The sequence below is a fragment of the Nuphar pumila genome, chromosome 17 (genome assembly GCF_984573655.1).
Source record: "Nuphar pumila chromosome 17, dmNupPumi1.hap1.1, whole genome shotgun sequence".
Lineage (NCBI taxonomy): Eukaryota > Viridiplantae > Streptophyta > Magnoliopsida > Nymphaeales > Nymphaeaceae > Nuphar > Nuphar pumila.
Window position 1 is genome coordinate 7868762 of NC_143265.1, and position 72089 is coordinate 7940850.

Genomic DNA, 72089 nt, shown 5'->3' on the forward strand with positions numbered 1-72089 from the left:
ATATAGAGCTTCCGTAGGGTTGAGACTTTAAATGGTTTGGGTCTGATAGAGTGAACCCAATGGTATGATGGATCTAGATCTTGAGGATAACTAGTAAACTCAACAGGGTGAGGGCACATGGCTAGGATGTTTTCTCATAGTAATAGCACTCTTACTCTCCAGAGGTGCTAAACTCAAAATCATAGATGTATAAAAAGGCATCCTATTTATAAGGGTTTTTTTTTGTTGTATTTTGAAATCCAGATATCTGGATTTGGCTGTTGTGATCCTCTCTCTTAGATTGGTTGAAGATTTGGTAAGCTTTGATTAGCTAGTGGATTGCTTAAGGGATAAAAAATGAGTTTTTTGGTAGGGAAAAAAATTATTTTGGCTTACGAAAGGTCTAATAATGAAATTTAAGGGTTTTGGTAAGACTTATTCTCGGTTTGATGCCAATTCAGGTTGTTTGACGATGAGTAGGGTTTTTGGACTGTCTGACAACAATTAGTAGACCTCTACGATAATTGGTTTGATGATAGTTCATTTTTTTGACTTGTCGCTAGATAAACAGACTTTGACTGCTCTGACGTGTGGCTATATCTCCTTAACCTTGCATCCTTAACTCTCTACTTTAGTGTATCTATTTTTGTATGAAAACTCCAATTCTATCAATTTAGGGTTCAAATTCACACTCAAATCAGTTTCTACCTAAAAATAAGCTTTTCAGCTAAACAAATCGACTTGTTTTGGCTATAACTTTGTACTTAGATATCAAAACAAATTGATTTTTATCAAGTTTGAAAGCTAAGACTCCCTAATTTAATTTTCTTTTGAATAAAAAACTTAAGAATGTTTTGTAGATAAAAAATATTATGAGAAAAACAATATAGAAAAAGACTATGGGTAACTGACTTTTGAAATATGACTTTTGACACGAGACTATTATGTCAGAATTGGGGTGTCTATACTACTGAATTCGATGAAATACCTGCATATGATGAATACATGAATCCAATTATATAAAACAACAGACTTGACATTTGAGTTTGAATTTGTGTAAACAAATTGATTGGATTTGGTATTTGCCACTTCTAATTAACTCAAATTTTATATCATTGGATGTACAGTGGAAATTAAATAAAACACATGAATCATATTACATGCCATCAATCTGATCTGATATGCTTTTGTTCTTGTCTGCCCTATCTTGACTGTAAATTAAGACAAAAAGAAACGTAAAAGGCAAGCAAAGAAATTAAAGTTTTATCTCCTGAGAGTGTGACTTCTGTGGAGATAATACGACTGTCTGACCTAGGGGTGGCAATCGGGTCGGGTTGGTGGGTCAGCATACCTCAACCCAAACCCGACCCGTTTATTAAACGGGTCGGCTGTGGCAAACACGAACCCGACACATTTATTAAACGGGTAACCCGACACGACCCGCCAACCCGCTTAATAAACTGGTTGGATCGGGTAAACAGGTTGGCAGGTTAGCGGGTCAAGTTGGCGGTTTGGCGGATCAAGTTGGCGGATGGGTTGGCGGGTTGGTGGGTTGACCCGCCCACCTAACCCGTTTATTAAACGGGTCAGCAGGGTTGGCAGGTTGGCATACCCCTAACACAAACCCGACCCGTTTAATAAACGGGTTAGGCGGGTCGACCCGTTTATTAAACGGGTTCATTTTTGCCCAATCCGAAGCCGCCTAAGAGGCGGATTGGTGGGTCGGGTTGGCGGGTCGTGTCAAGTTTTGCCACCCCTAGTCTAACCCACGTCTCCTTCGCAATGTCCGAAGAGATCTTAAAGAAATCGGGTGCGTATCTCGTTAGAACGAGCCTCTCCATCTCTTCTTCTCCCTTTTCCCTTCAGTCTCATGTGGTTCACTTGCTCTTCTTCTTCTACTTCAACACGATTGCACCACGATTTTTCAGGTACCGACCTACACCTCATAAGCAAGAGCACATTCTTAGGAGCAACAGCAGGAAGTGCACTTCCCTCCTCCCCTTCTTCTTTCGCTGTTTTCCTTTCTTTCTTTGCTTTCTTCCATTCCAACCGCTTAGCGTCATCGTTTCCTTCCATCACTATAGACCATTGAGCAAAAGCCGCTCGGGAATCTCTGAACTCCTCATCTTCTTGATCTTCTTCTTCGTCGTCGCTGGCATCTGAAGAAGATGATGAAGAGGAGGAAGATGATGAGGAAGAGACCATGGGAACGACACTGAAGCACCTGAAATCCAATTTTATGTTGTGAAGGGTCGCTAAGAAATGCATGATGTCCCTTTTGATCGCCAACGCCCCGACCCATCTCGTCCTCCTTCCAGGCTCTGTTTCTTGCCGGCATGCAGACTCTCGATCTCTTCCATCATGGATTGCCAGCTCTTGCAGGCCTTTCCTCTCAGCTTGACACGGATTTAACCCGCGCATGCCACCTTGGGCGAGGTGGGTGATAATGAACATAAGTCTCATAACCATAAATGTGATAAGGTTCACGATGAGAGTCCAAGTCAAATGAAGATTATCAAGAGTCCAAGTCAAATGAAGATTGATAAGGATCATGATGAGAGTCCAAATCAAATAAAGATTATTAGGAGTTCACGATAATAAGAAAGAGAGTCCAGTAATCTCAAGAGGAGTTCACGATAATGAGAGAAAGAGAGAGTCCATATATATTATTTGTTTGTAAAAATTATATAAAGGGTCTCAATGGAACCTACCCAAGTCATCATATTGAGTAGAGACTTTAACCCATGGATGTAGGTGTTCATAAACACCGAACCACGTAAATCGTGTGTAAGTTTCTCTTTTCTATACGTTCTATTTATTTTCATGGTATCAGAGCTCATTGTCTAGTAAGGGAATTTTTTGCTTTCATATTTCTTTTCTCATTATCATGGTTGTCATCTCAATTGAGTCGACTTCATTGGTGAAATACCCATACCCATTTAATCTGAATGTCACTAATTTTGTGATAATCAAACTTAACCACAACTTTTTGTTATGGCAAACCCAGTTTCTTGGTCTTGTTGAAAGCCAAGACATGGCAGACTTTCTTAATGGGGAATACCCCCATGCCGCTTCAATATATGCAGACTCCTACAGGTGCTACTATAAATCCTGAATACGTGGTATAGAGGAAATCTGACTGTTTGCTGTGAGGATGGATTATTTATACTCTTGCAGAAGAAGTTCTTAGAATTGTTGTTGGCCTCCAAACATCTCGAGAGGTATGCAATGCTTTGATAACTTCCTTTGCCCATGTATCTAAAGAATGAGAGTTTCTACTTATTCAAAAGTTACAACTTCATTGAAATAATGGAATGCCTATAGTCGAGTAGATCAATAGCTTCAAAAATATATGTGATAAGCTTGCGGCCATAGGCAAGCCTATTGATGGTGACACCAAGGTGTTTTGGTTATTAAATGGGCTTAGAGCTGGTTATGAGTCATTTGTTATAACCATGCTCAAACCACCATCCTCGTCTTATGAACAAGCCGTTGGGTTGTTGCAAAGCCATCAAACTAGATGTGATCTTTATGAAGGAGTGAATAATCACTCAATATTTTTTAGTCAAAGAACTGAAAATAAAAAATATTGATACTCCAACAAGAAACAACAGTTTTCTTCAAAAGGACGTGAGTTTACTCAAGCAGGTCAAACCATAAATCGTGGAAACAATTCCACCCAAAAGAAGGCTTTCAATGGTTAAACATGGAATCGAGTTCAAGCGAAAAATAAGGAAAAGGGCGTGATTTGTCAAAAAAAATTCAAGCTGAATCATAGTGCTATCAATTGTTGGCATCGATTCAATCAGGCATTTCAAGCTAAAGATGTTCCTCAAGCTCTTGCAACATTAAAACTCTCTGATGATCAAGAAAATACATGGTTTTCAGATACAGGAGCTATTGCCCATGTTACTTCAGATGCAAGTAAACTTGACCATCTCAATAAGTATTGTGGTTCAGAAAAAATTATGATTGGTGACAGATCTAAACTTGCTATTACTCACATGAGAACGACAAACCTAAAAGTTGGAAGCAAGGAATTGACTCTTAAAATTGTTCTTGTTGTTCCTGATATTAGGAAGAATCTGATTTCTGTTAGCCAGTTAACCTCTGACATGCCTTATTTGTTTGATTTCTCGTCTAATAGTTTTTTTGTGAAGGACAAAGCCAACAACAAGGTGGTGGTGATTGGCAATAGAATCGATGGCCTGTATGGAGTCACACTAGAAAAGAAACAAGTCTTCTATTCTACACGGTTCTGATCGGTTAGCAAGGATGTCTGGCACGCAAGGCTTGGCCATCCCAATATGCAACTGGTTGATTTTCTAGTTAGAAATAATTTTATTGAGGTAACTGTGCAGAATAAGTTTTATCTGTTTGCCCAAGTTTCCAAATAGGCAAAATGTGCAGGTTATCGTTTCTTCAAGTTGATGAACATTACTCTCAGTTGTTTGACAATGTTCATTGTGATTTGTGGGAACCGACACCTATATCTTTTTTTCAATAATTCAAGTTTTGTGTTATTTTTGTTGATGAATACTCTAGATTCACATAGTTCTATCCGTTGAAAGTCAAATCGAAACTCAGAAAAAAATTTATTGAATTTCACAAATTAGTGATTACCCAGTTTGAGAAAAAAATTAAAGTTTTTCAAACCGATGAACGGGGTGAGTTCCATAGTCGTGTGTTAAAAATATTTGAAAGAAAAAGGCATTAAGCATATTAAAGCCTGCCTAAAAACACCATTTCAAAATGAATGACAGCGTAAACACCGCTCCATTACAAAATTAGGATTAACTATGATTTTTCATAGCAATATTCCAACACGTTTTTGGGTGTAAGGCTTTTCCACGATTATATGGTTGATTAATAGACTTTCATATCCAAATCTTTATATGAAGTCACCATTTGAGTTGTTAACAAGAAAACAATCTGATTTTTCATGTCTTTGATCATTTGGTTGTAGATGCTTTCTGTATATTAGAGACTACAACAAGAATAAGTTTGAACCATGGTCTCTACCATTTGTATTTTTGGGATACAATGAGTTTCATAAGTGATACAGGTGTCTTTACCCTCCTACTAGTCGTGTCTTTATATCTAGACATATTGTGTTTGATGAGCATATTTTTTCACACAGAGCTCCAGGCAAACTGTTTGCCTCTATATTTGACAATGAAGAACTAGTAAGCTTTATTGATTCTAACCATTGTCATCAGGATGATTCTTTTATAGGAAAAAAGGGAGTTAATGATAAGCATCTAACTAGTGTTCTCCAAGATAATACATCTAGTCATCCTGCTGAGTGTCAAAATGATTCTCAAAATCTCGATAACCATGAGATTTATGAAAATCTGATTTCTCTTGAGCCTGACCCTCAACCAAAAGAAGGTGCTATTCAGACTACATATTCTAATGTTGTTGGGACAGATGTTCAGAACATTCATCCTATGGTCACACGATCGAAAGAGGGAATAATCAAACCAAATCCCAAATATTTTTTGGCTCTAACTGTTCTACTAGAACAAAAACTGTTAATGAGGCTTTAAAAAATTCAGAGTGGCGTCAAGCTACGGAAGAAGAGTTGCTTGCATTAGAACAGAATAACACGTGGGTTTTAGCTCCCTGCACATCTAATATGAATGTGATTGGGAGCAAATGGGTATTCAAAACAAAAATAAAAAGTGATGGAAGTATAGAACGCCTTAAAGCTCATCTAGTGGCTAAAGGGTTTAGTCAAATACCTGGAGTCAATTTTGTTGAGACCTTCTCTCCTGTCATAAAGCTTCCATCTATTAGAATTTTTTGACAGTTGCTCTTGTGTATAACTAGGATATCAAACAGTTACATGTCAAGAATACTTTTTTACATGGGTTTCTGACTCAAGATGTCTATATTGATCAACTCCCTGGGTATCGTGATAAAGATAAACCTAATTTTGTGTGTAAATTAAATAGATCTTTGTATGGCTTGAAACAAGCTCCACGTCATAAAGCCTCCATCTATTAGAATTGTTCTGACAGTTTCTCTTGCCTATAACTGGGATATCAGAGAGTGAGATATGAAAAATGCTTTTTTACATGGGTTTCTGATTCAAGATGTCTATATTGATCAACCCCCTGGGTATCGTGATAAAGATAAACCTGATTTTGTGTGTAAATTAAATAGAGCTCTATATGGCTTGAAAGAAGCTCCATGAGCTTGGTATGACAGGTTTGGTACATTCTTGTTTTCTATAGGGTTTTATTCTAGTGTTGCTGACTCATCCCTGTTTATTTATCAAAGTCATCATGAAACCATGCTTCTTTTACTTTATGTTGATGACATTATTCTCACAAGAAACAATCTCACCATGATAAATGAGTTTGTTGCCAAAGTCATCCATGAGTTAGCCATGAAAGATTTGGGCTATCTTCACTATTTTCTGGGAATCGAGGTTCATCGCTTCTCTCAAGGCCTATTTCTAAATAAAAAATGATATGCTTATGCCTTATTGGATCGTGCTCAGATGCTTGGTGCCAAGCCTATCTCCACCCCCAATGGCGTCTAATCTTCGTCCTACAAAAGAAAGTGAGAGATTATTTCATGACTACACTCTATATAGAAGTCTGGTTGGAGGATTACAATATCTGACATTCACTAGACCAGACATCTCATATAACATCAATTATGTTAGTCAATTCATGCAAAATCCCATTGAGTTTTACTTTCGAATCGTGAAAAGAATTTTGCGATATATTCATGACACTATTGAGTATGAAACCCGGTTATTGTCTAATACTCAAATTCAGCTATATGCTTTCTCTAATGAGGATTGGGTAGATTGTCCTCTCTCCAGCAGATCCACCGCAAGTTTTTGCACTTTTCTTGGTGCCAATTGTATATCTTGGAGTGCTAAGAAACAACACATAGTGGCTTGTTCCAGCACTGAAGCTGAATACAAGGCAATGGCGTTGACTGCAGTAGAACTTACATGGTTATCATTTATTCTTTGGGATATTGGGATATATTTATCCGAACCACCTATTTTATTTTGTGACAATCTTTCAGCCCTTCTCTTCTTTCTTCTTTCTCAACTTCTTGTCAGTTGTTACAAATAAATATGGTGTGATCCTTCACTGTTCTTCTCACAACAGCGTTTTAATCTCTATATATATAGAGAGAATCCTTGTGCTTTCTTAGCTTTCTACTTTGTAAGGTGGCTCTCAACTAAATCGCCTCTTGCCTAATCATGGAAATTATACAGCCGTTGTAGCTTTCGTTTTGGACCCCAATGTTGACAAAAGAAAAGGTATATGGCGTCAGAGTTGGTTCAAACCCAAGATGAGTTGTCCAGACTCCTCTCATAAAAAAGAAAAAGTAAATAAAAAATTCTGGATTATGGGTAATGAGAGTGAGAGAGACCCACATTTGTTATTCATTATTAAAGGATCCTTCACAGTATTTTTTTTTTGAAAGGCAAGCTGGGGTTAGGCAGACCCCTTCCAGATAACTCTTAAGCCCCATGTGGCAGAGGAATTCTAACCTGGGCCTTTCGCTTGACACAGGACCCCGCTTAGATACCACCTCGGTGGTGGATCCTTCACAGTACTTGATACACCATATTGTGCACCAAGCGTACCAGTAAAAGATATGAAGCTCATTTTGAAAACTATAAAGACAAGTATCAAATGTTTAAGAAACTCGCTTTGATTGCTTGAAAGCCGGCAACCATCAAAACCGAGTCAAATTCATTTCTGTCAACATTTTTTCATACTAATAACTCCATTACTACAAAAAATGCTACTTAAATGGACATTCTTAAATGTTTTTTTTCTGAAAAAATACATTCTTAAATGTTATAGGTTGTAAAAAATTACAGTAAGTTATCAGATTAAAAATGTATGCTTAAGTAGTTTTGTTCATAAGCATCTTTCTAAAATATATAGTTTTCAGAAACTTGTATTAAAAGCATTATCAACATTCGTTTCTGGCAACTATGGATCCACCAGCTTAACCAAAGCGCTCCATTCCAAGATTTTACAATTGTTCTATCAACTTTCTCAGGGGGAGGACCACAATCGGTTGATTGGGATCACTTTCTTTCTCAACTTTCCAACTTTAGTTTAAGAAAAAGTTTGGCTCAGGAACATGGCATGCAGTTTCAAGCAAAAGGGTTGTTGCCTACTCAAAAAAAAGATTGTTTTCTTACCCTCTAGAGAGAGGGAGAGAGACGTGTAGCTCTTATTTTTCTCTTTAATTATAATACTAAAAAGAAAGGAAAAGGGAAGCATCACACTCATAGCTTAGAATAATTTGAGCAAAGCAGCAATGCAACGCAATAATGAAAGGGTGGGGGGGGAATAGAAATGGCCCAAAGCCAAGCACGATCACCATCGATAGCCCTTCCCCACCACGTTTAGTGTTTTCTAAAGTTGGTGATGTTTTAAACATAGCAGCATGGGCTTCCCCATTTCTTCTTTGAAAACCTCCTACTCATGCTCCATATCGTTTGATAAGTGCGAACACGAATTTGCATATAGAGAATTTATATTTCAGTGCCAAGAGACAGGGAAGGCAAACGAATCGAACTGCTCGTGGACTGAGCTCGTATGGTCTGCACAAAACTTGTTGGACTCGTAAAGTGAGCTCAGTGACCCAAACCGCGGGCAGTTTGTAAAGTATATGCGGGCCAAGCATGAACAAAGGTGTTCAGCTGAGTTTGGCTCGCGTAGTAGGCTCGTGTGTGTGCAGAGAAGAGGGACAGTCTAACCAAAGGAAGGTCGAAAATCTACAACCAATGATTATTGATGTTGTTCCTTCTCTAACGTTCGAGTTTTTCATCCATCAAACTTTACGTATTGGATTTTTACCGTTTATTTAGTAAGCAGCATGTTTTAGATTATGAATTTTTGATATTTAGATGTGTTGTTGAAAGTGCTAAAAATCAATTATCTACAATAGTTTGTATTGTAAAGTTTTTAAATGAATTATGAGCAATCAATTTTTCATGTTTCAAAAAACATGTCGGGATGTCATAAACTCTCTGTATAAAACTTCTCTTACTAAAAGAGAGAGAGAGTAGTCATAGGTTATAGATTTTGGATATATATATATATATATATGTATATATATATATATATAGAGAGAGAGAGAGATGGTAAATAATGACTACTAATGAAGGTAAGGAACTAACGAGTTGAAATCACTCTTTTCTTAAAAAGTTTCCAATTTTTTTAGATCAAATGTTAAGGATGTGATCTACATGATAGTAGGAAACTTGTTCTGAATCATGTGATTATTGACAAATAGTCAGATTTTTAAAGTTCAAAATTCAACAGCCCACAATGTGCCAACAGTTTATAATTCAAAAAATCAAAGATATAAATTTGATCCTTAGCAAACAAACCATGTTGAACACATCTACGTGGTTAGATTGAGTCAATATAACTTGCACATTAATGATTTCTAGCTCATTAGTAACAAATATTTGCCTTCATTAGTAACAAATATTTGCCCATCTAAGTGTGTGTAGAGAATAGGGACTGTCTAACTAAAGGAAGGTCCAAAATCTACAACCCATGATGATCAACAACATTCCTTCTCTAATGCTTGAGTTTTCCATCCATCCGACTTTATGTATTGGATTTTTACCATTTATTTTATGTTTTAGATTATGAATTTTTTATATTTAGATGTGTTGTTGAAAGTGCTAAAAATTAATGGTCTACAATAGTTTGTATTGTAAAGTTTTAAATGCATTATAAGCAATTGATTTTTCATGTTTTGAAAAACATGTCTAGATGTCTTGAACTCTTTGTATAAAATATATTTGTTACTAAATACAATATAAAGAACAAATATATAAGGTCTTATTGATGAAACACTCAAACACTAGAGAAAGAGAATTGTTAGGTTGTAGATTTTGGATAGAGAGAGATGGTAAATACTGACTACTAATGACGGTAAGGAATTAACAAGTTGAAATCACTTTTTTCTTAGATCAGATGTTACGGATGTGTTCTACATGATAGTAGGAAACTTATTTTGAATCATGAGATTATTGACAAATAATCAGATTTTTAAAGGGGTTGAAAAATCATCAGCCCACAATGTGCCAAAAGTTTATAATTCAAAAAATCATGTTTTTACATCACAAAAGCAAGATCTAATGTTTGATCCTTAGCAAACAAACCATGTTGAAGGCATCTAGGTGGTTAGATTGAGTCAATACAACTTGCACATATGATTTCTAGCTCATTAGTTTATTACCTTCATTAGTAGCAAATATTTGCCTATATATATAGTTGATTGTACATACAATCTAGTCGTACATATCTCTAGGTGGAATCTCATTATCCATGTTGTTTTGATTTAATCTATCTTGTAGATGTGTTCAACATGGTCGATCTAGTGAGAATCAACCTTTGGGTCATGTTTTCTTATGAAAAAAATGATTTTTTGGGTAAAAAACAATGTTGCTTTTATAACCATTGATTTTTGCATCACTAGGAAAACCTATGCACATTTTGGATGTTGATGATTTAAAGGCTGGTTTCCTACTAAAAAGGGAATGTAAATCACATCCATAAAGTAAGTTCTACAAAAAAAAGGAAAATAACTAAGTTTGCACATACAAAGGATTATAGCAAACTTTTATGTATATATATATATATATATATATATATATATATATATATATATATATATATATATATATATATATATATATATATATATATATATATATAAGGCATGCCTAATGGGTGTTTTGGCTTTTTGATGGGTTTTTCATGATTTTGAACCCATAGATATGTTCAGCATGGTCAATTTACTAGGAATCGACACTTGGATCATGTGTGTTCAATGAAAAAATGATGTTTAGAGCTTCAAAATTTTACAAAGATTTTGGACATTGATTTTTTGAACTTTAGAAAAACCCACAAGTGTTAACGCTCTAAGAGCTGATCCCTATAAAATCAAGTACATACGTGAATACAATATAATTCTAAAAATAAAACAAAAAAGCTCAAAAACCCCCATTTAGCATGTTTCATTTAGCAAATTTGCATTAATATATTAGCAATACTATAGAGTATACTCCCTAGTTGAATCGAATAGGTGCAAGCTTTATTTGAACAATTTCACCCCAAAAATGCATTAAGCACTGTCTATTTACTAGAAAATGCACTTTAGGTAAAATATGATATTCTTAATATTGAAATTTTAGGCATTTTTGTCGCCTTTAGAAAATCTGCTTATACAACATGATAAGATGTTATAAAACATGTTTTTAACTAAGCAACCATATAGATAATATCTATAAGGTTTAATACTTAAAAACCAAGAAAATGTGAATGAACATGTGGCTTTTACTAGATGATACGCTACACTCAAGGATAGCCAATATTGTCCCTACCAGAGTGACAAACGTTAAAAATGACAAAATCTCGTTTTTCAAAAACTCATGAGAAATTGAAAATTCTTCATAAATCTTGTGTTATTTTTGGCAAAATCTTGGCAATAAAAAATAATTTTTAAAATAATTTTTATAAGAAAATATTAATAAAAAATATTTAAAAATAAAAATACATAGTTTTTTCATGATAAATAGCCATTTAAAACGTAAATATCACGTGTAAATCACGGTATTTATGTTTTTCATAAATCTCACGATATTTTGAAAATCCTGCGAGAACTTACCATTTTAAACTTTCAGGCAATTTCTCGTGGTATTATCGCAAGATTTTCGTAAATCTCGCGATATTTGTCACTATGGTCACTACATATGCTATATCAAATTTTAAAAAACACTCAAAGAGAACTCTTTTAAAACAAGCCAGCTTATGTTCGGGTCATAAAGCTTAGCTCGTGACAATCTCGAGCCAGACTCTACTCTTGATGAGCTCAAAATCGGAACACGAGCAAGAGTTCACCCTTAGCGTAGTAGAGTTTGGAGTTATTTGAAATAACTGCCTAACTGTTCAAAAAATACCTATAATAGGTGCTGCTGTCCATTCCAATCACAAATAGAAACTATTAATCTGGACTTAAAATAACATTTTTATCCTTTAAATCATAAATACTTGTTTTCCCTATATTTCCCTTTTTCATAAAATATTGTTTTTGAATTTTTCCAAGTAGGGTGCAGATCTTATTGTCCTCCTCCATCCAACATACCAGTATGTGATCTTTAGAATGTGTCTCACCACAAGTAGTTGCTTTTGGGACAAAGGTGGAGGTGAAAGGAAGAAATCTTTAGAATTTGATTTCATGCTTTGGGTATTCAAGAAATAGAAAAAAAATGAATAATTTGTCATTCTATGTAATATTTTACTAGGGTTTTTTAAGAATTAACTAGAGTTAGATGGAAGGAGATTAATAGAAGCACTTCTTTGAGGTAATCTTTAGAAAGATAGGCACTCAAACAAAAATTCACCAGAGAGCGCTCATATGCACATCATTATGAACGATTTATCTAGCTCCCGGAAAGTGCGCCCATTCTTCTCTTACCAAGTGTGATGACGAGTAGTTATGATGAAAATGTGAGGGTGTGTTTTGCAAATAGCACCATCGCTCCCTCGCAGCTTGCACCACCACAGTCGCGTTGTAACTGCCCTTATCTACTTTCCGAGCCTACAACACCATTGCCACCACCCAGCCTGCATCGCTACTGTCATGAGCCTGCACCACCACCATCGCCACCTCCCAGCCAGCACCACCATAGTCACATTGTAACTGCCCTTATCTACCACCATCGTCATGTGGGGTTCTTGATGGGGACGACCCAGGGCTTGGAGGACCAGTTATCATGAGCTTGCTCCACCATTGTCGTGAGCCTGCACCACCACCACGCTCCCCACCTCCCACCCTGTTCCACCACCATTGTTACCTCACAACCTGACCATATCTACCTCCTGAGCTTGCTCCACCACCATCACCACCTCCCAGCCAGCATCGCTACTATCGTGAGCCTGCACCACCACTATTGCCCCCTCCTAGCCTGACCATATTCAAGGTTTATAAGTGATATTTTTTTATGTATGTTAGTTTGTATATTAAAAAATACATGATAAAAATCTTGTATGTTTTAAGAATTAAAAATTACATAATATCGTTCCAGAATTTATAATTTATGAAAAACAATATGTTAAGAATAAAAATAGACTATATTGTATGATTTTTAATTCTCAGCTGAAAAGGAGTTTAGTTTTGATTTTTTTTAGAGCTTATGTCAGGCACACCAAGCTTACTACAACAAAAAAATTGAAATGTATTTCATTTTATATAAAATTTTTCTGCTATTTCTTTGAAAAAATTGAACCGAGGAAGATTGTTCTGTGAACAAAAAAAAGTTGGTGATTCCATAATTTTTTTTCTTGATCAGGAATGACTTTAGGTTAGAATTTCTTCTTGTAGATAATTAACATATATCTTAATCTATATTAAAAATATCAAAATTTATTTCATTTAATATGATGCATGACAAAATTTACACTAACAGAAAAAAATTTATGTTTTTACAATTTTACATATAAATTATTTTGGCTTAATTGCATATCATGTATTAAATTGCATACATGTGATGGTTTCAAGTTTGAACCAGGAGTATTATGTACAGCATGATGATAATGTATAGCTTGATATGATGTTGTATGTATGCTTATGTTGATCATGTACAACATGTTGCTATAGTACGTGGTTTGTGACCTTGATAAGCCACATAATATGTAATGCTTTCTTAAATGCACGAGACAATTCAAGAAGTGAAATAAATTGTATTGTGTCTTATGGTTAAACAACATGGGGCCTATTAAGGTTGTGTGGTGGAGCGGTATTTGTTGTAATAATCACATGAATGCATTGTTTAGATAGTATTATAATACATATTATTAATTGCACTTATTGGCACACAATCATACACTGTTATGACCAAGTAGAGTGGTAGCCCAATCAGATGATGCATGATGACACATATTATAGATGTGTCAATCAATTTTATTCTTGTGGTAAGAATGTATGATAATTTAAAAGAGGTATAAGAGACCCAAAAAATTATATTAATTTGATTCTTTGGTTGCCTGCTCATGATGGTGGGATTCTTGGATGGCGGTCATAAGAGATTGTGAGGATACTGAACGTCGTGTGCATTGTTTACCCGAAGAACCCAATCTGGAGGTTCGTGTTCCTAGCCACGGCTTTAGGAAACTTTTTACCATTTTTCTTGGGGATGGTGAAGTTGGCTCAATTATAGCGTATTGATATACCAAAAAAAGTAGCGGCCTTGGGTGGGAATGCCCTTTGTCATCCCAACATTAGATAAAGATGTCTGATCTTACGACTTAGGGTGAGGATACTCGATGTTGGTCAAAGGACATATGCAGAACCCAGTTAATAAAATATAATTATGTGTGGTTAAGATACACATGAAAATTGCCTTGGACTTTGGGTTTTTGCATGACAGTATTAGTGCGATTTTGTAAATTATTATTTTTAAAACAAGAATTGTGCTCCAACTAATAAATTCAAAACCGTTAATTGCAATCGTGTAGGGTGGCAAGTCGGATTGTCTCCTCAGCAAACAGAAGATAAGGCACCCAAATTCACTTAGAAACCTCACTTTATTAATACCTCAAAAGAAAATAAAAGACTTACACTATCTTTTCAATTACAATGCCATAAAAGTAAACACGCTTAAAAATGAAAGCAAATCCTAAACTAAGCTTGGGACTTTCTCACATTGGGCTCAAGTAAAGGGGTAATGATAGATATCCTCCCCTCCAAAGAAGCAACCTCTAAGAGAAAATACTTGTAAAACATATTACCATAACTATCCCTATACTAACAAGACTATTATCAAAATAGCAAAAGGCCCTCGAAACTAACAATTAAAAACTCACATAAATTAAATCTAACTAAAATTGTGAACAACTGAAAAGAAATCAACAACTAATCAAATAATCAACAATAAATCTATCTAATTTAGCATTACTAAAAAAAAAATTATACTAATGGTCAACATAAAAAAGATTGCTAACGGTCACCACTAAAAAGAAAACTAAATAAAAACACCGGTAAATAAATCTCATTCTCACGATAATATACTTAAAAACTAAGCAATGCAATCTAATTAAATACTAATCAGAATATAAATTGTACGAGAATCAATTCTAAACTAAAAATAATCCCTAACATAATGACGCAATGCTGAAAATTAATTAAAAATACTAAAACAAATGAAACCGCATGATATTCTATCCACTGCTAACTTAAACAAAACCTGACTATTATCGGCTAAATTAATCTTTAAAATGTGGGTGATGACAGAATCTAAAGCAAAACAGCAAGATAAAAAATAAATTTAATCTAACTACTATTGAACTAAATTAATAAATGACCAAAATTAACTAGGACACACTAGAACTACAGGACACGCTATACTGATTGACACTATTCAAGTAAATCTAATTTATTTAATTCTAATTAATCTAATCTAAATAAAATTTCTAAAATACGAAAGAACAATTTAATTAACAAATTGATTTAACAAATCAACATTAAACTATATGTCTAATCAAATTAAATGTATTCTATGCCAAACCCTTGTTTTGACTCAGTTTCACGTGAAATTCGAACCAAAGCCTCTTTGTACCTCAAACATCACAAACACGAGTACCTAAGCCATAAAATAAAATATAAATGCATGAATTTATGATAAAATACTATGTATCTCATGCATTATCAAGTACCTACAAAGGGATCATGAGGAAACTTAAATTAATTGCAAGTGAAATGCTCATGCATGTAAAAGTAATTATCAATAACAAAGTTAAAAATTACCACATGCATTAGTTCATGTATCATGTATGCATGGGTGCATGCATCAAGTGAGATTGTAAGCATGTTTGAATTTTGATGCAATGGTTTGTGTATTATGTGTGGTTGCAAGCATGTTTGAATTGTTTTGGTGCCTAAATATTTTATAAGGTTGATTCTTTACAGTTGGATAATGTAAGATTTCATATGAGAACTGTGAGTTTTTACTCATCTTGTAACATTTTTCATATGGTGAGGCTCAAGTTTAATTGAGCGGTGTGATGGCAGAACTGACTTGTTGGAGATGGCATGATTTATTATTGATTATTGGGTTCTAAACATTCAGATTGATTTAAACTTTGTAAACTTTAAATTAGAGTTTATTAAGTCATTTTAAATTATAGTTTGAAATGGATAGTTGGTATGGTGGATGTAAATATCTGATGTACCTCAGATCTTTGCGATGTTTTTCGCATTAAAAAAAATGCATTTCATATTTTTGACAACGAAATCTTGTCTTTGGTGTTTCTTTCACGAACTCAGTGCTAGTGGGCTATTAAATGCTAACGTTGGCACACAAGTTGACTTCCTAGAGCTTAGTCTGGTTGAAGTAGGACCAAATATTAGTCCTAGCATCATTTGGTTCCTTTAAAAAAAAAATCATGCAGTTTTTAGTAGTGAATTTGGCATCATTACAACATGAGCCTTTGAGGTATGCCCTGTGGTTTCTCTTTCTCTCGACTGCTATGGTTCTGGGGCAACAAGTCTGGTAAGGGAGGATCCAACCCCTCCAGGTCTTGGCTTTTGGTCTGGTGGGTCGGGTCTCCCTCTGACCTGAGTCACTCTCTCAAGCCCAAATCTTATTGTCGCCCAGAGCGGTGATGAGCCGTAGGTGTTGTCCGAGGACCTATTGGGTAGAGCATCCACGAGGGCTATGTGTGGCCCTCGTAATCTAGGCACCACTTTGTCGGATCTGAGGACAGACCCAGTTTTTGTTGGGGGGTTTTCAACAACTTCCTCGTGACATCAACGGTTAGCATGGAGATGGACGTGGATGCATTTGTACACTCACGAGAGTTGTTGAAGAACCATGCAGTAGGGGGCTCAGTTGATGGCACTTATTCCCTGCTACCCCAATCGAAGATGTTTCAGCATCTCCCAATGTTTCTCATAAGGTTGTTTTTGCGACGATTAGTGGTTTTTCTGGTGGTAGTCATGCTGCTTCTCGCTCTTGGTTCCAGATGGTAGGTTGGATTTCAACTTATCTAAACCTTCCAAGGCCCTCAATGATTGATGAAAATGCACTTTTGTCTTCCTCAATCATTTTGTGATGAGTGATAGAGATTATTCAGCCATTGCCTGGTTTGTAAATGGGACATCAGGGCAATAGAATGAGAATTTTATATTCATGAGCTTTATAAGCAATGGAAGCTCCTTATTAACTCGATCTTCTCTATGCTTTCAGACAACGAGTTTCTGGTGTGTGTTTTCTTGTAAGCTGATCTGACATTGGTTCTGAGAAGAGGACTGTGAATGGTTGTTGATTTCACTCTACTTATGGAAACTTGGGATGGATATGGCATTCTCAAATTTCAAGGTTTAAGGTCTATTCTGGTATGAATTAGAGTACATAGCTTTCCACCTGCTTATTGGTGCAATGATGTCTTCTACTTAATATCAAATGAGTTAGAGGGAAAGCTGGTTGTTGTTGATGATAGAACATCTGCTCAAACTCACTTGCACTTTGCAAGGATCCTTGTAGAAGTTCAATCTCATTTAAAGATCTTTGATTCGATTTTTATTGTCTTGGGTAGGTTCTACAAGGAAAATCTTCATATTATACCTGAATCAGGCATGCATATTTGTGAGGTGTGTAATGTAAGATCACATGCCATTGTAAATTGTTCACACAAGAATCCAACATCTAATGTGCCTGGTCTCGGCAAAGGGTAACAACAGCAGAAGCATAGAGCCAAATGGCGTGGGTCTCGAAAGTCTTATCTGAATATCATAATTCTTTTAAGACTCTTGAGGAGAATCAGGAGGAAGAAGATGTTGTTCCTCCTAAGCAACCAAATGAGGATGCTAGCACTTCTTACCATAGGAAACATGTCCCTTCTACTGTTCAGATTGTTGGTTGCCTTGTCTTGGAGAAAAGTTAATGCTTGCCTCTCTACCCAACATATTGATAGCCCAACTTTTCATTCATCTACATCACACCAAAGAAGATACCATTGATGAGAATTTTTTTGGTAACCTTTTTTACTTTGACCCTACTTCTCCTCTGGGCTATCCTAAAAAGCAAGAGGTTCAGATATTGGTTAAGATGTGCAACAAGGATCCTTTGCATGATCTTGCTCCATTACCTTCAAGCATAGTCTTTGGACCATCGATTACGGGGGATCTTTGGATATGTAGGATATATAAAAAATATGAATAAAATATAAAACACTACAAAAACCATTTTTATCGTGTTAATATCATGATAAAAAATGCAATACTTTAAGAACTGATGATTTTTTGAAAATATTGCATGTTTTGGTACTTCGTGACCTTTTAGGTCATATTTGGACGTCGATGATCCCACCCAGTGTTTACTTTGCAAGGGAAAGTCCGTTAGGTGACCGGTTCTCGGCAAGGATTCCTCGTCATAAAAAAAAAGCTATGTGTTTGTGATATTGTCACAATATCAACAATATTTGTGAAGTTTTGGGCACGTGTGCTAGCAACTTAGGGATGTGTTTGGCAATTGCTTGTACTGATCTTCCTCAAGTTCCAATACAAAAAGTTCCAACAATATGTTTTTCGACTTGGTCTTTAATAAATATAAAAATACCAAAAAAATCTTTTAATATTATTTTAATGATTTTAACAAGTGTCACATTATGATTAACACATAATAATTTATTATTATTTTTTAGCCTGAATCTATAGCCCAATGATTCATTTAAGACCGATACAGTATCGACCATGAAGGTTTCACGTGAACAACCTTACCTACAGAGGGTAAGCTAAGAAATTTCCAAGGTTCTTCAAAAGGCCAAGAAAGTAAAACTAATGAAAAAGATGTGATCCAAGTAAAAAAAAAATTTATATTTTAATCAAACATCAAATTGAAATCAATTGAATTTCAAAGCAAATAGAAAAAATCCAAAAAAACAAACAACAATTTTAATCAATCAATCCCCTTAAAGTAATCTCTAATCTTCTAGAGAACTTCAAGACTTTAAGGGGGCATTTGCAAAATGGTATAAGGCACGGACTATTTTGCAAATAGGCTATAAGGTTGTACCCTTTGCCAAAAACCTTAACTTTTATCAAGGAGTTGGGTAACTTTTCACAAAAAATAAAAAAATGGCTAACAAATAGTGAGAAAATTAAGAAGGAATATGTCTTATGAAATATTAAAACAATTCATTTAAAAAAGAATTTCAACAACCATAGGCAAGGGGTATAGGAGTAACAAATTTCAATTATAATGGTAAGGTGTATATGGCTAACATATTTTTAAAATATCTTTAAATATCTAAATCCAAGATGCAAGCCTGTGCACAAAAAAATTGGAGTTGCACTTGATCTGGTCAAGCCATGCCAATATATTTTTCACCTAGACTTGAGCTTTGCTTAATATTCTGTCGGGCTAGGCTAGGTTTGGTCTTTATGGATTTTGTGTTGCATGTGCCTATCATAGTGTTGTGTCGTTTAGGTCATTAGGTAGCTAGAACAATGTCTGCTGCCTACGATCCTAGGGTATCAAATGTTAGTCTATAATGGTAACTGATATCACTCGTGATGAATGAGATGTCCAAATCAATTTGATTGCAAAGTTCTTTTTAACATTGAACCCCATGATAATTTTCAGGGCAATTTAGCCAATATTAATGTGTTGGTGTGAATTATGTCTGAACCCTTCTGAAATGAAGAGAGAATTTTTAAGGGAGTAATAAGAAGGAAATATAAGAAAACATGAAGAATCAAATGATTACTCTGTTTGTTTGGTAGGAGCAGCTAGTGCTAGTCACCTTGTGATGGGATGGCTTCCCTTCTTCAATGCTTGAGCATTTCATTGATCGAATATCATATATTTTCTTTACAATTTATTTAGTAAAAAATATGCTTTACACAAAGACTTTATGATGTATAGACATGTTTTTTCAATTGTGAAAAATTGACGATGTACAATGCAGTTAAAACTTTATAAAGTATTATAAGCCGTTGATTTTTAGCACTTTAAAAAATGCATCTAAACATTAAAATTTCACTCAGATCGATGAAAAAATCGATTATTAGAGAAGGAATGTCATCGATTATAATCAATTGTAGATTTTGGATCTTTTTTCGGTTAGACAATCTTATATATATATATGTGTGTGTGTGTGTGTGTGTGTGTGTGGTAATTATAAGGTGCTCCCAGAGTACCTACTCCCAACTAATAGAAGCTTTAAATTTTTAAAGTTTTTAAACTTTTTTTGTTGATGAGACCCTAGAGATATGATTTATAGGCATTATTTAGTAGAAAACAAGCTTTGGATCATGTGATTATAACATATATGTATGTTTTTTAAGACCTTTAAACATCAATGGCTCACAATGAATCAAAATTTTATGACTTAAAAAATCCTATTTTTATGTCCAAAAAACATGTTCCAAAGAATGATTCATATCGAATAAACTAGGTCAAGTACATCCATAAGGTTTAATTGAGAATATATTGTTACGCATTGACCCAGACCTGAAATGGTTCAGGATCTAGACCTGCCCAAGCGCCTCAGTCGGTCAGCTCTGAAGGACGTCTAGCCCTCTTTAGTTTCTTGCTTCTTAGAATAGTTAGGATTTTTGTTATTTTATGCTTCTTAGATTAGGATTTTTATATTCTTGATTTCTTGATTTAATTATACTTAATAATAGGACACTCTATAAATAGTTATTGCATGATTTATTTGGAATCAATGAAGATTATTAAGAGTTTATATATTCGTCATTCTTGATATTGGTTTACAACTTGAAGAATTAAGGGTCTGATCCCTCCACACGTCTCAACATAGTTTGCAGAATAGACGGGATTGAGTTTCTCCTTCCTACCTTGCAGACAATGTCTTGGAATTCGTGCATCAAGCTAGTTGATCTTTTTTCTTTAACTATTTGCATTTTAGACGGCTCACTCGTTGCCTCTCAGGGCTCTTTTATAAAAAAAATTCCTTCCTAGGGTCAGATTCTAATAGTGGTATCAGAACATGACTTTCCACAAGCCCAAGATCAGCAATCACACATGAATTTTTGTATCAACAAGGGCCCACACCCTTCTCAAATCCAATAAGGTGTGATATGACATTATTCTTTTGATTTATGCAATAATTAACTAAATAAACGATAAATCTTAATTTTCTTTACACAAGATCATACATGAATCTGGTCTTTATGTCAGACGCTCATTCCTGGTAGCTCTCTAGGTGTGTGGCTGATTTATTCCTGCTCGCACCAAGGTCAGATTATTGGTTTGTGCCCATTGATTTAGTCAACACTATTGGAAGTGTTTGACCAACCTAAGTGTTTGGTTGTGCTCAGCAGTTTTACCATCATTCTTGTCTAGTGTGGAGGAGTCCTACACCTACAGGGTTGTATGCATTTGTAGTGCATATGGTTGGTCACAAGTGTCTGATACACGTCTCTTTAATCTATAGCAAATCTTGAGGCCCCTGAGATGACACGAACCTACGATATGATTTGCAAGTTTTGAACAGAGTTTCAGGGTCACATCAATCAAATGAACAAGAGGATCAATAAGGTGTTAGCAAACCTTCATTGTCTCTTGGAGTCATTATGTGACTTGTTATGGTGGTTGATTTTGCTCAATGTCGCAATCAATAAGCCCTCTCTAGAGCTCCATAGAAGGGTGAATGAACACGCTCGAAAGGCCCTTAAGCTTCTACTGCTGAATTTAGAATCACTAAATTATAGATTCTATAAGAAGTTAGATGGAAACTTAAATGGGTGTAGATATGCATCGGGTTTTTTCAGAAGACCGTGAAGTAGAAAATCTTGGAGGATGCTAGGTCGAATATGACTACATTATATGGTAACCTCAAAAGCAGGTTTTAATGCTACCACCAACCAGTGCCACCTAAAGAGGTTGACCATCCAATCGAGCCAACTGGTCATGCAGAGGCAGGACAACCTGCCTTTGGACCCACATCTGAGTGCAATGGGTGTGAGGACATTCAAGGGCTGGACGAGAAGGATTTGTTCGGCATAGGGGGCCAAACAGTTTGAAGCGGTTGTTGATGCACATGCAACAAATCTATAATGGATGAATATGGAAACAAGACCTCAACCAGCATCTAATAACTACTTATTGAAGGTGGACAACGCACTCTACTTCCAAATTCACCAGCCAAGGTAGCAGACGAACCACAAGAATCAGGGGTGTTTCAAAGCAATAATTTAATTACTACTCACCGTGCACAGGTGGTGTCGGCTATTGCCTTGCTCTTGGAAAAATCATGCACTATTGTAGCTCAAACCAGCACAACATGCCAAGAGTTGGTCTAATGTCAGTCACATACAAGGACACAATCACCTTTTAAGCAAAATTAAGGCACGTGAAAAAACTTTGCGCCTAGTGTTTAACCTTAGAGGTGACAGTGATCGGTTAGTAGCACAATATTCAGAGTTCTTGCCTTCAAGACAAGGCGAGTTTGAGAGGGGTGGATTGTTACAGACCTGACCCAGACTAGAATCCAAACCTACCTAATAGCCTCAACCAGTCAGCTCTGAAGGATGTCTAGCCTTGCTTCTGGATTAGTTATGATTCTTGTTATTTTATTTTTTTTGTTTTCTGAGGTTTATTGGATTAGGTTTCTTATCTTTTGGGTTTTTATATTTAGTTATAATTTTTAGTTGGATACACTATAAATAGGTATCATATTTTTATTTAAAATCAATAAGGATTATTGAGAGCTCATCTATTCTTTGTTCTTGATCTTAGTTTATAGCTTGAGAGATTGAGTCTCATTACACATGTCACATAATAGTTCACATAATAGGCATGATAGAGTTTCTCTCTCCTACTATGCAGGTGTCCTATCTTGAGATTTGTGCCTCAAGACCGTCGATCCTCTCTTTTCTTTAACTATTTGTGTTTTAGACCCTCTTGTTGTCTCTCTAGGGTCTTTTTGTAGAATTTGTTCTTCTCTAAGGTTGGGTTCTAATATATACAACCTACAACCATGATTTCTAGTATGTGAAACCCGGAGCATTGTAGCATTACTCATATATATATATATATATAAGAACTGAAATATGAGAACTAAAAATATAGGCATTTTCAACACAAGTTTTGCAAATCCAACCATGTGGATGTGTTTGGCATGGTGAATTTGCTAGGAATCAACCATTGGATTGTGTATTTTTAATGAAAATTTATGGTTTTTGAATGCTTGAATATATATGAAGATTATGAGCCACTGATTTTAAAGCCTTAAAAAAATCTCGTTTATGCATCAAAATCTGATGATTCAAGAGACGGTCTTCATAAAACCATGCATGTAGATCACATCCATATGGTTAGATTCAAGAGAAAAGAACAAAAACCATGAAAATCGTGGTTCACACATTAATTCTCATGTTTTTAGTTCTCATATTCTAGTGATCTACACTAGAATATGAGAACTAATGTTTGAACCACAATTTTTATTTTTTTTTCTTTTCTTTTTGTTAAGCATTTTGCATAATGCTGAATTTCGAATATGCCTTGAGAATTTTGCCACACACGATATGTTCGGCGAAATGTCTATGTGAGATTGAATCCCAGTTCTTGAATGTAGTTTGTAAACAAGGGTTCAAAAAGAGTTTTCAAAGGTTGGTGATGCATGTTTGAAATTTGGTTTTGAAATAGGTTTTATATATATGCTATAGATAGATTTTAACTTCGTAGTTGCATCATAAACATGCACTTAGGAGTGCATGAAAGTGGGTAGTTAACTTTGTTAACACGCACATCACTAATGTGGTCTTCGCATATGCACATGCATAATTTATATTCGCAATTGGAGTGTACTTAGATTAAAGCAATAATAGTTGTAATAATAGATAATGCTTAGCTGTAAATATATTGTATTGTGCTAATGGATTTGCAGGTACAAATAAATTATACTTAATGCTAAGTATCGCTTGCGGCTAGAAATGCCATACGCATTGAATGCAATGTATAAGAATGCAAATTGGATAAATACTCGTTGTAAGTATGTGGTGCAATTGCTTCATACACTATATTTATTTTATTTTATGCAATACTTTTCTGTTCACACACGCCACTTAGTTGTTGATATATAAGACTGTTGTGATTGTAGTTTGGGGATCATACTGAGCATGATTTGAATGTATGAGAATATAGGTGATCTTATTTTTGTAGTTCGGAGATCATGCTCGTCATGATTTTAGATAGCAGGATATGAAGTGTACTTACTGACATGTTTGAGCATATATTGTGTGAAACATATGCTTGTATAAATTAATGTGTTTGACATGATCATGTTGAATGCGTGTGTTAATTAGTAACTGAGTGAAGCATGTCATGTATGTGAAGCATGTAGCATAAGTGTATGTTTTATAATGAATGTATCATGTGTGTGAATACGAATACATGTTAATGCATATCCTGTTTTTTGTGCTAATTATGATATGACATATTATACATCAAAAGAAAATTTAATCATTTGTGACATGTTTCATGCATAACTCATGTGAAAGAATCATGTATAAGGCATGTTGCAATTCGAATCATATATAAAAGCATGTTAGAAATGAATCATGCAAGAGAACACATGTAGAATAAATCATGACATGATAGGATCATGCATTAATTGAAAATAATTATGTAATGGATATGTATGAGATCATGGAAGATTAAGTCTTGCATATGACATAAACTATTTAAGCTATGCAAGATGACATGAACTATTGATATCATGCATGAGAGCATGAGAGGATTATCCTATGAGATAATAATACTTGACTTTGACTTATGACTTAATAATAAAGATAACTCTGGATTATAGGTCAATTTGAGGTGTCGGTGAAGCCGGGTTCTCTGAAATGGCTGGGTCCATCTCAATCTCTTGTTCTCCTAGGAGAGGGAAGGGCGATACAAGCCTCATAGGACATATTAAGTTTTGAGGGTTGGAGATACCTCTTATTCTCGTTCAACGGAGGTTAGAAGACAGGTCTACCAATGAGTCGTAGGTGGTAGTACCACAACTCTGTAGAGTTAGGGATGCATGCTTTTTTTTTTTGGCCGACGATTTTGGTTTGGTGTAGGCCAAGACCGAGGATCATGGGTCTCTTCTCCCAACCGCTGCATTGCAGGGTTCAATGACTCGGGAAAAAACTGGTTAAGCCATAGGAGGACAAATACAATACATAGAATAATAAATACTATTGTGGTTGTTTATGGATGTTTGTACCCTTTTTTGTACTAGATGGGTCTGAATAAACAACAAAAACAATGAATTAGATTTTTAAATAGATGTGAACATGTAGAAACTATTAAGGTTTGCATGATTATTGCATATGATTGGTTATATGTGAATGAAAAAGACATGTTTATGTTAGTCATGTGAATTGACTGTTGATACAAGCCATGAGCTTAGTTGCTGCATGTGAAGTGCTTGTGTGTGTGAGCCACACGAAAAATGTCGAATCAGGGCCTCTTTCATTTATATATACGAATGCAAAGTGCACAAATATTCTGAGAAATGACATGTGAATTTATAATTTAGATAATGCATGTCTTAGTCATAAGTTGGACATGAGTATGCTTACTTTGAGTATAAAGAAAGTGAATGTTTACGTTGCATGAACTGTTGCATTTTACTTCACTTCGAAGCATGCTATAAATTGTGTATATTTATGCAAACACTTGTCATGGATATAAATGCTTGTAATGTTGAATGCCATGAATGAAAATGAATGTGATTTTGAGTTTCATGCATACAACTTACGTAATTACAAATGCTATAGAATGAATGATGATAAATGTGATTCAATATCATGTGCATATTTTGATGCGGATTCCCTTGACTCTCATTTTTAAAATGATCAGTATTACACTTTGATTGTACATTTACAACTTATTGTATTCTCCAAGTTTAGTTTTGGGTTCTCTATGAGCAAGTGGTTGATGCCCTATAATATTACAGATAACCTCATGGATGATTGAAACGAAGCATAGGTTGTTGCGCGACTGAAGGTTTCACTGTTACCTATTACGATCTCTGGAGGACCCCAGACAATTTTTGATGATTATAAACTTATAACAATTTAACTTTTTGTCTGGATCTTTACATTTTAAGAATGGTCATATTTTGGAATAAGAAGAATTCTAAATTTGTCCTTTAATTTCTGTATTGCTTATGCCTATAGTTTGGAAACTTTAAATCTTACGTAACTCCTCAATTGTCTTAAACCTTAAATAAATTTTGTCTTCCTCATTTTTTCATGTGTGAGAATCTTTAAAATAATAACCCCAATCGAGTTGTATTTTTTGATGATTCCGTACTGGATATGATACTGGGAGGCTAATATACACTCGCGCTTGCGCTCAAGTGAGCCGTTTAGTATTTGGAACGGTTAAAATCTGGCTATAGATGAACTTGTTGGCATATTACTTTTGGGAATCAAGCAAAATTTTATAATAAATAAAAAGTTTTAAATTTTTCTCAAAATTTTGGGTTTGGAAAAGTTTAAAAAAATGTTGGATTTTTAGGGACGTTACAACTGGTATCAGAGCAAGGGTAAGAGTGACCTCAAGTCGCGAGCAAAACCGCCTTCAGAGGTATGATAGTTGTTATAAATTGTGAAAACATGGTTTGATGTTGGCTGAAAAATTTAAAAATATGCTAGGACTCACTATTTGTTGTGTGTGGTTGCATGTCCACATGTTTTGGATAAGACGAGTAAATGATCTCAAACTTCAACGGTATAGCGTAATTGGTCTGAGGTATACGGCTCATAGCTAGGCGCACCTCAGGCTATTTGGGTCAAATGCCCCCCCATTTGACCCACATTTATCACGTTAAAAAAAAAGACAAATGAATAGGGCACTCCCCTTCACCTCTCTCATTCTCTTTGCCGAAAGGAAGAAGAAGAAGAAGGCTCTCCAGGTACACACCTTTTTCTGTCTCTTATTGTAATACCTGTGAATTTTATCATATAAATAAACTTAAAATTTATGTCCTTAGGTTGTTACAAGGATAATTTATTGTTTTAATTGTTTATTTATACTTGAATCTCAGATATCCTATTTGGATCTTCAATGTCGGATCCATAAATACCTTATTCGGATCTTCGATAATCCGTTAAGATCATTAGATATCGGATCACGAACCTTAATGTGAATATTTAGTAATCAATTTTCAGTCAAGGGGATTAGATTTCTGGTTTTGGATCCGCAAAATCCTGGACATGAGAGATTTAAATTGGTTTGGGTCCAATTAGAGTTTCTAATTGGATCTGAGATACGCTGCTTGGAGTCCATACTAATTGGCTTGGACTCGTAAATATTAAATTTAAAGCCATGGTTCCAAGTCAAGGTACGATAAAAACTTCAGATCCTTGGATCCAGATTTATTTAAAGGGTGTATGAAGCACAATGGACCTGAGATCCATAATAAGTTAGTAGAGATCCATAATAATGTAACTGGATCCACGAAATCTTGATTTAGTTGGGTTGCATTAAAAAAAAACTAAAATATTTAATAAGTTAAACATTTAAAAATGGATCCGGATCCTTGGATGGATCCAGATATGCGCAAAACCTGGACCCGGCTGTGGTGGGTCGCGGGTCACGGGCTGGGGTTCGGTCGAACCAGACCCGCACCCACTGGTGCATGTAAAAAAAAAAGGGGTCGGACCCGGGGTCGGATCCGGACCCGAACTGGATACTCCCCACCCCATGCTTTTATAAAGCATCAGAGGGGTTAGAGTTTTCTCATTCTTGAGAAAACCCTCCCCGCCTCTGTCGCCTGCCCGGGTCTCTCCTCCCGTTCGGCCTCGGTCTCCTCTGGTAAGCCCTCAGTCTCTCTCCCTACAAGCTCCTCCACGCCCTCACCTCCCTGCGTGTGACCGGGTCGACGCCGCCGGCCCCTGCCGAGCCCTTCTCTCCCTCTCGGTCTTCACCTCCTCTCGACTCCTCTCCGCCTCTCTCTCTCAATGTCTCCATGTTCCCCTCCCGGTCTCGACTTCTCGCAGCGGTAGCCACCCTCACCGGAGCTGACCGACCTCTCCTTCGTTGTAGCAGCAATCACGTCGTCCGAAAAAGGTAGGTTTACTGTTTTTTTTTTCTTTTGGGTATTCTATGGGTTGAGCATGGGATGGGGGTTGCTGGAAATCCATAGTGAGGGGAGGATTTGGGGTTTGAAGTGCTTGGGAAGCCCCAAATCGTGAACTTTTGACAGTAGGGTTTTTGTGCTTTTGCTTAAGTATCGATTTCAATTATGCCTTGTGTTGTTGTTCGAAATTCCTTTTGGAATTTTCGATTCTGATGTAGGATCTGTTGGGATTTCGTAGCCTATCCGTTTAAATAGGTGAAGTCGTTGAGCATGACCCCTATGAGTGGGTTTAAGTTGTGCAAAAACGCAGAATCACGATTCTGAGTTTGGGTTGCACACACGTGAAGCCTTCGTTTGGTTCCCTGTTTACCATATCAGCAAACGGTGAGGGTGCACTTATATATACAGTGGTTAGTTTTGTATTTTGGCTTATACAAAAAAAAATGTGATTCTGTATAAGGTCCAGACCCTATGTCAGACCAACTTGCGCTTGTTTTTGGGCATGAAGTCTTTCTGTTAAATTGATCTCTGTAAATCAAACTCAAGATCTACTTGTTGAGTTAGTTGCCATTGGATTCCTATGTAACCTTTACTTTCAAGTTGTTCTTCTAAAATCTTTATCTGTTGGAAATTCTGTATCCAAAAGTTTCTGTGTTAGGTTATTGACCAAAAAGGTTTGCATTGTTGAGTCCAATGACAGAAGTCGTTGCCTGCACTCTGAAGAAAAGTTATGAAAGAAATGTCATTTCTTGAAATTGTTGCATGCAAGCAGACTCTACGACTTTCTTTTCAAAATTTTCATGAATTGGCCCATTGTGGATTCAAGATGAACGATAGAGCGTGCTAGTTGTAGGAGTCAGTAAGTGCACTAGATGAAATGTGTCTGGGATTTTACTGCCCATTTCAGAAAAGTGGCAAGTATATCATATTGTTTGCAGAAAACATTTTTTATCTTGCAACTGTCCTCATTTGTGAAACACAGTTAGAGAGGAACATGCTTATCTTGGCCATACCCCAGGCTTATGCAAGACCCTATGAAGGACAAATTCCTTGTTGCTTGGTGTATGTTTCACATTTTGTTTTCATTATATAGTACAAAGAGCTTTAATATATATATATATATATATATATATATACCTAATATAGGTTTAATATAAAAAACATTGAATCTGCACATTTGAACTTAACTTTGTACTACCTGTTTATGCAATTACTCAATGGTTTATAAACTCTTAATACAAAGGAATGACCGTATGTGACCTAATCATATATACTGATAGGTTCAAAATTAAGTAATCATTAGAAGTATACTTGCTAAAATGAATATCGGTTAGTGTTAATTGACTACACTGTTATGTTCTGAACAATTAGTGTTAATTGAATACCCTTTTAATGTTAATAGCATGCCTCATTAATCAGTTTGTGTCAATTGAATACCTTGGTGTATGCCGATCAGTTAATAGAAATTGTATACCCTGTGATATTCTGATTATCATACCCTGTTATACTAGCATACCCTGTTATCCTCTGATTAGATATAGTTAAACTGTATTGCAACAGTATGACCTGCTTTCACCATACTGATTTTTATTGCACCATTATGAATTGCTTTCACAACTCTGATTTTCTTGAAACAGTAGGAATTGACTTCACTTGATTAAAGTAACGTTGACTATGAGTTTTGTATTAGGTTACACCATATCGTTTACCTTTCCCTAATTGTGAATATTTGAGATACATTCTCTTGAATGTCTTGTTCTGTTAATATGTTATTGCAAAGTTTGTTTTGGTACAGGTGCATACATGATATGAATGTGTGCAACCCTGAAATTCAATTCCTAGGTCCGGGTCTTGTTGATGTGGGTGAATGTTAATATATGTTATGAATGAAAAGTTTCATGTGCCTACATTTATGGGACATGTTTGATTATCGTGCATTTATGAATCAATTTCAAGTACATGTGCATACATGAAATCGATGTGTGTTTGACATGTACAATCATGCATAAATGTTCTCATGTACTTATGAATTATGGATGAATGCATGTGTGTTAAGTGATTACATTAAAGCACTTGCACATGGATGGTGAACACATGCATATGACTGTGGTAACTCATGCACATTGTTAAATTGGTTTGAATGGATGTGTATTTGGAAGCATGTTGACCTCATTGCATACATTGCATATTGTTATGATTTTTGCATACGATGCATCGATGGTCTAAATGAATCATCACAGGCCTGGAGAGCCTTGAGCCTTGGTTTGCTTTTTCTTTGATTGTTTAAATGCATCGCAAAAATCACATTTATATTATGGTTTTAATTGTGTTGTTTTATTGATGTCACAGGTGGTAGACCGTGAACACATGGATGGTGAACACATGCACATGATGATTTGCGAGTTTATGGTTGCATGTTGATTTGCAAGCGTATGTTATTAATTTTGCATGTTGATTTGCAAATAAAATTTTATTGCACTATATTGCACTGTTTGATGTGTTTTCACGGACTGGAGTCTCGTGATGGCTCTCGCAGGGGTAGATGCGAGCTTTTGCCTTGTTTTTCATGCTGAATTGCAAAAATCAATAATTGGCTCTTAATAAAAAGATAATGAATAATAACAATGTAATATACGTTATGAGATCTTTCATCTGGAGAATGAAGATCTTAGAGTTTCGGTCTTGGAGAGATTGTGAGGATACAAAAACTCTGTGTCCTTAAATTTGGTCCCCTAAACCCGATATTGAGGTTCCTTCTCCTGACCACGGTTTTAGGGAGAGTCCATCACTTTACCTGGGGGTGGTGTGTTTGTCATAACTGTGATTGTTTTTTGTACCAAGAAAGTGAGACTTGTAGGCGTGGGGTATCTCTTGTGTCTCTGACATTAGATGTGGAGGTCTAATGTTCCGATGGATGATGCTGTTTCCTGATATCGGTCGAGGGCTAAGTTTGAAAACCTAGTAATAAAATACAAATTGTGTGTTAAGTTACCCTGGTAACCTAACTTAACCTCGGGGATTTTACCCGTTTGGTGTATCCGCGGACAACGGTAATTAAAAAGAGGAACTTAAATTGTATGCATTAAATAGGTCATGCATATGGAAAAAGAAACTTTAATGAAATATAATGAAATGTTCATGCATTGTACATAAATCATGCATATTCATGCTATACATTAGAAGATGCATATGCTATCTGTTTCCTTAATTGTTATATGTTTGGTGGATGCGTGATGTTAACTTCTAATGCATGTTAAATGCCCTGTTCTACTTGAATTGTGATTCATGGTATTGATTAATGTTCTTTTATGCCCAATAGATGCACCGTACTGTATGAATGCATACTTGAATTATGTAATTGTCATAATTGCATTCCTTTGAATCATTACATGAATTCATATATGTGGTTATGCGATATTTAAATGCTGCTAACGATGTTACCTGCTAGTTAGCTTTCGATACATTATTGACTGTCGTAGCGTAGACTTATTCTTGTATATGCTGAAAATCACACTCGGCACACGCACCACATACTTGACACATGATATACCTGCAAGAAAAATTACAGTAATTTCTACTTAGACAGTTGTAGTGTAATTCCTATAAATTTATCATTTTTCAGGTGAAGAATAGAGTTTATGAGCGACTGTGGGATGAGTTTTCGATCGAGATTTTAGATTTACTGTTCCAGGGATAGTTTGAGAAACTCTGATGTTATTATTCATTGATAATGAAATGAAACAAATGTTTTGGTCTTGCCAGGGGCGTAGCTAGGATTCATGTGAGGGGGGGGGGGGCAAACAGGGGTGTAGGAAAAAAAAATTTATTTGTGCGATAGTCGGGGGTTCGGGGGCAACGCCCCCTAAATTTTTTTTTGAGATAAAATAAAAAATGGCTACAATTATTAATAAAAATCTATTTCATATGGACAAATCAAACTATTTGCTGCAGTCAGGGCTGGGCTAGGACTGGACTGGGCTACAAAAATGGATAAAAATCTATTTCATATGGAATCAGGGCTTGGCTAGGACTGGGCTTTTAAAAAAACAAACAAAAAAAATTAACTGTTTCGGGAGGCAGGTTTGGGCTACAGCCCAGTCCTGCCCCCCTAGCTACGCCTTGGGTCTTGCTTCTCCTGTAATGTTCCAGAATACTTAACCTTATAGTATTACTTGTTTCCGCTGTTTAAAAAAAAAAGTTCTCAAAATTTGGGTTAAGATTTCGGGGCATTACACTCATTCTTTGTCTCTTCTTGTTCTTCCCTTTTCTTCTTCGGTTCTTCTTCTCCTTTTTCTTCTTTTTTCCATCTTCTTTCCGCCTTCCTCTTCTTCTTTCCTTTTTCTTCTTCTTGAATAAAAAAACTATAATTGTGTTTCTAAAGGGCTTATTTAGGTTTATTCATTGGCAAATTGCGTCTTCCAGCTGATCCAGTTACTTGTTAGTGACCTACGGAATGTTCTCCACTTATAGCTATTCTATAGCCTCTATCTAAGCATGCAAGGGAGGATGTTTAAATTGCTTTATTTTTCTTGAATTATATGCATTATCCATTGTTGATTTTTAGATGGCTTTTATCTTTTGTTGTTTGAAGGAATAAATATAACGAACATTGAGATCTGCTCAATACTAGCTACTGCAGGAGTATCGGTGTAATTAATTAACTGTAAGTCAGTTTGTCTATATGAAGATTGCATGTGATTATGTATGTACAGGTAATTGACTGTGTATGTGTTGCTTTGTGTAAAGATTGGATATATCAAATTCTGAATGTTAGTTTGTGTCATTATTTAAAAATAATTTTTTGATAGGTGGATTCCCCAATTGACTGTTTATGTGTAGGATTGTAAATTTTCATGCAAAGATTGTTTGTGTAAGTTTGTAGATTTTCATATACAAATTTCATCTCTTTTTTGTCCTTCATTTGCACTTGTGAATGTTGTAAGAGTCTTGGACAAATGCATAATTGTTAATGCTAATATGTATTATATGATGATGACATGTTGAGAAATTTAATTGTTAATGATTTTGTTACTTCATTTTTCATTGAATGCTCATATTTTATTTGTTAGATACTTAAATATATCAAGTTGTTGCGTTAATGTTACCTTTACTGTTTTACATGTTATTGTCATATTTTCCAGTATTTATTTGATATTTCATATTTTATATTGGTTGTTGCTTCATGAATAAAGCATTTTTTATTTATTTGTATTTTAGATATTTTTTAATTTTTGAAAAAGATTTTAAGAATATATTTTGAGGCTTACGCTTTACGCCTTGCTTCATTTTTGGTGGAGCGCTTTGCTAGGCAACACTTTTCACAACATTGGTTGGATGTTTAAATGTAATGTTTAAATGTTGAAAAACCACACATGTAGTGATGCTAAAAAAACTGTTATGTGAATGACATGATGGATTCTATTTTGTTTTTTGTAAAATATCCCTTTTTTTAACCATGAAAACATTAATTTTTACTTAAAAACTAATTGTTATGGGTTATTCTAATGGAAAAATTGCAAAAGCAAGTTTATTGTCATCCAAACAGCCATTTTCAGATAACTGGGTTGCGTACAGGTTAACAGCTGATACGGAGGGGACCCAACGCCAACCATGAAGTTGGACGTGAACATTCTGAGGTACCTGTCAAAGGATGACTTTCGAGTTCTTACCGCTGTCGAGATGGGCATGAGGAATGTGAGTGCACCCCATCCTTCCCAACCCTCAACAACACCCCCACCTCCCTCCCCCCTTTTCTATTCTGAACGAGGTGCTTCTGGCCTTTTTTCTTTTTCACACTTTTGCTTACTTCAAGGTGATGGGACCATTGACTGGACTAGGGTTTTGTTGTCATTATCCTTTAACGTTGAGTTTCTTTTTTATTTCCCTCTCTTTAGCACGAGATTGTTCCTGCAGAGCTCATCGATAGGATTGCTTCTCTCAAGTAAGTCTATTTATATCTTTTTTCTTTACTTATTATTTGTTAATCCAGCTCAAGTTCCTTCCGACTTGAAAATCTTTATTCATCTCTCTTGGTTCTTTGAGAAATTCTCTTGTTGCAATAAATAAAAAGAAGAAAACTACCTTCTCTTTTTCTTCTTAATTTTATGTGCTTTTTCGTTCATGTTGTGACACCAAAACCATATTCGAGTGCGGTTTTTGTCTTGCAGGCATGGTGGCACATACAAAGTGCTGAGGAATTTGCTCAAGCATAAGCTGGTGCATCATGACTCCTCCAAGTGTAAGCTTGTTTCTCTATCTCTCTATGTAGGGCTTTTGCTTTCTAAGCAAGTGGCCCTTGCAAAAATGAAACATTGCTGATAGTTCCATCTCCTTTGTCATCATCGTCTTCTACAGATGATGGCTTCCGCTTGACCTACCTTGGTTATGATTTCCTTGCAATCAAAACTCTCGTCAACCGTGGTGTGTTTGCTGCCGTTGGACGCCAGATAGGTGTCGGAAAAGAGTCAGGTGATCAACCATTTCAGCTTCTATGTGAATTCATATCCACATGTTGGTCATTGAGCGCATGCACTTCACTTAAGATTGAGATTTCTGGTAGTCTAAATGAAAAGGTTTTTGGATCCTCCACTGACATTAGCCTTCCTTCCATTTCAAAGATATATTTGAGGTTGCTACAGAAGATGGAACTGTTCTGGCTATGAAACTACACAGGCTGGGCAGGATTTCCTTCAGAGCTGTCAAATCTAAGCGTGATTACTTGTTGCATCGCAATAGCTACAATTGGCTCTACCTCTCAAGACTTGCGGCGCTCAAAGAATTTTCCTTCATGAAGGTTGCTTTTCCCTTCCTCTAATTTTTGCATTCGAGTGGACACTCTTGTTCCAATGTCAGCATCTCATTTTTATTGGCATTCAATTTTCCAGGCTTTGGAAGAACACGATTTCCCTGTTCCGAAAGCAGTGGACTGCAATAGACATTGCGTGGTTATGTCCCTAATCTCTGGATATCCACTGTAAGCTTCATTTAGCTCTTGGAATGACTTGGACTTTTTGTGTATTTGATTATTTGGTAGCTTTAGTAATCGTGCTTTTACTTTTGTCTCTATCTCTCTAATTTCCTTTTCAAAGTGTAACATGTTTCTCTCATATTCTGCTGGTTTCATCATGCCTGTTATTCTAATTCTGATATCTATTAGTTTATGCTGTATACATGATCTTATGGCTAGACATGCTGTTATTTTGTTTTTTTGCAGTGTGCAGGTAAAGCAACTGCAAAATCCAGATGTGGTTTTTGAAAAGATCATCGGTCTTGTTGTTCGTTTGGCAGAGCATGGTCTGATTCATTGTGATTTCAATGAGTTTAATATAATGGTATGCTTTTGAATGCTATCTGCTCCCTTAATAAATCATTCCATTTCGTTGTCAGTCTCCTTTGCAGAGTCACTGGTCTTAAATACTGTTAACAGGTGAAAATTCTTGACTTTAGGATTGCCTGCTAAAGTTTCATTTTGTTGACTTCAAGCATTTCCCAGCCTTCAACAACCAACTCCCACTGGGTGCAAAGATCACACATCCATTTGTATGTTATGTTGAACTTGTCTTGGGTCAAGCAAGTTCTGTTCTTAGGGCTACTTGTTACATGATCGGAAGAAAAGAGACACTTAGGACCAATTTGGATCTCATGCCACACGGAACAACTCGTTTTGTGATGGATGGTGTGTACAAAGCCTCGAGAAGCCTATTTTGATTACACCATAAGAGTCAGATATGTCCAAATGCTCATTTGGTTTGGTTGCTGAGGCTAGCTAATGGGCAGAAAAGGAACAGCTAGAATAAACCTACGACAATGGATATGTTTGGTCTAAGGAGTTATGTGAAACGGGAGTTGTCATTAATCTGTGAGAAGGGCGGTGGGGTGCAATTGTCTAGAGGCTAACAAGACAAGCAAGGCCAGTTATTCACCTGCGCTAATTAGTCATGGATTTTTTGAAGAGTGTGTCTCAGTAATGAATGAAAGAGCTGTTTGTGTGATTTTAGGAATCTGGTCTGAAGAGTTAATTTCAGGCTATGCCACAGGGATTCGGCTAGCAGGGTGCCGCACCCGCGTCGACGCGACTCGACGCGGGTGCGGTCAACTCACCCAGGATCATTTTGGTCTAATTCTCGGACTAAAAAAAATGCCAAGAAATTGTTTTTTGCCCTATATGTCACAGGGATTCTCCAACTAGGTGCCGCACCCCGCACCCGATGCGGTCAACCTGACCCTGGGTGCAGTCAACGCACCCAGGGTCATTTATGTCCAACTTTTGGACTTTATATATATAATTTTTTATATTTTTGCCGCACCCCTGCACCCAGGTTTTTTGAAAGTGCCGCACCCGCACCCATGTGACATAGATTTCAGGAAACCCAGAGAACTGTATCAAGTTTAACCTGTAATAAAGCATGTTTAGACAAACTAAAATAGTAAGGGGATTTTTTTCTCTTAAGAAAACTGCTCAACTGCCTATAGAGGAATATTTGCTATATACGTATGTATCTATTCATATGAATTCATACATATATACATGCATACATATAAAAACATACGTGGAACATAAAGTTTGTGTGTGTAAGGGAGTTGGATTATTTAAATAGTATATGAGTAGTGATGTCGTAGTGAATCTCTTTTATTCCTTGAATGCTATGTCACATGGGTGCGGGCGGGGGTCCGGCACTTTAAAAAAACTTGGGTGCGGGGGTGCGGCAAAAAAAAAAAACATATATATATATATATATATATATATATATATATATAGTCCAAAAGTTGGACATAAATGACATTGGGTGCGTTGACCATACCTAGGGTCAGGTTGACTGCACCGGGTGCCGCACCCGCACTGGCACCCACGTCGCGTCGACGCCGGTGCGGCACCTAGTTGGCCGAGTCCCTGTGACATAGCTTGAATGTGAATACATTAGTAATCAGAGTTGTGTTTGTTATTGTTAACCAAAATCATGTGCAAAGTGGAATAGGGAGCGAGTTGGTAATTTTTGCATAGGGAAGACCAATGTGAAATTCTAAATGCCATGAGCTATGTCACAAGGATACAGGTAACCTGACATGTGACACAAGTTTGACATGTGAGTTATGAAAATTTTTCAAAAATAAGGCATGGGGACACCTAACTTTTTAATTTTTTAATCAATAAAAAATGATCTTTTGATATTTTAGTACAAGTAAACCAGATATGGAGATGGCGACTAGAGTTTTAGTTTCCATTATTAGGAAATTTCAAGAGCGCGATGGATGGATATACGATAAGATAGTTTATTTACAACAGAATCGTGTACAAAGTCAACATATCTCAAACAATGCATGCAATAGGATTTATGGCTACACAAACCATTGAGGTAAGTTCCAGATATGGGCCAAGATGAACTATTATAGGTGATTTATTAAAACCATTGAATTCGGAATATGGTAAAGTAGCTCCTGGATGGGGAACTACACCCCTTATGGGTGTCACAATGGCTCTATTTGCAGTATTCCTATCTATTATTTTTGAGACTTATAATTCTTCCGTTTTACTGGATGGGGTATTTCATTAAGTTAGGTCCAGAAAAATGGGTAAGTCCTAACTTTCAATAAAAAAAAGAAATTAGGATTCAGATTTCTAGGTCATCTTATTCTGTTTGGTAGTTTGACCATGGAATTCTTTTGTTTTGGTATTTCCGGAATATGAGTGTGTGACTTGTTACACCTATTGATAGTACATAGAATAAGTCTGTCATCAGTTTTTATTGAAATATCATTAAAAATGATTAAAAACCATTAGATATTAAAATAATGTCTGCATTTTCGGGTCACCAGGGACAGGAACACACCACCCAAATGACATGTTTCCATGACAGGCCATTAGGAGGACGATACTTTGATTCCAGTATATTAGTTCTTTATTTATGAGATCTGTTCTTTTCTCTTTTATTTGTTTCTTATTTGTAGTCGATATATTTTGTTATAATTCTATGCTTTAGCTATGAGCACTGATCTTAGCTTAAATGGCGCATTTGTAACCGAAGGCTCCTTTATAGTTTTAAAGTGTTTATTGTTTACCTTGTTAGTATCTAACAGCTGTGTTTGTTTGGTAGATTGATGACAATGAAAATGTGACTATGATAGACTTTCCTCAAATGGTATCGGTTTCTCATCGAAATGCACAAATGTATGTTTCAATGGTTAACCTTTAACTAACCTTTAACTGCCTTGTTTGTTTATGTGTGCTCTCTTTGTTTTGTTTTTCTCCCTCCACGCCTGTTAAGATGTAAAAATCTCCCTAAAAAACTTGGGTTTCAGGTACTTTGATCGTGATGTTGACTGCATATACAAATTTTTCAGTAAGAGGTAATTGGACGAATACTGAGTGGTGCTTAAAAAAATGCATCTTTTTATTTACCACTTTGCCTATAGAAGCTGCTTTACAAAGTCATTTTCAGTATTATGAACTCTTATTGTTTTATCCGAGTTCCTATCAACTTAAATTCAGGTGTGATGCCTATATGCAGTTGATAGTTTTTTAGAAATTGCATGATTATCGGTAGCTGCATGAAGTGCCTTCAGATGTTCTTTGAATCTCCAATGCATTTATTTTGTTTTGTTATAAAAATATCTGTTGTGAAGGAAATTTTCCCCGTTTGCTGTATTCATCGATGCTTTTCTTGAGGTTTCTCCCAGAAGAGAAGCTAACCGAATTTCCAAGCTTGGAGAAAACTGAAAATTTAATGTTAATGCCCATATTGCCTACTTAGGTTTTTAACCTTTGACTGAATAGGCTGGTTTTACTGGTAAATTTGTATATGCTTTTCAAAGAAGGTAGGTGAATCACTAATCAGGCAACCAGGTATGCCCAGCTATCTCCATGTACATTTTTTAGCAGAAGTTGATAGAGTCAAGCTAAATGTCTTCAAGTTTGAATTGTTGGAATAGGACATCTTGGATTGCCATACAACCTTGGCTAAATCCTGTCTGACTTGGCTTGGTCGAAGATAGCTAAACCTGGTTATTTATGACTAATCCCGAGGACAATGACCAGCTATGGTGCTAGGATACTACTGTTGGTAGCCCAATTTCTATGTTAGATATAAAACTTTTTTGCTTCAATAAAGGCAATTTTAAGAAAGATACAATAAATTTGTAGAATAAAGATTCTCTAAAAATTAATTATCAGGAATTTTACAAAAAAATTGTGTTAAGAGCGCAAATGAAATTAAAATTTTCATAATGAATTGCATATTTAGTTTTCAGAAGAGAGAAATTCAGTCGTTTGTGAATAACGAGTTTGATCTCAATCAAGTTCCATTCAGGCCAAGTTTGATTGCTCTTATTTAGACTATGCTCATCTAAAGTCAATTAAGTTTAACTAAAGCTAATCATATCCACCATAATTTATTCTAATTGGTATCTCCTCCTAGGTGACGTACAATTCCCCATTGAAGTTTCACAAGTACCTAAAGTTGCTTCCACACTCTTTGGTAGGAGTGGAACCTACAATTCCATATATGATCAATATTGTAAAAACTTTTTGTAGTTTATATCAGAAGGTTTTAAGATATAGTGATAGAAACAATGAATTAAAAATTTGCAATAATTTTAACCATAAAATATAAAATATTAAATAATAAAAAATAGTATTAAATTTTTTAAATTCTATTTGACCAAACAGAACAAAAGTTGAATGAATAAAAAAAGGCAACTTAATTGCAAGATAAATAGAATTATACAATAATATAAATATAAATATATAAATAAATAAATATATATATAGTGTGTGCTGTTAATATATATGTATGTATATATATACTCATGTATATATATACATATTCATATATTTTATATGTTCTCAGCAGTGTTGTGAAAAGCGTTGAGGCGTAGCGAGGCGCTCCACCAAAAACCGAGGCGAGGCGTAAAGCCTAAGCCTCAATTTTTTTTTGAAAACTTTTAAAAAATTATAAAAAATATCTAAAAATACAAATAAATAAAGAAATGCTTTATTGATGAAATAACAACCAATAAGTAATATAAAATCTCAAATAAGTACTAAAACATATGAGATTAACATATAAAAGTAACTAAAAACTGATTACATAACTGGAAAATATATGAGATTAACCAAAAAAAGTTAAAATATACTAAGAAACTGGTTACATAACTGAAATAACTGGAAAATATACGAGATTAACCTACAAAAGTTAAAATGTATGAGATTATTCTAAAAAATATGAGATTAACATATAAAAGTAACTAAAAAAATGATTACATAACTGGAAAATATATGAGATTAACCAACAAAAGTTAAAAAAATATGAGATTATTCTAAAAAATATGAGATTAACATATAAAAGTAACTAAAAAACTGATTACATAACTGAAAAATATATGAGATTAACCAACAAAAGTTAAAATATACTAAGAAGCTGATTACATAACTGAAATAACTGGAAAATATATGAGATTAACCTACAAACGTTAAAATATATGAGATTATTCTAAAAAATATGAGATTAACATATAAAAGTAACTAAAAACTGATTACATAACTGGAAAATATATGAGATTAACCAACAAAAGTTAAAATATACTAAGAAACTGATTACATAACTGAAATAACTGAAAAATATATGTGATTAACCTACAAAAGTTAAAATATATGAGATTATTCTAAAAATATGAGATTAACATATAAAAGTAACTAAAAACTGATTACATAACTAAAAAATATATGAGATTAACCAACAAAAGTTAAAATATATTAAGAAACTAATTACATAACTGAAATAACTGAAAAATATACGAGATTAACCAACAAAAGTTAAAATATAGTAATATACTAAGAAACTGATTGCATAACTGAAATAACTGGAAAATATATGAGATTAACCTACAAAAATCTTGTTGATTATGTCTCAGAAATCTTTTTGTTATTTTTTTATGCATTGAGGCACAGAGGGCCGTGCCTCAAGGGGAGGCACGCCTTGTGTGCCTCAAGGCGCGTTTTTGATAACACTGGTTCTCAGTTTTGTAATAGTTAATGCTCTATAGGGGTATTTTTGCCTTTTCACTTGTAATAATAATAACCGTTCATTAGAAACAGTTATTTTTTATTTTTATTTGTCTTTTTATTTGGCCTCCCCTTCTTTGTTTTGTGTATAAATAGGTGATGCCTCCCCTTATTGTTTAGTGCTTTCCAAAGCATCTTATCAATAAAAGTGCTTATTCTTTTACTTGTTTGCCTAGTCCTTTGTTGGCTCTTTGTGTTGTCCCATGGTGGACTTGTGCTTATGCACTTTTGTGCTTGTATTTTGCCTTGTTTTGTCCACTCTTGGATTGGAATGTGCTTTTGCACATTGTTCTTGTAATTCCACATACTTCATTACATGGTATCAGAGCCATTGTACTCTTGGCCCTTTGGAAGGTGGCCATTGAAAGATCGTGATTCTTGGGATCGTGGTTCTTGCAGTATCTTTAGTGCAGGGGCTCTTCCGTGTTCTTTCATCATCCTTCTTCCTTCTTGCACTACAGTGGGTGTATCTTATTGTGTGAACCTCCGTTACTGTGATTTATCATTTGTATGTATGATATGATACAAGTTTTACACACTGGAGACTGGAAAATTTGTTAGGAGTGCAGGAGAACTGGAAAGGAGGACAAGGGATTTGGCTAGAGTTTGTTCCCATCCACACTATGTTAGAGCTCACTGAAACTGTGAAACCTACAGGCCTTTCTCTTAATGTAAATGTAGCAGGCTATTACTGTTTTACTCCTAATAAATCCATAAATGACCCAAGTCCTGTACTGGATTTGGTAAAAATGTACATATTCAAATCCGACCACTGCTGAAGTTGTCCAATCTGTTAAAGTAATGAATCAGAGTGCGAGTGCCAAAAAAAAAGCCTAGTGATGAAAGATGCAAAAATAAATAAATAAATAAAGTAGACTTATGTGTCAACTGTGAAGAAATGACTGACACCCATAGGTGAGATTTATGGTTAAGAATGAAGAGTATGATGGTTTTGGGAGGACACTTGTAACTAAAATCTGGAAAATCCCTTGCGTCCAATCTCACTCCACACAAGGTTATATGTCCTGTTTCCATGATAGGGAAAACGTTACTCCTTTCATTAAAATCATAACACATGTCATATATATGAGAACTTACAAGTATATGCGCAGTGTGGCAAATTCATTCTCCAACAAGTTCCATGTATTGAAGTTTGGTGACTTCAAAATTGCAACTTCAAAACTTCTTTCTTTATATTTTTTTCCTTGAGTTAAAGGTTTTAAAACTTATTGCAACTGTCAAGAGCGGCATGATAAGCCAGCCTTCCTGCCTTTGAAGAAAGCCAGAAACCTGATAGCACTAGAAGAATTGATTGCCAGTATCCCAGAATATAACAATTGATTTTTCTGTCTTGCAGGTTCAACTTTTCCTTCCAAGAGGTGGAAAATGATCAATTTGATGAGTCTGAGTTGGACACCTGTGAACATGGAAAACCCTGCTTTTCTTCAATAGCTAAAACAGCAGGTTTTTTGGATAAGGAGGTAGCTGCTAGCGGCTTTGCAAAGAAAGACCAGGATGATATTGAGATGGTACTTGTCAATCCTTATTCCTTACTGAAAGTGGATATTTATCCATAACTATTTCCATGTTTCATGACAGAGGCTGGTTACCTATGTGGTTCAGATTGAGCTTGCAAAGTTTTATTTTAATCTTCATGTAGCTGATGTTTCTAAGGCAGCAATAACGTTTTTGCTTTTTTGTGTTGGTAGTTTTTGAGATGATGTTCATATGATATAACCTTTTAGAAAGGAAAAGAAAACCGTGTTTAGAAGGTTTTCAACTTGTTTTACTATGATTTTCTTCTATCTGTATATTCTGCTTAATTAATGACTACTGTCCTATGTTGCCCATACTAGTTTTTGGAGGAAAACCAAGAGATTGTAATCCCATACATATGTTTGGACTTTGGATGCCTTGATTTAATGGTGTTGAAGGAATTAGCAAACTGATCTCTCCATCATGAGTTCACTTGCTTACAATAAATAGTAGAGCAATACCAGGCACGCAGTTCTACAGATCTGTTATTTCCTTTCTTAAATCAGACGTCGTCACAAGTATGGCAAGGCAGTTTTTGAAACACCTTTTAATGCTGGAGAGGTTGAAACTCAGTGTACGCCTATATAATTGAAATTGGGAAGGCACTTGTCTAGCCAACCTAGGGCCGTAGGCATTGTCCCACACCTAGCTAGCACCAGGTGAAGGTTGGGAACTGAGTGAATCTGTAGTCGATATTAAGGTTTTCAAAATTTTGTAACATAAAATGTCAAGAAATCATATTATCATAATTCAGTAGTTTTTGGTTTTCCTGATTTTATGGTATTGTAAATGTTATATCTTTTGATGTACATGAATGAAGGTTCATTGGTTTCTTGTAACCATTGGCATCAAAATCTAAGCATATCATTTGAAGCTTCTTTAGGGCCTCAAACTGTTTGGTTGCATAATATGATTTTGCAAATTTTACTCCCGTTTGGATTCAGGGAACTTGGATCCCAAATTCTAAATCATCATTGGGATCTTTTCCAATAAGTTGATCAATGATCTGTATTTTAATTTTGCAAAGAACCAGTTTGGTTTTATTTCAACACCATGGTTCTCTTCTGGCGCTACCTTTTCCCTTGATTAAAGTGGGCAACGAGCCAAGCTTCTCACAGGAAGCTTGGGCTTGGCTTGCTAAAAGCTCGGGTTGAGCTTGTTTACTTAATCTTCAGCTCATTTTTGAGCTTTCTTCAATTAAATGAGCTGAGCCCGAACCTGATAAGCTTGTCCAAGACTTTAGATTAAGCACACACACATTCATTACTTTTCACAAGAATAATTCATGCTCTATCTATTACTAGGTTGGCTTCTCCACCATGATGTCACAGGTTCAAATCTGTGGCACCCATGTCAATGAAATTGTATATTTCATTTTATATAATGTATCCAAGTCAGGCTGAGCCTAGCTCTCAAGCTTACTTGCTCAAGTTTTCTGAGTGGAACTTGAGCCTATCATGTATGTAATATAAGTCAAGCTCAAACAGCCAGAATTGGCTTTGGTTCATCTCATCTGCAGCTCTTATAAATGTATACAATGTATACATGTGTTAGTCCAAGCTGATGTTTGATGGGACTGCAAGCATGGGAAAAGCTTCATGAAGGACCTACTAGCAAAGCAATTCTGCTTCATGTCACCAACTTTTGCAAAGCTACTTGTCATACTTCCTCAGAAAAAGGTAGAAGACAATATAAAGTTTAAAAATGGAAAAACAGTAAGTAGAGGCTTATTAAGCCACAAAAGATAACAATATTGTGCAAACTAGCTATGAATCACAAAAGGAAACCAACACTCATTTAATAATTATAATCATAGTCACCAAAACAGATCTTGTGATCATCATAGCAAAGTGTTGTACCTGGTTGAATCGAAAACAAGTGGGTTTTCTCTGGAATAGTCTGAGGATTTTTGAAAAATAATAATGATTAAAGAAGTTAAAAAGCTCAAAATAGCTGAGTTTCTCAACAAATGCCCCAATATTAACATGATAAGCTCATTTAAAAAATTTAATCTATGTAATATTTGGACTTTTTATCAAATTTAAGGAAAAGCTTTGAGATCATGATATTTGGTGAGCATATTCAGAACAAATTGAAACATTTGAGTGGCACCGAAAACTGATATTATAATGCATAGTGGTGTGCATGTACAATTATCAGCTCATGATTCTATGCTTTCACTAGTCTTTTAGGAGGTTCTTTTAACATGTTATGTAGTATTTTAAATATATTTATAGTTATATGTGCTGAGTTGGTTTGCTTAGAAGAAAACATAAATATTTTGATCCTCTTGATTTATTGTCCATTAGTGCGGTTCATAGTATGTATTTTCAGATGGAGTTTGGACACTGTTTTTTATTTTTCTTAATATATGAATACAGTGTTCAGTTTTTTTATTTGTATTATAATAATTTGGTTTTTAAGCTCTAGTCCTTGTTTGCAAATTATATGATTGCTGGCTGGAAATTATCTGATGTAGTTACATTCTCCAGTTTATCCAAGGTGCGATTGAGGACCCAGATAATTCAGGATCTGACAATGATCTGGCCGAAGACAATGGATACATAATAGATGAACAAGTTAATTCTGCAGCCAAATCTTTGAATTCATTGCATATGAAAGCCGAGGTATTTCATGAGTTAGTTTTCTAAATCCTAATCCAGTTTTCAAGGCATTGCTGGTTCTGTGGCAAATGATGCTGGTTGCTTACTCTTGCATGTGTAAAATATATTTTGCAAGCTAGCAAATGCACTTATGGATTTGTCAATTATCTTTCCAACCTTCTCCAGAAATGGAAAACAAATGGAGAAAAAAGAAAAATATTTGTTAGCTTATGATTTGAACTGTAGTTGAAAGGCCTAATAGGAATCTAAAAAGCAGGAATTTTCGGTTGAACCATCAGTGTCCAAGTGAAGCTGATGCACATTACATCGGTCATTTTTGTAGTCCAATGTTTTAGACTAAATATAAGGTTTTTTATAATGTTTATTTGTTACATAGTTTCTCGTCTTTGTCTGCTGCAGTTGATTGAGAATAGACTTGATGACAAGCCCATAACCAATCATCATGATGATGGCTCTATAGATAAGGATAATTCTCAGGACCAAGCTTCTGCTCAAGATAACAATTCGGTGTCCTTACATGTGCATGGAGAGGTACCTATCACACGTTTAGTTAAAAAATCAAAAGTGTGTTTTTTGCATGATGCTATTTTCTTAATTTGGTTATTTTAAAGTTTTATAAAATGTTTCACTTATTTGTTACTCTGTTATTAGCATATCTGAATTTATCATTCCTATATGGCTGGTATTTTTTTTTGAAGAGAAATCAAAATATGACTTCAACTTTTAATGACAATTTGCTACAGTGGTTTCATGCTTCTAGACACATTTCTTGCTTTGGACATTTCTTGTTAGAATTCAATCTCTATGAATTTGATGAATGGTGGATCCATAGTTTTTTCTTTTTGTTTGGTTTATTTAATGGAATTCAGTAAAGCCGGTTTTAGGTACACCATTTCAGATTTTTAAATCTATCCTCTAAGGAGGAAAGCTTATTGCTTTGAGGAGAGGGTCAGTTTTAAGCATAGTCACAGATATCGGAGATATTTTCAAAATATTGCGATATTATCTGTATTTTCTGAAAACAATATTATTGGTAAAATATCATGATATTTTGAAAATATCTCCAATTTGATGATATCACAATATTATCACGAGAATATCGTGATATTCTTACGATAACATCATGTTATCATCAATTATTGATACTGTTTTTATTTATTTTCTGCATCTTAAATGTGTTTTTTTCTTTATTTTGTATTTTTTACTTATTTTTTTATTATCTAAATATGATATTTTCTTACTTATTTTTGTAATATATGTATATATATATATATATATATATATATTTGAAGCCCTGATATTTTCCTGATATTTTTTCGAGATTTATCACCAAAGCTATAATATTGCTAGAAATAGCATTGCTGAGATATAGCTGATACCGATATTTGTGACTATGGTTTTAAGTTTGACAAACAAGTGGAATGCCACTAATCCATGATTCTTTTGGCTTTCTTGAGGGATGACAAAAGTCACCGTCATAGCCAAAGTCATTGTAGCTTATCCCCAAGCTTGCCTAGCAAAAGAAGAAATGATCCTTGAAATATTTTTAAATACAACGGATCACTGCATAACAATTGGTGAGGACATCTTGTAAAAGTTCGACATTGTCAAATTAAATTAAAACTGTTTATAATTAATAATTTTCGTTTCAGTCATGTCATGCATATTGAAGCAAATAACATTGGCCAACAAACATACCACTGCAGTAACTTAAAAATATTTTGGCTTGCAAATTGAACATCTTGCTGAAAATAAGAATGATCCAAACTAGAATTGGATTTTGGAGTGGGCATGTGGACCCATGAGAGCCACATGCATTCTAGAGCTAAAAGGAATTCAGATGATTTCCCGACACCATCCCACTACTTTAGAAAAAGGGAAAAGGAGGGAAAAACTTGTCGGGATTATATGGTGTGGGAGAACTGTCCTGATCCACTTTGTGGTTGGTTGAAAAGATAAGAAAGAAAATAGGGCAGGAAGAAAGAGAAACCATGGGAGAGATGAAGACTTAGGTGTTCCTAGCGGTCCTTGAAAAGGGATTCCTCTGCCATCAAAAGGAAAAAAAACTAAAGGATTACAAGTAGGGTTGCAAACGGGTCGGATTCAGGAAGCCAAATTTGGCTGTTTCTGATCCTAACTGATCTGACTTCCCAATGTATTTTGGGATCCGAGATTCAATCCGTTTGCAACCCTAATGACAAGTTGTCTTTCTCCCAGTGAGATCAGTTTTGAGATAAATAGTATGAAATAACTTTAATTTAATTCTTATTTACTCTTCTTAGTGGAACTTTGCCTGATTTTTTGCCACAAATATTCCCCAGATTGGGGTTTCCCCATGTGAAGAAAACATCATCTCTTATTATTTGTATGGTATGTTGATTACTTGTGTTATGTTATTGTTTCTTGTGACGTTCTTTATTGGGTTTACTTATCCCATAATCACTTCAACAAGTGCAGGAGAGGAAAAAAAAATGGCAGTAAAGGCACAATGTCATTTTTCTGGTTAGGATTTTTATTTTTCTAATGAATAGGAGAAAACTCAAGAACATGAGCGCCCAGTTACCTGTACATGCCTATTGTAGTGCATAGAACTTTGCATCAACTCATTATTGTTACTCCAGTGAACCAGTGAGTTCATCCACTGGATGCTGGTGAGAAGCAGATTGCATTATCTGAACTAGATTGGAAGCTGATTTTCATGGCTTCCCACTTGCTTTTTCTATTTTAGTATAATATTTTTCATCTTATGGGTGCGGCGTTGGAATAAAAGAAGAAATTTGGAACTCTGCAAGGGGAAATATCTAGTACCATTTATGAATTCTGTTCAGAATTGTCTGGCTAAGTGATACCAAAATAACAGCCTCAAGCATGCCAAATTTGTTACAAATTTATGTTGTCTACTGTTGATTCAGTTTAATCTTCTTTGCCAGGAGGAAGTGGATAATGTTCATAGTGACGGTGACAATGGTGACGCGGTTGTAGCAACACAATTGAGCAAGCAGAGAAGACGGGCTATAAGAGCTGCTCGCGGAGGCAGAAAATCTCTTGCTTCCAGGAATACCTACAAAGATAAGGGGGGCAAGAGCTCTCACAATTCAAAAGTGCAAAAACAATTAAACTGTTGGTGACGATGCCCGTGGAAAAATTCTGGTTGGTATCATCTTTCACCCAATAGTTTTCCGGTCAGCTTCAGTCTGATACCGAAGCATGCGGTGGGAAACAAGCTCACATAGGCCTGACAAGCAGGGAGGGATGGTAAGGGTGACCTAAACGTGGAGCTCTGGTCATAATTGTTCAGTTTTGATTTTCTTCATAGTGTGTTATTGTTTGCATGGAATGTCCCTAGTTAAGTTCGGGAAAGCATTATTGTAGAAAGAGGTGGAAGTTTAAACATGTTTTTTGTTTGGTTGAGACTTTAGATATGGGAATTTTTCAGTTTTTTTTTTCAACATGAGTTGGTTGTCACTTGTTTTTACGGTAAAGATAATTGAAACAAATAATACGTCGGGAAATTGTGTTGCCACCAAAAGAAATACAAAAGTTTTCTTGAGTCCCACTTTTAATAGAAATGACCTCTGAATCTTTAATGGCGTCAGAGTGAGAATTTAAGTTGAGCACTTCTTTTTTTTTTTTAATCAGACGGGATTTTAAGACCTCTTAATATCACCAAATATCACAGTTACAATTCTTACAAATATCAAAGCCACAACAAAGAGACCAATCAATTGGCTTAAGTTTCCAGTACAATATCACCTACCCTATTAAGAGAAAGAAGCCCTTTTTACCTAAAACTGAACCCTCCTAACAACAGGAGAAGATTGCAGCGGTCATAATATTCTTATCTGTATTCAACTAATTGAAGTAACTAAATTACTTAAAAATAATGACTTCTTTTACGTGGTAACCTTTATGATCAAAAAGTTACTTTTACTTTTCAAATTTAAGTTATTAAATTATATTTTTTTTCTATTTAAAAATGTGTTTGATTCTTTGTTTACTTCCAAAATAAAACTCATTTGATCTCTAAACCACATTTATAAGCCCAGTTGTCAGACACATATCTTGTTGGATTTTCTCAGCATGAAGAAATCTCCGGATATTTTAGAAATTTTTATTTTTATTTTTAGGCAGATCTTGGTTATATGATTTTTAAAAAAAAATTAATTGAGCCGTTAATTGCAAAAAAGAGAAAGTAGTACTGCCAAGAAAATCTGAGAGAGAGATTAAACTCATATGAATAAGGTGGAGAGTAGGCTAGGGTTTATTATAAAAGGGACTTCTCCCTTATTCCTAGATGGATAAATTCATAGAGGGAAGGCCTTTTTGTCAACTATAAACATGACCTTTTCTATCGTAAAGTTTATTGTTGAGGCGAGATTTTGCATATATGTGAATGTGTTTTAAGTTTGCCACAAAGTCACCTTGGCATGACTAGGCCATTTTTTAGTCAGTTATTCTTGTCCAAGTTCATGAGCTTCAATGCCCCTAACAAAGTTTATGAAGTTGGTGGTCAAGTTATGGTGTTGCACGAAGTATATAGTCTGTTTCTAATGGTTATTGATTGCTTGAATTATAAGTCAAAGTACTCGCAAGGCTCAACACTACCAAACCACCTACAAAAGTAACACTAGGTACAAAACCGTCTTGAAGTGGAGCTTTAGTCATTTTGAAGTTGGATCCACAGTTAGCAATCGGTGAAATGGGAAAAAAACAGTAAGATTTTTTTATCGTAGAATTGCTGCTGAACCACATTAATTGTCCGTGTTATTCGATCCATACACACTTTACTATGGTATCAGAGTCTTGGTTCATGGGAGCTCTCCCATTGACATGCTACTTGTTTCTTTGTGATGCATTGAGTTTCATCTCTTCTGATGCACGTCCATCATCCTGGTTTGTTATACATCTGCTTGTGGTTTGCAACTGCCATGGTATCATCATCGACTTCTTCATCTTAGCTAAGTAGCTCCCTTCCATTATTGCCGGCTCCTACTAATTTACAATACTTAGTACTAAATTCATGGCAGATAACTATCTGTGGGAGTCCCAATTTACACCCCTACTGCTGTCTTATGATCTCTATGGATTCGTAGACGGATCGAAGCCATGCCTTTCACAGTTTAGAGAGTTGGGCGATGAAAAAGGCCAAGAGATGAACCCTGATTATGTCTCAGGTTAGGCAATACCAACTATTGCTAAGCTGAATAATCTATTCTCCTTCCATATGTGGAACACATTGAAACACACACATATCGCTCACTCTCGCTTTCGGTTATGCAGTTGAAGGAACAACTGCAGACCCTTAAGAAGGGTTTCATGTCTATAGATGAATTTTTTCAGAAAGGCAAAGGTGCTGTCACCAACTTGCCATGGCATCGAAACCCGAAGATGATGATGGTATGGTTCTCCATCTGCTTAAGGGTGTACTAGCCGAGTACTCAGCCTTTAGAACCTCTATTTCCATGCGTTGTGATCCTGTGACTCTCACCGAGTTACACAATTTACTACTGAGTCAATAGTTGCAGCTTACTTATCAAGAGATGACTCAATTTGAGCTGAGTTCACCGGTTGTGAACTATGCACAACAATAAGTTTCAGGCGTTCAACCGAGATCCTTTAACAAGGATCATAATTTCAGGCAAAATAATCAGTATCGTAGAAGGGGCAGAGACCGTAGTCAGCCTCACAATAATCGGCCAAATCAGGCCGGCCAAGCGAGAAAGTGAGTAGTATGCTAGTATTGTGAAAAACCAGGTCACATTGCCCAGACTTGTTATCAGATCACCCAGAACATTGCAGGAAGTTGAAGCACTGTTGGAAATCCGAATCAACCGCATGAGTATCATCTATAGCCTCAAGTCTTGGAGAAGGATATTGGTACCCAGATTCTGGTGCATTCCATCATGTCACTCATGATCTGAACAATCCTTCTGTCCATGTGCCAATGGCTTATGTTTGCATATAAGTAACTTTGGTTCAACCAGTTTTCCTATTTCAAACTCTCGACTTAATGATATTTAGCATGTTCCTAATGTGACACATAACCTGCTCTCCGTAAATAAAATTTCACAAGACAATCAAGTGACTTTTGAATGTCACCCATATTTCTGTTGTGTAAAGGATCAGGTAACAGTGAAAGAGTTGATTCGAGGGAAGAGTGATCGAGGTCTATATCAGCTGCAATTACCAGTAGGAAAGGAGAGCAGCAAGACGGCCTTCAAGGAAGTGTGTGTTGGAGAAAGAATCAGTCTTGACCAATAGCACCAACACCTTGGTCATCATGCATTGAGATTGGTTAAGAAAGTAGTTAGTCAGTTTAGACTTCCATTTTTTCAAAATTTTGAGAATTGTGTTTGTGATGCTTGTCAGTGTGGAAAAAGTCATGCTTACTTCGTCTTCTCACAAGGTTTTTAGACTACTTGATTTGAATTACTCTGATGCTTGGGTCCCTGTTCCAATTGTTAGTTTGAATCATTACAACTATTATGTTATTTTTGTTATGTTTTATCTAAGTTCACTTAGATATACACTAGTGGTCATAAATATGATGTTGAAAGTGTTTTTTAGAATTTCAAAGTTGCTATTGAAGATGTTTTCTAATAGAAAAATTAAATTCTTGCAAACTGTTGTGGTGGAGAGTACAAAGCTCTTGAGCCTTATTTACGGAACTATGGTATTAGCCATCGAGTGTCTTGCCCCCACACTCATGTTCAAAATGGCAGTATTAAATGCAAGCATCATTATGTCTTATGAGCCACGCTAGTGTTCCAACTAAATATTGGACATATGCATTATCAACATGTTGCCTTCTACTGTTAACACTCAAAGGTCTCCTTATGAGATTTTGAAAATCCAACCTCATTATACTTTTTCTTTAAGTATTTGGTTGTGCTTGTTACTTATGTTTGAGAACTCACAAGCTTGGTGGTGTCTATTTTTTTTAAAATATTTTAAAAGGTATTTTTAATAAAAATCAAGTGTAAACTGCACATCAAATTCAAATAATTGGCTCAAACAAAAGTGATAAAGTTCAGGTCGAACCATAGAGAACGAGATAAGAACAAGTATTCCAAACAAATTATACTCTTTATTGCCTCAAAAAAAAAAAATGAAAGCAAACACGTACAAACCTATTACAAAAGCACGAGCGAAAATAAAATTTAAATGAATTACAACCTGAAAATGATAGAAATGACCTAATGCCTTAACTATAAAAACATCAAATATAACCGCGAGCTAGCTTCCTTCAACCTGTGTGCAAGAAACTTTAGTGTGTCCACTTCAATCACCTTGTCCACCTTTGTGCTCGTTGAAGCCACTATCAGTGGCGGTTCTCGATTTTTGATTGAGTTGAGAAAAGAGCAGATTTCCCCTATGATGGTGTTGCATCCCAGAGGTTGCCCACAATATGAGGGGTGATAGCTGCTGCACATGAAACTCACATAGAGAGGAAGAAGAAAGAAGAAAAGAAAAAAAAAGGGAGAGAGAGTTCCCCACATTGTAAAAGAAGAAGGGGGGGGGGGGGGGGGAGGGGTGGCAACTCCTAAGGAAAAGAACCCCACTCCCTTAGGTTTTCTAACCTATTTATAATAATAATATAAAAAATAATGATTTCTAAATTTCTAAAAACACTTCTTACATTTCTATTTTCAAAAACACTAAAAAGTAATGCCTATTTCTAAAACTACAATACAAATACCATTATTTCATAGCAATTCCAAGGTGGCGTCCCCTATGGAGGGCTATTTTAGACTTTTTGACCTTTGCCCAGCTCGATTTGACATTGGAGCATGTAAGATTTGGATCTTGACTCCAGATCTTCGCTCCAACTGCTTTGAAATAACTCTAAAATGCCCAAATTGCATGTGATTTGGACAGAATTTGCACCAAAAACTTCTTGCACAAAAAAATCTAAAAAATCCTCAACCATGGGTATTTTAACATTAAAATCAATGAAATTCATGCATACATTATATAAAAATACATGTAATTAATATTAAAATCAATGAAATTCATGCATACATTATATAAAAATACATATAATTTATGCATGATCAAATTTTCCCATGCTTAATGTTTGCTAGTCTCCAAGCAAACTACTCTAAACTATCAAAAATCATAAATAAAGTAATCAAAATAATTAACTAGCCTAACTCACTTTCGCAGGAATTACGGTTGCATTTAGCATATGCAACAAACCCTTTAAACTCCTAGGTTACCCTAGTGGATGAGTAAGGTCTCGTGAGGGTTTGCAGTGATACTACCCATAAACATCTATACCCTGTGTATACTTGATTTAAAATATAGGTCCATAAAGTACACATTACACCATCATTCATCTTATGCATCATTGAAGCTTGTTGAACATAATGACTATCCACCATAATACAAGCCTTTAGACACATGTAATTAAAATCAACATCTATCATATACTCATGGAGATCATAATACAATCGAATGCTTAAGTAGTTTCAGATATGCCCCTCATATAGACACCTCAATGTCAACTGATCACATGTCGACCCTTTTCTTTTGCCACATATGCTTCTCCCATACTTTGTGCAATGTCAGTGTTCCTTAGGCTTTCTATATGATCCATGTAGCGAGCTTTGGGCCGATGACTCTCAGATCAGACGACCTTAGGGCACCAAGTGCAGAGCACTCATTGGACTTAATTACTCGAACCAAGTAGGCCACGACTATTGACTAAGTTTGAGGTTTAGTTCCACTTTGTTTTCTTTTTCGCGTAAATGCAAACACTTTGTAGAATACCTAAACTCAACTACTCTGGTCATGTGGCTTATTATGCATGCAATTTTATGGTCTACAGTGCTCCACATTTTTATCTTGGTGTATTTCACACTTTTTTTCTTCAAAGAGTCATAACCTTCTTTAATTTAACACTCTAGAGCATACAATCTCATAAATATATTCAGACATTCAATTCTAATCTGATTTACCTAAGAAAGATCATGGGTGGGGTGTTCAAAATGTCTAACCTGCTTTTAACCCTTAGCATAAAAATGGAAAGTTTAAATGTGCATTCTAGAACCTGTGGATTTTAGCAACATATATAATGGCAAGTATGCTTCAAGTGTATCACACCCTCCCACATGAGTGAAATTCACTGTCCTTAATGGTATGCCATGAAAAAATGAGACTGACATACACATGACAATACACACTACGAAGGGAAAGCAATAGAAGGGAATGGAATAGATATAACTGGCTTATTTATCATGATACGATCGGGTTTGCCCAATGCTCTTAGGAGTCCATTTTGCTTATTTTAACCATACCGACCCTGCTAAATCCACCTACTTTACCTGAAATGCTCATAAACACTCAAAACTCAAGGTGAATAGTCAGTATATACATGACAAAAATAAATAATAAAAAGAAAAAAAATCTTATCTACCATGAGTTGCCTCTCATGAAGCGATGCATTTATTGTTGATAGTCAGACAAAGAGACTGCTAGCCCTTGCAATCAATCAGATCAATGGACTCAATGTCTTATGCATCTATGAGGCTTGAGATATAAGGCTTTAATCTTTGTTCATTCACTTTAAAATCCTCACCCATTTTGGGATCCCTCAAAGTGACTGCACCATGGGGGAATACCTCAAGGATCTCAAACGGACCATCCCACATGGACCTCAGCTTCCCTGAAAACAGCTGAAGCCGAGAATTAAAAAGCTAAACTTTCTACCCAAGCTCGAATTCCTTCCTAAGAATATGCTTGTCATGGAAGGCCTTAGTTCGGGCTTTGTAGATTTTGTCATTCTCATATGCCTTATTTCGCAGCTCCTCGAGCTTGCTCAACTATAGCTTGCATTATTTGCCAGCCTGGGCCAAATCAAAATTAAAAGTCTTGATTGCCGAATAAACTCTGTGCTCCAACTCAACAGGGAGATGGCATAGTTTCCCAAATACCAAACAGTAGGGAGATATGCCAATGGGGGGTCTTGTAAGCGGTCTGATAGACCCACAAGGCATAATCCAATCGCTAGGATCAATCCTTACAGTCTGGTTGAACCATCTTCTTTAAGATCCTCTTAATTTCTCTATTGGAAACTTTAATTTGGCCACTAGTCTGTGGGTGATAGGGAGTGACTATTTTATGATGTGTTGAGTACTTCCGTAGAAGGGAAGTGACATGTACATTCTTAAAGTGCTTACCCCCATCACTGATTAAGGGATGTGAAACTCCAAACCTACTGAAGATATTGTGCTTAATAAAATTAAACATCATTTTATGATCATTGGTCTGAGTGGCCACAACCTCCACCCACTTGGCAACAAGTCTACCGCAACAAGGATATACATATAACCAAACGATGGTGGAAAAGGGCTCATAAAGTCTATTCCCTAGGCATCAAAACTCTCAACAATCAAAATGAGGATTGAGGGCATCATGTCTCTCTTGGACATGTTCCCTAATCGCTGACATCACAAGCATCTACGACAAAACTCATGTGAGTCTTTATGCAATGTGGGCCACCAAAATCTAGATTACAAGACCTTGGCGGCGATCTTTCTACTGAAAAAGTGACCTCCACATGCTAGGGAATGACAAAAGGTTAGAATGGACTCAACCTCCTTCTCTGGGACACACCTCTGAATAACCTGGTCTATTCCAAGCTTGAATAGCTCTGGATCCTTCCAGAAATAGTACTTCACCTGCACCATAAATTGATCTCTCCCAGATTTGCTTCAATGAACAAGGAGCTTTCCGGTCACTAGATAATTTATAATATCAGCAAACCATGAAAGACGCATGATATGCAAGATCTGCTCATCCAGAAATGAATCATCAATTTGTCCCTAATTAGTAGATGAATCTATAATTAATCTAGACAGATGGTTTGCTACTACATTCTCACTTTTGCTCTGATCTTGAATATCAAGATCAAACTTCTGTAATAGCAAAATCTATCAGATAAGTCACAGTTTTGTATCATTCATACTCATTAGGTACCACAAATCGACATAATATGAGTAGACGACTTTAGAACCTAGCTGATATGATCAAAACTTCTCTAATGTAAATACTACGGCTAGAAGTTCCTTCTCTGTGGAAGTGTAGTTCAACTGTGCATCAGAGAGGGACTTTTTGGCATAGTAAATGACATAGGGCTTCAGATCAACCCTTTGTCCAAGAATGGCTCCCACCACAGAATCAAAAGCGTCACACATGATCTCAAAGGGCAATGCCAGTATGGAGATCAGAGAATAGGGGCAAAAATCAAGGCATCCTTAAGAGTTAAGAATACCTTCATGCAATCCTCATCAAAGTGAAAGGACTGCTCCTTGGCTAGCAATGCACACAACAGTTTGAAAATCTTACTGAAATCCTTTATGAATCATTTATAAAAGCCAGCATGCCCAAGAAAGGATTGCACTTGCTTTATTGAGGTAGGTGGGAAAAGTTTGGCGATTGAATCCACTTTTGCCTTGTCTACGTCAATATCCCATTTGAACACAATGTGTCCTAACACAATGCCTTGCTTTACCATGAAATGAATCTTTTCTTAACTCAGCACCAGATTTGTCTCCATGTATCGTTTGAGCACATGAGTCAGTTTTTGGAGATAATCCTCAAAAGAAAAGCTATATACAAAGAAGTCATCCATAAAAATCTGTAGGATGTCATCCTCCATATCCGAGAAGATGGCCATTATGCACCTTTAAAAAGTAGTCAAGGCATTACAAAGCCCAAACGACATACGTCTAAAGACGAAGGTGCCATAAGGACATGTGAAAGTGGTCTTCTCCTGGTCCTCAGGATGTACGATCACTTGATTGTATCTTGAATACCCATCCAGGAAACATAAATAGCTCTAGACTGTGAGTCACTCGAGAATCTAGTCAATAAACGACAACGAAGAAGTAGTCCTTCCTCATTGCAGTGTTCAGCTTCCTCTAATCGATGCAAACTCGTCACCCCATAGTGGTTCTCATTAGGACGCTTTCCCTTTTCTTATTAATGGTCACAGTTAGTCCTGACTTCTTATGAACAACTTGAGTCAGGGTCACCCACTGACTATCAGAGATGGGATATATAATCCCTGCGTCCAACCACTTGACCACTTTATTCTTGACCACCTCCTTCATGTTAGGGTTTAACTTTCTCTGCATTTCTTTAGAGGGTTTTGCACCCTCTTTTATTATGATCATGTGCATATAAAAGGAGGGATCTATACCCTTTAGGTCAGCCATAGACCACCCTATCGCCACTTTATGCTCTTGTAGGATCTTAAGCAATTGATGCTCGTCAGATCTATATCAATAATCATAAATAGTGTCTTCCTGTCGCCTAAGAAGGCATACTTGAGTGAGGTTGGTAAAAGCTTCAACTCAAGCTCAGGTAGACAATCTACTGAGAGTTTGGCAGGTTTCTTTGCCAAGTCTTGAAGAGGCTCAAACTTCTAGGTCCAATTAAGCTTGTCTGGTGAGACTAATAACCCTTCCATGATATCTGTACCATATTCTCTGAGCAATTCACCATCCTCATCTTGAGGTGGATCGCTCAATGTTCAAAGATGCTCTACTTTAACCAGGTCCTTGACTAAGTCAACCTGAAAGCAAGCATCCTCACCAGCAAACCCCATGACAACATTAAAGATGTTCAGTCTCATCTTTTTATTGTTAAAGGATATGTCCATAGCCTGAGTACAAAAATTGATGCACGCATTAGTTGTAACCAAGAAAGGTCATCCCAAATTAATGGGCGTCTGCCTAACGTGATCCATGCCCTCCATGTATAGAATAATAAAGTCAACAGAAAAGTAGAAGTCTTCAATAATCTCCCGTGGGACCTTTATGGATCGATCTAAAAACTTCAGGGTCATAGGTGTAGGCTTTATCTCCCCAACCCCAAATGTATCATAAAAGAAACCCGATAAGATGTTAACACTTGCCCCAAGATCGAGTAGAGCATGCTCGATAGTGATGTTCCCTATGACACATGAGATAAATGGGGTCCCTAGGTCCTTAAGCTTAGGTGGAGTCTGGTGCTGAAGCACTAAACTCACCTTCTCTGTGAGATAAACTCTCTTAGGTACATTGGACCCAGACTCCCTCTTCTGAGTGCAAAGCTCCTTCAAAAACTTTGCATAGGCAGGAACTTGCTGAATGTCATCAAGGAAGAGAAAATTAATATGTACTTGCTTGAATAACTCAAACATTTCTTGCATCTTGATTCCCTTCTTGTCAAGGAACTTGGGCTTTTCTAAGGCTTCAAGAAAGGAGGCTCTAGAGATATACAAAATGGATGGCTCAGGTTGAGGAGACTTGCCACTTTTCTTGGGTCTTTCTATCCAGTTTGATTGGTCCTTAGTCTGACTCTTAAATCCCACAGTCATCTCCTAGATAGGGTGATATTCCTACCCACTTTGGAGGGACATAATGGATTTGTCATGCTCTTGGTGAGTCTCTGTCATATGCAGGTCAGAGTGCATGGGTTCCTTACCTTTAGGGTTGACTATAGGCTGACTGGATAATGCTCCCTCAATGCACCTACTTAATGTCACGGCCAACTATCTCATTTGAGTCTCAAGTTTCGCTATCGATCGTGTATGGGGAGTTCAAATTAGCCATTATGTCTGAAAATGCTTGAAGGAGCTTCTCCTTAAAAGATTGATTTGTTGAAGTCTCTAGGTGAGGGGCCTGGATAAACAAAGGCTGATTGGGAGGAAGAGTGAGTTTCTGGTAGCATTATTGGTAGCCACCTGGTCGAGTTTGAGTCTGGGTAGGAATGGGGGCTTGGTTTTGTGGATTTCTTCATAAAAAGTTGGGGTAGTTTCGTCAGCCTGAATTATAGGTGTTTGAGAATGGATTGTTGGTGGGTCTGGCAAAACCTAATTTATTTCTGAACAAACTCAGGATACTGCGGCGCGGATAGACATTCAATCACATAATGTGATGGGCTAGCTTAACGCATACACCTGTTGCACTAGGGAGGAGCTTGACAATAATTGATCTAATTTCTGGGTCAAAATATCAACCTTGTTTTGTAATTCAAGGGAGGCTCCTACTTCATACATCCCTCCTTTTTTGGAACCCCCAAGCGCTGGTGTCGCTCTTTCTGCTTGTGAAGTGGAAGTATGGTGCATGGAGTTTTCACTTAGTGTTTCAAATATCGTCCATGACTCATCCTCACTCTTGAGCATAAACATATTCCTATAGGCTGTATCAACTATTTAATGGTTCTTCTCCACCAGCCCATCATAAAAGTACAACCAGTTGTCATTTAGGCACCTAGTGGTGGGGGAACTTCCTGAGAAGATCCTTTAACCTCTCCCAGGTCTCATGGAATTGTTCTCCCTCCAGTTGGTTGAAACAAGTGATAGCCTTCTGGAATTGGTTCATTTTACCGATCGAGAAATATTTTTTCAAAAATTTATTTTGCATCTGATCTCAAGTGGTAATGTGAACTGTATCCAGAGACTTCAACCAATACCTGGCTTTGTCTTTGAGGGAGAAAGGGAATAAGGTTAGCCTAAGTATGTCATCTCCAAAGTTGTTGATCTTAACAGTGGAACATATCTTTAAGAATTCATCGAGATGATGGTAGGGATTCTCGTTGCTAAGGCCATAATAGGATGATAGTCTTTAAATGACACTAGCCTTGATTTCATATTGGTTTGCTCCTACATCAGGTCTTACAATGCAGAAGGTGAGAATGTACTCGATAGGAACAAAGTATTCCCTCAAAGGACATATTTGGGTGAGGTCTTCCGCCATGGCTCTGGCTTTACAGGAACTTCTGAGGATTGATTTGGGGTTATCGACTAGATCAACAATCTTAGGGTCTACATAGCATTGCCCTTGCATACACCGTTGAGTTGGACCCGTTGTAACACGTGTTCTAAAGACTTTTTACCTAACCTAACGTACAAGCGCAATCAAGCCAAACCACACAAGCAAGTACTACGAAAGCAAATAAACACACAACCACACACTTGCAACAATGAAGTTAACTTAACAACAATCAAACTAGATACTCAGTCACCTATAGTTTGGGTACACTGTTTAGGTGGGCCGGGCAATAAAAGTAAGATACTTCTAAAGTTTACAACCAAGCATGAATCTAATAATCCTAGTTAATTTAACCAAACGCAAACTAAACACTCCTAATATAAAATAAAAAAGTAAACTAAACAATCCTATGTAATAAACCAAAATAAACTAGCAATCTCAGGTAAACGTGAACAAACACTAGGCAATAAAGTGAATACTTAGACCTTAATTGTTGTTCCCCGGCAATGACACCAAAAATTTGATGTCTGCTTTTTTTTAAATATTTTAAATTATATTTTCATTAAAAATCAAATGTAAACCTCACACCAAATCTAAATAACCGGCCCACACAAAAGTGGTAAAGTCTGGGTTGAACCACAGAGAACGGGATAAGAACAAGTATTCCAAAAAAATCACACTCTTTATTGCCTCAAAAATAAAAATAAAAAAATAATAAAGCAAACACGCACAAAGCCTATTATAAAAGCACAAGCGAAAATAAAATTTAAATGGATTACAATATGAAAATGATAGAAATGGCCTAATGTCCTAACTATAAAAACTCCAAATATAACCACGAGCTAGCTTCCTTCAATCTGTGTGCAAGGAACTTTAGTGCGTCCACTTCAACTACCTTGGTGCTCGTCAAGGCCATTACCTGTGGCAGTTTTCGATTTTAGATTTGGTTGAGAAAAATGTGAATTTTTTCTATGATGGTGTTGCATTCCAAAGGTTGCCCACAACATGAGGGGTGATGCTAGATGGTTTATTGCACATGAAACTCACATGGAGAGGAAGAAGGGAAGAAGGAAGAAGGTAGAAGAAAGAAGAAAGAAGAAAGAAGAAAAAAAAGGAGAGACAATTCCTCACATTGGGAAAGAAGAGGAGGAAAGAGGAGGGTGGGCAGCTCCTACGAAGAAGAACCTCTCTCCTTAGGTTTCCTAACCTATTTATAATGACAACCTAAAAATAATAATTTTTAAAATTTTAAAAACACTTCTAATATTCCTATTTTAAAAAACACTCAAAAGTAATACTTATTTCTAAAACTACATTACAAATACCATTATTTCATAACAATTCCAATGTGGCGCCCCTTATGGAGGGCTATTTTAGACTTTTTAACCTTTGTTCAACTGGATTTAAGATTGGATCATGTAAGATTTGGATCTTGACTCTGGATCTTTGCTTCAACTGTTTGAAATAACTCTAGAATGCTCAAATTGCATCTGAATTGAACAAAATTCACAATAAAAACTCCTTGCATACAAAAACACCAAAATTCCTCAACCATGAGTATTTTAACATTAAAATCAATGAAATTCATGCATACGTTGTATAAAAGTACATGTAATTTATGCATGATCACTTGACTATAAGTCTCAGTGCCATGTTTTTGTTGGATATAGTTCAACTCTAAACCCATCCATTGAAAAAATCATCATATCTAGGAACTTGGTCTTTGATGAGAGACAATTTTCTCTTCAAACCAATTTAACTCCCTTGCATTACCTTGTGAAAAACATGTCACTGAAATACCTCTTGTAACCTCTCTTGTCGAACCGTTACCTAATTCATCTGCAAAGTCCAAGAGCATAATTCTCTCGACCATCTTGGTTCACCTGTTACACTACTGGACACTTCTCATGATAGTAATGACAATAGCTCTGAACCGTCCTCTCATCAAGAATCGCCTATCAACAACCTAGTAACCACACATGTTGTGAATACATAGCCTCTTTGAACTCATCATGTGGTGACTCATTCACAAGATGGTACATGTATTCCCAAGGTCTATTTTGTCCATTGTATTCCATTTATCTTGTGCCTTGCTTACTGAGTTTGTTGAGAACCCAAAACCTCAAAGGCTATGCAAAAAGAAATGAGAGCTCTTTTGCAAAATAATACTTGGACTCTTTAACCACCTTCACCATCTTAGCATGTCATAGGTTGTAAATGGGTGTATAAAATCAAATGAAGGGCGGATGCCACTTTAAAATGACATAAAACAATGTTGATAGCTAAGGGTTATGATAAAAAGAAGGCATAGATTACTTTGAGACATTTAGTTCAATGGTGAAACTAACAACAATGAGAATTACATTGTCTATATATCAATGAATGGTTAGACATATAAACAATGCTTTTCTAAATAGTGATTTAAATGAAGTTGTTTACTTGCATCAACCTCCAGGTTTCCAAGATCCTCGTAGATTAGGCTCTGATTGTCATTTGTGAAAAACATTATATAGTTTAAAACAAGCTCAATAAAAAACTTAGTAATGCTCTGCTGCCTATGGGTTTTGTGAGCTCTAGTATCGACAACCAAATCTTACTATTTTTGTTTTGGTGTATGTTGATGATATTTTTGTTACTGGTAGCTTTAATAAATATATCACGAACCAAATTAATTCTTTAAATTTAGAGTTTGCTTTAATGGACTTGGGTGAGTTACAATACTTCTTGGGAGTGGAAGCAATGAGGACACATTAGGGCCTTCTTTTGTCACAAAGGAAATATGCTATGGATTCGCTCCAGAAGACTAATATGATTGGATCCAAAAGCGTGAATACTCCTTTATCCAGTTTGGTCACCCACGCAACTGACTCATGATCTAAATTTAATTATCCCACTTTTTACCGAAGCATTGTAGGGACACATTAGTATCTCACTCACTAGGATAGACATCTTGTTTGCAGTGAATAAGATGTGTCGATTTATGCAAGCTCCTACTGTGGATCATTGGACTACGGTTACAAATTCTTCACTATATCCAGCACATTGTCCACTATGGACTTTAAGTTAGACCAATATCACAGTTTGTTTTGTCAGCCTTCTTCGGTATAGATTGGGTAGGTTTCCTAGATGATTGCAAGTCTAAAGGAGGTTATGTTGTGTATCTTGGGCAAAATATTGTCTTGGAACTCTAAAAAGCAAACAATAGTGACCCATTCAGGTACTGAAACTGTATATCGAGAAGTTGCTAACGTGGCCACAAAACCTCTTTGGATCTAGTATGTATTGAAAGAGTTGAGAATTGGTCATTTTGTTCCTCTAATGTTATGGTGTGATAATATAAGTGCAACCTATATGGCAGTTCACATCATTTTTCACAATAGAAGTAAACACATTGAAATAGACATTCACTTTGTTCGAGACTGAGTCGCTAAGATGCAACTCATACTCAAGCATATAATATCTCAAGACCAGTGTGCCGATGCATTCACCAAAGCTTTGCCTATTAAGCATTTTGTTGAGCTTTGATGCAAACTCAATGTGGTCCCAAGACCGTTATGTTTGAGGGGGAATGCTAAAGATCTAAGTTCTAAGAGTCTAGATCAGCTACCAAGCCAGCTATCTTATCTTCACAAGATGGAAAATCCAGAGGTTCAAGGATATCAGTCAAATCCTCTAAGATTACTTAGGACTCAAGCTAAAGAGTCCAGATGTTCAGATCGTCCAATCAAACCAATCTGTTACAGTCAAACAGGAAAGAGGACTCTTGCAAGCTAAGGATCCTAAAATTGAAAATTATCTACCTGATCCTAAAGAGAGAATTAAGCATGCTCCTAAAAAGTGTGATTGTAAACTATATTCTCTACAAAAGGAACCTCTATCTCTCACTCAGTTATTGAGGGGTAGAGAGAAATTTCTAGCCATGGATGTAGGCATTGCTGCCAAACCACGTTAACTATTCTTGTGTTCTTTGATCCTTACACACTTTAGTATCCAATTTAGTTTTAATTTTATAAAATGATGTAGAAAAAAGTGATGTATGAGATTTTTTTTATTGAAAATCAATGAAGGGTATGAGAACTTCCATATTGAAATTCGAGGGTCAATGTGATTTGAACCTTCAATCCAAAAAAGTTTATCATATTTTTATTAAATATGACTTGTGTTTTACATGTTTTTTTTCTTAGAAATAGGGTTTTTTGCCGATATTTTAAGAAAATGCAGGCTTTCATTTTTAGCTAAAATTATATTTAAAGTTTAAACTGAATTTCGCTATGGTTGAACTATCACCATCATAAATATGGACCAGAGAGTTAGTGATCAGTGGCTGACCCAACCGGTTCAATCGTGAGCTTCTGAGAATCAGTTAACTATGCACCATCCCCACGTAATCAACAAGAAGGGTTCATCCTCACCCTAACAAAACAAACATAACTAAATAATGGAGAGAGAGAGATGCATAATTCATGAAGCAGGTCTCCTTGCGGTAGGATGTTGCAGGTTCAAACCCCAGTCGTATGCTGAATAATAACGGGTGGGGTTTGCCTGACATCCGCTTTGGTGAAGCAGTTCTCTTGTATCGATGACTGGTAGTACTAAGGGAAACTTTTAAAATAGCACTTAAAAAATGAGCAATAATAATAGGGGTAATGTTTGCTACCCTCATGGGTAAGGAACTCCTTACACTACAAGAATAACTCTAATTAGCGACAAAAATTTGTGATGGATTTTTTTCGTCGCAAATTTGCGACGAATTAGCTAGAGAAAACTATCTGTCACTAACATTCAAATTATTTGTGGAATTAGCGACATACAAAATTTTGTTGCAAATCTATCGCGAATTAGCGACGGATTCACGATAGAAAAATTCTATCTCAAACTCCGTCGCAACTTCGCGACGGATCAACAATAGAAATTTTATGTCGCTACTCCATCGCAAATTTGCGATGGATTCGCGATAGAATTTTGCCATCGCGAATTCGTCGCAAAAGTTTTCGTAAATCCCTAATGTGAGCCCCTTTTCCCTTTTTGTTTCATCTGTCGCCCGCCCGTTGCCCACTCGTCTCTCATCAACCTCCCGTCGACCTCCCGTCGCCCGACGACCTCCTCTCTCATTCCCTCTCCCATTCTCTCTCTCGTTGCTCCCCCTTTGTTTTTTCTGACGAGCCCCGTCCAGCAACCTCTTTCGTTCCCCTCTCATCCCCTCTCTCATTGCTCCCCCTCTGGTTGCCGAAGGGGCGACAACCCCAGCCCGTCCGCAGGTAACCCTCCCCCTTTCCCCTATGTTGGAGTCTCTCCCTTCTCCCTATGGTTGCCGGAGGGCCAACAGAGACCCGACAGCCTCTGCCGGGCCCTCTCCACCCCTCTATAGTTTGTCGGGGCTGACAGAGGCCCCAATCGCCTTTGCCAGGCCCTCCCCTTGCCCCGATCTTCAGCAAGACAGGGTACTTTGTCCATGTCCTTTCGAATGCCGACAACCCCCCCTGTTCTCTTGACTTCTCCTGCAGTGGGGGCTCCGCCCCGCTGTCGAAGAATGATCGGTAGGGGAAGAATCCCTTTGCCCTTTTGTTTTCCCTGGCAGAGGGTGGCTTCGCCCCCCATGTCCTCGATAATTTTGACAGGAGGCGAAGCCTCAAAGCCCCTTGTCTGTTTTCCCAGCATGGGGCAGATCCCTCTGCCGAGAAATTTTGCCTCAGCAGGGGGCCAGACCCCCCTGTCTCATTTTTGATTCCCGGCAGAGGGCTTGGCCCCTGCCTCCCGATGCTTCCCTTTGAGGGGTCCCACCCTCTACCTCGACAGGGGGTTTCACTCCCTACCTTGACATTACTGTCGGCAGAGGCAACACCTCTGCCTGTCTCGCTTTCAGCAGAGGGCAGCATCTCCCTGTCCGGGTTCACTTCCGACAGGGGGAGTCACCCTCTTATCATTGGGTAACAAACTTCATTTTAACGCAATGTTTCCTGCAGATTCCGCAATGGATCCCGCTTGTGCCCCATGACCTGTGGTAAGTAAGTGACAAAAGCAATGCAAATCGGGTAAATACCCATGGTGAGTAAGTGATGCATGTGCATCATAGGTTATTTAATTTCTTGGATGCAACACTTTTCTGTTCACACACTCACTTAGTTGTAGATATCTCGGACTGCTTTGATGGAGTTCAGAGATCATGCTGAGCATGATTTTAATGTATGAAAATAAAAGTGTTCTTATTTTTGGAGTTCAAATTCTATGCTAGTCATGGTAGTAGTTAGCGAGATATTGGAATGTGTTTGTTGCAGGTACATGTTTGACATTGTTTTGATATAAATGTTTTGAATGCATTGCAATGTTTGATGTGATTGTATCCATGCTTGCTTGAAGTTACTTTCAATTTGATTATGACTTTCATGTGAAATTGTATTATGAAAACATGCTTTAAATGAATGTATCATATTATGAATGAGTTTGCACATGAAAATGAATGATAAGTTATCAATGCTTCAAATGAATGGTTTTACACATGAAAATATTAAGTTTTCAATGCATGCATCATAGTTCTTGTGATTGAATGATTATATATATATATATATATATATATATATATATATGTGTGTGTGTGTGTGTGTGTGTGTGTGATATATATCAAATCATTACATCTACCACAAATGCATGATAAATTTGATATTTTATTTATCATAGCATTCTGATTATTCTCTTTTAACTGGTTAGGATAATATCTGTAACACCATAGGACAAAATGACTTGCAAACTGTGAATGGATGTATCGTAAGATAGTTGACAATGAGGTATCGCTTAAATATATAGATGGTGTTGACAATTTTATTGAATTTGCAATGGCAAGTGTCAGTACAGTGGATCCCACAGGTCGGATTAGGTGCCTCTGCACGATGTGTAAGAATAATCGATTTGCAGAACCTCATGGCGTTAGACATCACCTATACATGAAGGGTTTTGTGAGTGATTATCAGAATTAGACATTTCATGGTGAAGAATTTAGGAACAATTTTGATGCACGAGTGAATGTGGTGTACGATAATCCATATATGGATTTGATATTTGATGTCGCAAGACCAGAATTGGGTTCTGCTATGGGTCCTAGTGATATACCAACTGGGGTAAAAGAAAAAACAACAAACGATGCAACTAGTAGATTTTATGATTTACTTAGAGATGTTGATGAGCCACTTTAGAATGGTCGCGAGAGTCACACTATCTTGTTTGCAGTTCTTCAACTACTGAATTTGAAGTCTGAATATAATTTGAGTCAATCATGTTTTGACCGTCTGTGCTCTATTATGAAGAGTATGTTGCTCACAGATGAGAAATTGCCACAAAATTTCTATCGTACGAAGGTTATGGTCAACACTCTAGGTATGGGGTATCAAAAGATATATGCTTGTCCAAATTACTGCATGTTGTATTTCAAAGATTAAGAAAATAGCAGATCATGTCCGTCATGTGGACATCATCAGTTCAAGCCAAAGACAAGAGACAATGGTAGCACGAGATCAAAAGAAGTGTCATACAAGTCGCTCTGCCACTTCTCTCTTATCCCTAGATTGCAATGATTGTATATGTCTTTGATGACATCTAAAGACATGAGATTACATGCAAATAAAGTTCGACATGATGAAGACAAGATCACATATCCTGTTGACAATGAAGCTTGGAAGCACTTTGATCGTACTCATTAGACCTTTACAATGAAAGTGAGAAATGTTAGGCTTGGTTTATGTACAAATGGATTTAATCCATTTGGGGGTAGATCAACTCTATACTCGTGTTGTCCAGTATTTGTCACCCCATACAACCTTCCCTCAAGCTTGTGTATGAAGCGTCAAAATCTTTTCTTGTTTCTATTGATCCCTGATCCGACCTCTCCAGGCCAAAATCTTGATGTATATTTAAGGTCATTGATTGATGAACTGAAAATATTGTGGGATGATGGTGTTCTTACGTACGATGCCCATAAAAAACAAAACTTCAATATGAAGGTTGTTGTTCTATGGACAATCAGTGACTTCCATGCATATGATATGTTATCTGGTTGGAGCACACATGAGAGGTTGACATGTCCGTACTGCATGGAGGATACAAAATCTTTTAGATTAAAGCATGGAAGGAAGCCGTGCTAGTTTGTTTGTCATTGTCGATTTCTATCTAGTGACCATCCGTTCCGACGATAAAAGAATATGTTTCGAGCAGGCACAACTGAAATAAAAGATCTACCTACAAGCTTGTCTGACATAGAGATTTTAAGAAAATTGTGATACTTTCCATATGGACTGACAGATGCCCATAGCCCGACGCCCTTCCTTGGATTTGGGAAGGATCACAAATGGACAAAGAAATCTATATTTTGGGAACTACCATATTGGTCGACCTTATGGATACATCATAATTTGGATGTGATGCATGTGAAGAAAAATATGTTTGATAATGTGTTCAATACGGTAATGAATGTCAAAGGAAAAATGAAGGATAATCCGAAGGCTCGTATGGATTTAAAAGTAATATGTAAAAAACCAGAATTAGAACTCAAAAAGTACAATGGCAAAGAACTGAAACCAAAGGCAAGGTACGTGCTTGGACCAGATCAAATAAAGCATGTATGTCAATGGTTGAGATAGTTAAGATTTCCAGATGGATACATCTCTAACATTTCTCGGGCTGTGAAGATAGACGAGAGACAATTATATGGGTTGAAGTGCCATGATTGTCATGTCATTATACAACGGTTGATATCTCTAGCATTCCATGATATGTTAGATAAACCTATATGGGGGGTATTATCTGAGTTGAGTAGATTTTTTAAAACATTGTGCGCATATGAAGTTATAGTATTTGAGGTAAAGAATCTCGAGGATTCTGTCGTCACTACTATTTGTCAGCTAGAGAAGATATTTCCGCCAACATTTTTTGATGTTATGGAACATGTGATCATACATTTGCCATATGAACTAAGGGTTGGTGGTCCTGTACAATATCGGTGGATGTACCCATTGAAAGGTATATATTTTTTTTATATTTTTCTCTTCAATGCTATTGAGAAATTTATTGTAATCCGAGATATATATTGTTGACAGATGCATGTTTGACCTAAAAAAAAAGGTTTGGAATAAAGCAAGAGTAAGAGGGCTCTATTTGTGAGGCATACACTTTAGAAGAGATTTCAAATTTCTTATTTATGTACTTTGAACCTCACATTTCAACACGTTACACATGCCCACCTCATAATGATGATGAAAAACAATTTACTGTAGCTAACAAACTGTCGATATTTCAACCACTTGGGCATGCCTTTGGTAGGTGTCAGTCAAGACTCTTGAAAGATCGAGAGTAAGACGCAACACAAATCTATATCCTTTTTTAGTTGCTCAGCGATCGACCCATACATTGAGTGAGTATACTTAATATGTAACATTAAGTTCTATATGTGCATACATGGTTCAGTAATATAAGTATTTGTTAAGTTCAGATGATTTGATCTGGAGTTACAAAGAGAACTTCCACATCTCATTGATGCAGAAGTACAAAAAGAACGTGAAAATAAGTTTGTGGCATAGTTGAAAAAGTTGGTAAGAACGACAACATACATTCTTTTCATGCAAACAACAATAAGTTACTTAATTAGTCATGATCAGAGTCATTGTTTATACTTGTAGGTCCGCCATGGTGATGTTAAAGATCAAGGAATATGTGATTTACAAAATGGTCCGACCAAAGTTATGCAATGTTACAACAAGTATATCGTAAATAGTTATCGATTCTATATAAAAGACTACGGTGTAAACAAGTCAACGATGAATAGTAGCGTGTGTGTCAAGGGTAACAACTACGGTAAAAATGAACATGACTACTACGATGTTATAGAAGAAATAATGGAGTTGACTTACTTAGGCATAAATAATAGGGTAACTTTATTCAAGTGTCATTGGTTTGATCCCACAACAACAAGAGTCGACAAAGCCTCAGGCATTGTGGATGTGAATCATAAATCAAGGTTTGAAACATATGAACCATTCATATTAGCCTCGAAAGCTCAACAAGTTTACTATACTTCATATCCGAGTACAAGAAAGTCAGATAAAAATGAATAATGGGCAGTTTGCAAGGTGAAGTCTAAACTATACCCCGAGTATGATCAGTTACAGGAAGACAAGTTAACTGAAGAGAGTGATTACTATCAATGAGATGATATGTATGACTTCTCTTATGGTCACGATATCGCGCATGATATGCATGTCATATCTTTATTGTCCGATGGCACATGTATGAAAGAATGTGATCCAAATGATATACCAAGTGGATGAGTGCTCAATGAAGAAGAAGAAGATGACTAAGAGGAGGATGATGAAGAAAAAGAATATGAAAGTCAAACAAGTGATGAGGCAAAATTCTTGAGCTAGTGAAATACATCTTGTAATACATACCTCTATTTGATGTGAATGTATTGAAATGTATTGTAATGACTTGAATGGTTTAAATGTATTACAATGTTTGAATGTATTGCATGAAGTTATTTTCGATTTGATTATGTATCTTCGATAGGTATAGAGTTATGATTTGAATGTATTGCAATGATTTAAATGATTTGAATATATTGCAATATTTGAATGTCTTGCATGAAGTTATTTTCGATTTGATTATGTATCCATGAAGATATAGAGTTGTGTAACTGATTCAATTGTATTTCAAGTTAATGATAAGTTATCCATGATTAGCAAGTGATGTCATATCTTATGTTTTAATATATTGCAATATTTGATGTAAATGATTTGAATGTATTTAAATGTATTGCAATGATTTGAAGGTATTACAATGTTTAAATATATTGCATGACATTTTTTATTTGTTAGAATATGGTTCATGGAGGTCACAGTCGTTGAGCACCCAGTAGTAGCCAGTCTCAGCCTTCATCTTCACGGGCTGCTTCGATACGTATATCATATAACTAATTATATACTTGATTAGTTTAAATGCACATTGTGTGAATTTCTAACTCATTTTTTCTATAGATGATGTTTTGCCTACACATGACCCACTTACATCAGTTGTTCATATAAGTCATGAGACAACACTGGATGCAAAGTCTTCAAAGTCTGACACACGATGACTCATTCAAATAATGTATATCGATAATATATCATAAGTATTTCATTTTCACTTATCGTATACTTATATTATAAATATTATATATTGATAGTTAATGTGTACCAATTCGTGTGCAGCGCGAGGTTCGAGCCATAAGTAGTACGAGAGATTAGGCAGTCACTAGTTCAACATCTACAAGGACCGATCGCTCAATGGAAAGAGTACCCGAAGGAGGTGTTGGACAAACTATGGTCCTCATTCATCGTATACAATCGTTTCTCATAGTTAATGTGTTTCATATTTAAGTTTTTGTTGTAGTCATGTCTACCAACTTTCTGAAATTATTTGTAGGCTTCAAATTGCTTTACAACTACGATGGAGGAGCAGGACGCGATGAAGGTGTGGCAGAAGGTGATTGCCAGTCGATTTGCAGACATGCTGCATAATTTGAAGACTACAACAAGAAAAGCATCTGGCGGGATAGATGATCCACTGCAGTGGAAGGGCCATGGTCCTCCTACTATCAGGTCAGATTTTTTGGATGCAATGTGTGACAAGTGGGCAGAGCATGAATTTCGAAACCGCTTAGCGAAGGCTGCACAAAATCGATGGAAGATGTCCGATGCCCATCTACACACAGGTGGATCTAGGACTTTTGGGAGCCACCTGAAGAAAATGATAACTCATTAATATATATTGTCAAATTTATTAGTATTGTTGCATACCTGTTAAATAAATTTTTTATCATTTAACTTCGCAGGAATAAAAAAAAAGAGGCATTGTGTCATACAAGGATGCGTTTGTTGAAACACATAAACGTAAGACCAGAGGAGAGTTTGTATCAGAGAAGGCGAGAACGACACATATGCATTTATTGTATTAATAAACTTTATAATATACAAGTTATCATAAATATTGT

The 72089-nt window shown here is 36.1% G+C and overlaps 1 protein-coding gene and 1 pseudogene across 1 annotated transcript; one reads left to right on the plus strand and one right to left on the minus strand.

Moving 5' to 3' along the window:
- Positions 1-1776: 1776 nt before the first annotated feature.
- LOC149811534 (uncharacterized) lies at positions 1777-3046 on the minus strand (annotated as a pseudogene).
- A 24758-nt stretch (positions 3047-27804) lies between these two features.
- On the plus strand, positions 27805-49212 carry LOC149811535 (protein serine/threonine kinase). Its single transcript, XM_089993403.1, has 14 exons — positions 27805-28090; positions 33675-33794; positions 33995-34041; positions 34268-34338; positions 34455-34568; positions 34718-34893; positions 34985-35073; positions 35314-35431; positions 38192-38265; positions 38397-38444; positions 42515-42686; positions 45186-45320; positions 45717-45848; positions 48248-49212. Exons 2-14 carry the CDS (start codon positions 33711-33713, stop codon positions 48443-48445), a joined length of 1458 nt encoding a protein of 485 aa, XP_089849529.1. The 5' UTR covers positions 27805-28090; positions 33675-33710; the 3' UTR covers positions 48446-49212.
- The last annotated feature ends 22877 nt before the right edge of the window (positions 49213-72089 follow it).

What these genes read in the sequence shown, in the direction of transcription:
- LOC149811535 (XM_089993403.1), top strand. Translation starts at nt 33,711, where the DNA reads ATGAAGTTGGACGTGAACATTCTGAGGTACCTGTCAAAGGATGACTTT. An exon ending in GCATCATGACTCCTCCAAGT is followed by an intron (nt 34,339 to 34,454) that starts GTAAGCTTGTTT and finishes CGTCTTCTACAG; the next exon opens with ATGATGGCTTCCGCTTGACC. An exon ending in AAGAATTTTCCTTCATGAAG is followed by an intron (nt 34,894 to 34,984) that starts GTTGCTTTTCCC and finishes TCAATTTTCCAG; the next exon opens with GCTTTGGAAGAACACGATTT.